This window comes from Vigna angularis, chromosome 4 (genome assembly GCF_016808095.1).
Source record: "Vigna angularis cultivar LongXiaoDou No.4 chromosome 4, ASM1680809v1, whole genome shotgun sequence".
NCBI lineage: Eukaryota > Viridiplantae > Streptophyta > Magnoliopsida > Fabales > Fabaceae > Vigna > Vigna angularis.
Genome location: NC_068973.1, coordinates 10,112,005 through 10,184,093, shown reverse-complemented (window position 1 = coordinate 10,184,093; position 72,089 = coordinate 10,112,005). Strand labels below are relative to the sequence as shown.

The 72,089-nt window shown below is 32.1% G+C and overlaps 3 protein-coding genes and 2 non-coding genes across 7 annotated transcripts; 4 read left to right on the top strand and 1 right to left on the bottom strand.

Moving 5' to 3' along the window:
* The first annotated feature begins 42,396 nt into the window (after window positions 1–42,396).
* On the top strand, window positions 42,397–47,749 carry LOC108330199 (WRKY transcription factor 72A). Of its 2 annotated transcripts, XM_052877030.1 has the most exons (5): window positions 42,399–42,631; window positions 43,796–43,873; window positions 43,956–44,471; window positions 44,562–44,675; window positions 46,560–47,749. In XM_052877030.1, exons 1-5 carry the CDS (start codon window positions 42,524–42,526, stop codon window positions 47,496–47,498), a joined length of 1,755 nt encoding a protein of 584 aa, XP_052732990.1. In that variant the 5' UTR covers window positions 42,399–42,523; the 3' UTR covers window positions 47,499–47,749. The 2 variants fall into 2 exon arrangements, with proteins under 2 accessions (XP_052732991.1, XP_052732990.1); XM_052877031.1 differs by lacking the exon at window positions 43,796–43,873 and having other exon boundaries at window positions 42,397–42,631.
* Window positions 47,750–48,901: 1,152 nt separating this feature from the next.
* On the top strand, window positions 48,902–48,974 carry TRNAA-UGC (transfer RNA alanine (anticodon UGC)). Its single transcript has one exon. It is a non-coding gene; the product is annotated as a tRNA-Ala (tRNA).
* Window positions 48,975–57,528: 8,554 nt separating this feature from the next.
* TRNAA-UGC (transfer RNA alanine (anticodon UGC)) lies at window positions 57,529–57,601 on the top strand. The gene has a single exon. It is a non-coding gene; the product is annotated as a tRNA-Ala (tRNA).
* Window positions 57,602–62,592: 4,991 nt separating this feature from the next.
* Window positions 62,593–65,102, bottom strand: LOC108330919 (uncharacterized). 2 transcript variants are annotated; one of them, XM_017565520.2, is made up of 6 exons: window positions 64,797–65,102; window positions 64,590–64,701; window positions 63,798–64,170; window positions 63,165–63,636; window positions 63,020–63,057; window positions 62,593–62,921 (listed from the first exon to the last, which is right to left on the bottom strand). In XM_017565520.2, the coding sequence occupies exons 1-6, from the start codon at window positions 64,849–64,851 to the stop codon at window positions 62,877–62,879; spliced, it is 1,095 nt and encodes a 364-aa protein (XP_017421009.1). In that variant the 5' UTR covers window positions 64,852–65,102; the 3' UTR covers window positions 62,593–62,876. The 2 variants fall into 2 exon arrangements, with proteins under 2 accessions (XP_017421009.1, XP_017421010.1); XM_017565521.2 differs by having other exon boundaries at window positions 63,798–64,158; window positions 64,797–65,098.
* A 4,939-nt stretch (window positions 65,103–70,041) lies between these two features.
* LOC108330202 (uncharacterized) lies at window positions 70,042–71,487 on the top strand. The gene is made up of 2 exons (XM_017564705.2): window positions 70,042–70,495; window positions 71,078–71,487. The coding sequence occupies exons 1-2, from the start codon at window positions 70,042–70,044 to the stop codon at window positions 71,485–71,487; spliced, it is 864 nt and encodes a 287-aa protein (XP_017420194.2).
* The last annotated feature ends 602 nt before the right edge of the window (window positions 71,488–72,089 follow it).

Below are 72,089 nucleotides of genomic sequence, written 5' to 3'. Positions count from 1 at the left end.
TTTTCATGCTTAAACAAATTCTAAATTTACTTTTAAGATAGTAAATTTTCATAATCAAAACGAAATAACTAGCTCCCCTTACCTCTTGTAGACTTCCTTTTGTAAAACTTTGAATCCAACACTTGCAGAACTAAGCTTCTTTCCTCTCCAGCAACTTCAAACTTCACGTTCTTCACCAAAATACAGCAGCAAACCTTCCCAGAGCAGAACCCCTTACCCCGTTTTATTCTCCTACGTGTTTGAATGGTGCCAAAAATCTTGGCTGCTTCCATCCCCAAAAATCCGGACGCTGCTCCGAGAAAATTTTGGACGCTGCTCCCCACTTCCAAATACCAACAAATTAATCCCCTGAAACCTGAATGCTACTTTTCCTAAATTCTCAATGCAACCAAAAACACTACAGCAGCTTGTCCTCCACTTTTATTAAAATAATAATAAAATAATAAAAAGTAAAGGACACGGTCCTTACACTAACCATATAATAAAATATTATACTCTACATTTATGTATAATAAACAAAATATATATTTCATCATCCATAATTACCTTTATACATTAATTATTTTCATAATATTTTTAATAAAATTACAAATCACAAATAAACTAAAAATAACTATACAAAGTCCATAATATTATTTAAATTGAACAAAACAGAACAAACATTAAAATAATTTTGTAACAACATACAAATGTATATATATTATTTATCTTTAACAAATAAATAGACACGTAAATAAAGAAAACAACAACCACATTTTTATCCGGCTAAAACATAGATATAAAATTTAATCCAAACAAAACTACTAAAAAAATGTGTCATAAGAAAAAAAAAGAACTAGTTAACTCACTTTACCCTTATTGACATTACTTTCTTTCCTCCTAATATGATTGATCTCATTATCAGCCCTACCATTTGAATTACCACATCTCTTTATCCTAGTTACATATGTTTGCAGGATTTAATACTATTTTTCCATGTTTCTAAATTTAACTAAAAAAATAAATATAAATCAAAACATTATAAGTAAAAGTTAAACCCAAAACTTCACCTTCCAACAAAAAAACTTCTAAACAAATAAGTTATCACAACATTTTAATATAATAATAATAATTTAAATACAACTCAGGTCAAAATTTTGTTGAATTCAGTTACTTTGGATCGAACTAGTTCGATCAAATTCAATCAAGTCGACCCTAGCCGAATTTTAGTTAGTTGATTCCAACCAAAATTTGGTCAAAGTCTGCCGAGTCTGTCCCGACTAAAATTTGGTCAAATTCGACCGAGTTGGTCGCAACAAAAATTTAGCCGAGTTGGTCTCACCTTAAGTTAAAGGTTGAGACGGGTCAACCTGAACTGAAGACCAAGATAGCTGGCCCGAGTAGAAGGTCAAAACTGATGCAACTCAAGCCAAAGTGGATCAGCTTCGTCGAATGTCGACATTGGCCAACCCAGACAGAAGGTCAATCTTGACTTATTTGACTAAAAATTGAGACAAGTCACCTTAAATCAAAAAGCTTAATAATATATTATAAAAATTAATATTTTTTCATGTTAAAAAAATTAATTGATTGATATTGACCAACGGGACTCTTTTTACCTTGTGAGTGATGTTAATAAAGGACGTTTTGGTTTTCTAAAAAAATTTTGGTCTTAGTCCGTGTGGGCCTGCATGATCCAGGCTTAGGCCAAATTGGCAGCACTAGTGATGTTGCAACTTTAGAAGATATTATGGTTTCCAACAGAGAAATTGCGATCGCGATTCTCACATGAAGGCATAAGTGAAGCTATCATTAATGACTGCAAGTCTATTATGCGGCTTGAGAAATATTTTGTTGAAATTGTTGGGTATATCGAGAAAAACATTTACTAGAAAGAGATAACATTAATGATGTTGGGTATCAGTCATACAGCACAAGCACACACAACTAAAATAAAGATGAGAAAAATTTATAACTAACACAAGACCAAGGGCAAGGTCAAGAAAAATATTTACTAGATAGAAGAGATTACAACACCCTCTCTTTAGAGTAAGGAGGATACAAGTAAGTTTGGTGCATTTTACACCTTCCCTTACACCTCTATTTATATGCAAATGAAGGAGGGAAGTCTTTGCCCACTTTAGATGTGGGACTTCTAACAACAACTTCTAACAATTCTCCCACTTGAAGATTTGATTGAATCAATCATGTCTTCACAATACTTTGTCTTCCTTGTCAGTTTCATGTTAAGTTGCTGATAGACCATAAGAGGATCTACTCCATACAAACTTGTCAGTGTTGACCGGATTTGTCATAACATCTGCTAGGTTATCTTTGGTACATATCTTTTCCAAATCTACATCTCCTTTCTCTACTACTTCTCGGACAAAATGATATTGAACCCCTATATGCTTTGTCCTGGAATGAAAGGCTGGATTTCTTGCAATGTGCAAAGCACTCTAGCTGTCACAATATACAATAATTTTCTTTTGCTTATGCCCGAGTTCTTCCAATAACCTTTGAATCCAGATTGCTTCCTTGCATGCTTGAGAAGCTGCCATGTATTCAGCTTCTGTGGTGGATAAAGCTACAACAGTTTGTAGTTTAGATAACCAGCTTACCACCCCTCCTGCAAGTTTAAACACATAGCCTGTAGTGGATTTTCTTTTATCAAGATCACATGCATAATCTGAGTCGACATAACCCCTGACAATAAACTCTGATCCTCCAAAACATAACGCAACATCTGAGGTTCCTTTGATGTATCTAAGGATCCTCTTAACAGCATTCCAATGCTCTTCACCAGGATTTGCCATAAATCTACTAACCGCTCCCACTGCATGTGCAATGTCTGGTCTTGTACAAATCATGGCATACATTAGGCTTCCCACTGCTGATGCATACGGAACTCGAGACATTTCCATCCTCTCTACTTCATTGCTAGGACACATACTTGAGGATAATTTATAATTAACAAGAAGTGGGGTAGAAGTTGGCTTGCAATCTTGCATGTTGAAGCGCCGCAAGACCTTTCGAAAATAATTCTTTTGTGAAAGCCAAATCTTCCTGTTTTTTCTATCTCGGTGAATTTGCATCCCTAAAATCTTGTTTGCAGGTCCCAAGTCCTTCATATCAAATTCCCTAGCCAATTGTGCCTTCAATTCTTGGACTCGAACTTTGTTGGAGCCTACCACCAACATATCATCCACGTACAACAGCAAAATGATGAAATCATTATCCTCAAACCTCTTGTAGTACGTACAATGGTCTGAACTTAATCTGTTGTATTTGAGGCTAATAATGAAAGAATCAAATCTCTTATACCAACACCTTGGCGCCTGCTTTAAACCGTACAGAGATTTGGTCAACCTACAAACCAAGTTTTCTTTGCCTTGTTCTTCAAAACCTTCTGGTTGGAGCATATATATTTCTTCTTCAAGTTCTCCATGAAGAAAAGCAGTCTTTACATCTAACTGTTCCAGATGTAAATCATCTACAGCACACATTGCCAGCACTATTCTGATAGTGGTAAGTCTAACAACTGGTGAGAATATCTCGTTAAAATCAAGACCTTCTTTCTGAGCATATCCTTTGACCACCAGTCTTGCACGATATCGCTCCACTTGTTCATTGCCATCTCGTTTGATTTTTTATACCCATTTATTTCCAATTGCTTTTCGACCTTTTGGAAGTTCAATAAGTTCCCATGTCTCGTTCCTATGTAAGGCTCTTATTTCTTCATGCATTGTTGTCATCCATTGAGAAACATCTGAACTCCTCAACGCTTCTTGAAAGGTTGAAGGTTCTCCTTCTTCAGTTAAGAGACAGTACGCATCATGGTTTGCCATAACATAGTCTGAGTGCCAAGATGGTTTCTTCATCAGACGTGTTGTTCGTCGAGCATCTTCATCATTGACCTCATTTGGTTCTTGTTCATCATGCTCTAGTTCTGCTTCAGAGGAATCATTATCTTTTGACTTTTCCTCTATCTGTACTGAAGTAATGTCTATTGGTGTGCTGTAATTTTTCTTCTCACTTTGCAATTTTTCTGCAAAGACTACATCTCTGCTAACAATAATCTTGTGGGCAGTGGGATCCCACAAGCGATACCCCTTAACATTGTCAGCATAACCCAAGAATATACATTTCTTGGATTTTGGGTCCAACTTTGTTCTTTCTTGGGAGTTGTACATCACGTACACAGGACAACCAAATACATGTAGAGAAGAGTAATCAGCTGTTTTTCCTTTCCACATTTCCATTGGTGTCTTTACACCAATTGCTATTGATGGTGAGCGATTTATCAAATAGCAAGCAGTTTTGACTGCTTCTGCCCAGAAGGACTTGGCTAATCCTGCAGTTTTCAACATGGCCCTTGTCCTTTCTAGAAGAGTTCTATTCATCCGCTCTGCTACACCATTTTGTTGAGGTGTATGAGCAACTGTAAATTGCCTCTTAATACCTTCTTGCTTGCAGAATGCCAGAAAATCACCATCAGTATATTCTCCTCCATTATCTGTCCTCAAGCATTTGATCATTTTTCCAGTTTCAAGTTCCACCTGTGCTTTGAATTCCTTGAATACTGGAAACACATCTGACTTCTTCTTGATTGGGTACACCCATAATCTCCGGGAATAATCATCAATGAATGATACAAAATACTTTGCTCCTCCCATGGATATTTCTGGTGATTCCCAAACATCAGAATGGATTAAGTCAAGTATGTGCTTGCTTCTAGCAGTCACTTTAGCAAACTTCAATCTATGTTGCTTACTAGTCACACAGTGCTCACAAAACGGTAAGTTAACTGTTTTAAGCCCAGGCAGGAGATTATGATCAGCAAGAATTTTCAAGCCTCGTTCTGACATGTGACCAAGTCTGTAATGCCACATCATTGTTGCTTCTTCTTCTTTTGATGTTACAACTGATGCATCTGCTTCTTGCAACGTATCTCCCAACAGCATGTATAGATTGACTGCGATCTTCTCTGCTTTCATCATAATAAGGTTACCTTTCACCATTTTTAGGATTCCGCCTTCAATGTGAATTTTGCACCCAAGGTCATCCAATTGTCCAACAGACAAAAGGTTCTTCTTCAATCCCTTCACATGTCGAACTCCTTGAAGAGTGCGTACTGTACCATCATACATTTTGATTTTGACAGTACCAATCCCTCCAATTTCTAAGGCATGATCATTCCCCATGAACACAGATCCTCCTGAGACAGGTTCATAAGTGTGAAACCAATCTCAGTGTGAAGTCATATGCCATGTCGCGCCTGAGTCTACTATCCAGGCATCAGAAAGTTGTCTTCTGCCTTTAGAACTAACTTCTGCCTTTAGAACTAACTTCTGCTTCACTATACAAGATTTCTCCATCTTCAGAAGTTTTTGCAACACAGCCTTGAGAGCTTGATGTTTCGAAGTTCTTTCCTCCACTCTTCTTGTGCCACCAATCCTTTTTCAGATGCCCCTTCATGCCACAATTGTAGCATTTAAAATTCTTTCTTCCTCGAGACTTTGATCTACCATGATTTTGACTCCCACTAGAGTCACGTTCCGTTGATCTTCCTCTCATCATCGTTAAAGCTTCTACTTGCTTCGAACTTTCTGTCCTGTCTTCCTTATTCTTTCGCCTGGATTCTTCTTCAAGAATAGCTCCAGCAACATCATCAAAGGATAGACGACCAACAATGTTGTTATTTGTAATGTTGATGATGAGTTGATCATACGAATCTGGTAAACTCTGAAGTAGTAGCTCTGCACGTTCATTTTCTACTATGTTGAAATCTGACGCGGTGAGCTGAGCAAATAATGTATTCAGATTGTTGATGTGTTCCGTCACTGGCGTGAACTCACTCATTCGAAGAGTATAGAGTTTTCTTTTTAAGAAAATTCTGGTGTGAAGTGACTTGACCTCGTACAGTTTAATGAGAGTATCCCAAATCTCCTTTGCAGTCTTCTTCTCTGCTATACTAGACAGAACTGAATCTGCCATTGCTAAGTGCAAATTGGCAACCGCGTTGTCATCCATCTCTTTCCATTTTTCATCAGAAATTTCTGCACGTCTGTCTTCAATTGCATCCAGACAGTTGTCTTTTCTCAAAATTGCCCTTATCTTCAGTTTCCACAAGGAAAAATTATTTCCGTTGCAATTTTCTATCTCAAATTTTGCTGTCATGGTTTCACTCTTGAACCGGTTTATGCACTTCTCACTATGAATAGTATTGTCTACTGGAACAGTACAGGTGGACTGTGAAGTAAAGCACCAAGAAGTTCCCAGGAAAGAGAGGTGGGTCACAAACGGACACTCTTAAGTACCAAGTCTTTCCTAGCCAGAACTTTCTCAGACCACACTTTCACACTACCAAATCTCAGACCGCACTTTCACACTACCAAACGTTTCCAATAATAATTCTTTTCTGATGTGGAAGATCGGATTAAACCGCAACCACAAAGCATACTCAGAATTTTACCAACACTATTCTAATGATAATAGCAGTGGAATACAAACCTATAGCTCTAATACCACTGGTGGGTATCAGTCATACAGCACAAGCACACACAACTAAAATAAAGATGAAAAAAATTTATAACTAACACAAGACCAAGGGCAAGGTCAAAAAAAATATTTACTAGATAGAAGAGATTACAACAACCTCTCTTTAGAGTAAGGAGGATACAAGTAAGTTTGGTGCATTTTACACCTTCCCTTACACCTCTATTTATATGCAAATGAAGGAGGGAAGTCTTTGCCCACTTTAGATGTGGGACTTCTAACAACAACTTCTAACAAATGAAACATGAGTTCAACTACATAAAGAATTGATATTATTTCATATTCAAAATATTAAGACAATAGATTAATCGAGAAACAGAAATATCTTCAACAGAAATATCTTCAACAGAGATATCTTCAACAGAAATATCTTCAGCAGAAACATGTAATGCTAGGGGACACCTTAAAACAACTGGAGGTATCAGTCTATGCTCTCTAGCTAATAAGCTGCAGTTTTATTATAGGTGGTTGTTTAATCGATGTTTTCCTCTTATATATTTTTGTAAGTGCCATATTAAATTATGAAATTCTTACTAGTTGAGTTTTATTTTTCTATAAAAATAATTCATGCAAACAGAGAAAATAGAGTTGGAAACTACTCTACCTGGTGAAACAAAGGAACGGGAATCATACTGTGGACAAGGAAATAGAAGGTTTAGTGGTAGTATTAATGTCCACTGTCAAATCTTTTGCCTTGAATCACCATTCAAATTTTGTACTTTCAAAGAAGTCCACATGAATTCCAATTTTAGCTGCAATCCTGCCAAAACATTAGGATTAATTGGTTTAGTTTAGGATTTTCTTGGGTAAATTATGGGTGCAATCCCTAGAGGGTGCATTGATTAAAACTGCTACTGAACTAAAAGAAGAAAAAAAGCAATTTCTGCAATTTGAATCTTTGTATAAGCAAAATGGTTTTATCAGAGGTCTACTTTCACCTTTGTTTTTCATCATATATAACCAAGTGCGTCAAGTGCAAATCATCAACCGTAAGAAAATATTTATGATCATTTATGAAAGGTACGCTAAAAGATAACCTACGTTGTTTTGTAAAGTGACACTAGTCACAAATTTTGTTGCTGGAAGTTTTACATATTTGTTGCAGAACCTTAGTTTGTAATGTCAAATGTCCATGTTGTATTTCACAAGTTGTTTTTGCATGTTTATGATGAATGGTATAGGGTTTCTTTAATTCAAATATACGAATAGTGCATATCAACTTGACCAATTATCCTCAATGTAGTTGTGGATCTGGCAACATTTGCGTGAGAAAATTTGACAATTTAAGGAAGATGAGTCGTTGAATAGACATGATTTTTAAAATGATTTTGATATATAATGTAGATGATAACTCGATTTGAGAAATAAATAAATAGTTCTCCCATACTTGGTTGTGACATAAGTGTTATTAGGAAGAGTTATGTGTAAGAGCTTGATTTTATGAAAGTTTATATAGAGAGATTTCATATAAATCATTTTAGATAAAAGATCAACGTACCTAGTTTTATCCTCACTAATTTTAACTAAGCATTTCACAATTCAATATTAAAATATGAAAATAATTTAAATGATCAGATCTTGTTTAACATAATGCTTCCTCAAATGACAACAAAAGAGGACTTACTTACGCAAAAGGGGAAGATATTGTCTTTAAAATTTTATAGTACTATTTTTTCTTAAGATATGCTTATAAAATATTATGCAAAGTTTAACCACAAAATTTGACAAGAAACACAATATTAAAAGATTTCTTTAAAGAGTATATATATCAAAATTGATTTATACGAGCAATCTTTGTCAAAGTTTTATTAATGATAAAAGTATATAATAAATATATAACTTTTTCATAAATTCAAAAGTCAATTATTAGTTTTTTAATGAGATTAAATTTGTTAAAAAAAATAAGTCATATTTGCTGAAGTAATTGATATTTTATATAATTACGAGAAATATTTGATCATAATTAGTGGAAAAAAACATATTAAATACTGTAAAAATATCATCAATTTTAATAATTAAAATAATTATTTATTATAATTATTAATTTATATTTTAATTTATAAACTAAAAATTATTAGTAATTAAAATAATTTTTATTATAAATAAAAAAATATTTATGAATTGGTCGTTAATATTACTTATTTTGATTACGAAAGCAATTAAGCTTTTAGATTGTTAAAAAATTTGTGGTAAATGATTTTTCTAAATTCTATCATTGACTATTTTATGATGAGATTTTTGCTATTTTTTTTTTATGACAATTCTTGTTGTTTGACGAATTTGGTTTCACACTAAATTTGATTTTTCTTTATCATTGATTAATTGTTGATCAAACAAGGTATACTTTGCTTAATAATTTATGTGATAAAGAGTATCCTCGCACAATACTATGAGGTTATTTTCAAAAGTTGTTTACAAAAGTTATTTAAAATTAATAATATTATTTAACAGATATTGTAGTAGAAAACAATGCATTATATAAAGGTTTTAAGAAAACTATTTTTTAATATAAGAAATTAATGAATAGAATATTTTTAACATTAATATTTAGTTAAGGGTAAGATTTACAAAGGTAAGTTAAACAATTACTTACCTACCTTAATAATATAGTATTTGTGTTATGCAGATGCTTAAACCTATATATAACTATAATTACTATAAAATTAAAGTAAATAACTCATTTAACTAACTATATATTAGATGCTATTAGTAAGTTTAAAATAGGTCGCATATACAGTTCAACCAAACTATGTTAAATTTTCTTATTTTCGATTCACAAGGTTATATGTTAAACTCCCTTCATTTTCAGCTGACATATAAGTATGCAAGTATTACTAATTAATTGCTGACCAAATGTTGTTTACTTTGATTAATAATTGACGTGATGGATGATGTCATCTTTTTTTTTACTTTGTAATAAAAAAAGAATAATATAGTAAATTAGTTAGTCCTATCCTATAATATGTTAAACGATTATCAATTTAATTATTTATAAAAGAATTTAAAAATAAAATGACCAAAGCTTCGTAATTTCACATGCTAAATGTAACGAAATAGAGTTGAACTTCTGAAAATATTACAACTTAAAAAAGGTTATTCGTGACTATATTTTTAAGAAATTAAAAAGAAATCATCTTTTGCTTTCCCAAAAAACATCATTTTCACTTATGGCAGCACCATTATCTCGAGCATGGACATTACCATTTTCATCAAACTCAAGCAAAAGCATGTAATTTTGTTTTCAAAATTATTAAAATAGTAAAATTTTAAAAATGAGAATGTCGTACTTGGTGTCAGCTTGACACGATTTTAACGTATTTCCGTAAAATCGTGTCAAACTAATATAACTTCAATTAAAATTTAAATAAAATTATAATAAAATTGTACAATGACACAATTTCAATTAATAGAATAAAAAATTATAACGTATAGAGATCATATCAAATTGACATAAATTTAATCTAAATCATAATACATTAAAATTATATTAAACAAATACGATTTTAATTAAAATTAAAAAAACAAAAATACAATACATTAAAGTGTTAATTAACACAACTTGTTATTTTTTTAATTTTTTAAAAACAGTGTACCATTATGATAAATTGGAAAAAATAATTACACCACCATATAAACTTAAAAATAATTACATCATTTTAGTGTTTTTGCCCATCAAACTCATACCAAGCATATGAAAATAAAATATATTATCGGTTTACATAAATATGAGATGATATGTTTTTTTTAAAGATAAAAATTGTATTTTATTTGATTCGTGTTTTAAAGTATATATCAGTTTTATTTTTATATTTTATAAAGGAAAATATTATGGTGGAAATAGAGCTAACCACCTCCCTCTTTTTTGTAAATCTTTCTCTCCTCAATGCAATTCTCTCAGCTCAATGTAGTTGGGGTTCTCAAGTTCTTTGTTCAAGGAGTTTTTAAGTGGATATTCAAACATTTTACATTAGTATAAAGATAAATTTGACATATACTTTAAAGCTTTAAATATTAACATTAAGATAATTTTTATCAATAATAATTTGAGAATAAAGAACATATTTATCTTTAAAATTATTAACCTTATAATTATAAAATAAACACTAAGGCTTTGTTCACATGTGAGGATTTGTGGGAGATGATTTGGAAGAGAGTGATTGAATGGATTTGAGGGTAAATTTTTTGTTGTTTGTTTGAGTGGATTTGGAGGTAATTGAGAGTGGATTTGAAAGTAAAGTTTGTGAGAATTAGTGTGTAAGATTTGATTGATGTGAAAGATAAAAAAATTGTTTAATTGATAGAAATTAAAGATTACCAAAATGTCCCTAATTATTAAAGTAATATAAAATGATAAATTTTAATGTTATATTTAATTGTAAAAGTGTTTATAAAAAATAAAAAATTAACATTAATTATTATTATTATTATTATTATTATTATTTTATATTTAATTATTATTTAATAATTTGTTAATGTTATATTTAATTGTAAAAAATAAATAATTAAAAATAATTATTAAACTCCCAATTTCTTCATATAAGTGGTAAATGACATGAGGATTCCTCCTAGTCCACAATTCAGAATCCAACACCACCACATCACCTCTGATTTATCCTCATGAACAACTCCCCAAGTCACACTCTTCCCATTCTGCATCTAACTCGGTGGTTGTGTAGCTGCACCCTCCCACCACACACCTCGAAACGCTTTCCTTTTTCTCTCTACTCAGAATTCTCTTCAACGACATTATCCGACTCACCGGAGAAACAAATGAAGACTCTGTCTCACTCCCCAAGCTCTCGTTACACAATGCAGAAGAAGAAGAACCAACCGGTGTAGACCGGTCCACCTCTTCCCCAACCGTTTCAGGTTCACACACAACAACAGCCACCTCAGATCGAGTTTCTTGCTCGAAAATGGCCTCCATATGCGCCCAGCTTTCACACACCAAAGCTGGAACCAAATACAATGAAGTAGAATCGAATACAACACCCAATTTTCTTCTCACTCTATAGCGTAACCGAATACGCATCCCATAACCAAATACATCTTTCTTTTTCTCAGCTGATATCATGATATTTACTAAGGGCAAAAATGAGATTTGCTTTCAATTATCTACAAATCATCTTATATATGCGAGTGATACAAAAAGCATGTATCTCGCAAATCCTCTCAATTCCGTCGTCGCAAATTGACAGAAGTGAACATCACATTTACTTCATTTCATCCCTCGCATTTATCTCTAAACAGTAAAATATGTTCAAACCAACACTGAATAAAAGACATAATTTAGGGTTTATCATAAAGTGACTATATTGAAAAGAACCAGACTCACGCTGTCTGATTAATTATGTTTACACTGTGTCATCAATAAACTAAGATACTTAAGATACTTTTCTGCTGGCTAGATAGATTTCATGGAGTTTATCATCTGCCTGTTTTTAATTGCATTTTAGAGTTGAATTAAAAATTAGTTTAATATAAAATGAAACGTCCAAAAAGTCAATACAAGGTTTCAATTGTCTCTATCAACTTTCAACTTTCAATAATATAATTTTTTATTTTTTTTATTGTTAAGGAATTGAAGGTAAATTGGTTCCTTTTTCTTTTTCTTAATACCTCCCCTTTCGTAGCTATATTTTAAATTACATTTACCATCAAGTTGGAAGTTATTCAATTTTAAAAGTCTGAAGTTTATTGAATTGTAATTACATCCAATTGGTAAAGAGAGAGGTGAATGAGACAGAGTAATTGGGTTTTTTATTAACTTTTCTCTTTCTTTTAATACTATTCAGGTAAATATAATAAGGTTTGTTGATATTAATATTAGATCCAACATTTATAAATTTCAAGCAAGTATAATAAATTAGTCGAAATTTTAATATAATATTTCGATACCTATTTTTAAATTTAGAAAAAAAAACATCTAATTTGAGTGTTTGTAAAATCATATAAGATTACATAAATAAAAAATTAAAATATCTTTTAGAAATATATAAAACAAAATAAGGAAAATTTTATAATAGGATTAAAATACTTGTTCAAATTATTATAAAAAATTGTGTTTTACTTTTAAACTAAATAATAAAATATTTAGTCTTTACAATTTATAAAAATCATATATAATATTATTTTCAACTAACAAAAGTATTTTTAATGTAAAAAATGCATCAAAAATTATAATATTAAACTATAAGAAAGTATCACATAATCAATATTATAGATCAGTTAACACGTGGAAATATAAAGTTCAGTTAGAATCATCTACCATAACCCTAAAAACAAACTTTATATACAACTAGCTAGAACAAAACTATATACATCTACTAGCTCAAAGCAAACTACATATCCTCTTATCCTCCCTCTGAAGCTTGTTCAACGAATATCTCATCACTCTCTGCTCACACCAACCAAATGATCATTGTTGATGCATGAATAAACCATACAATACAAGCACAAAGAAAGAAAGCAGAGTAAGCTAGTGTAAATAGAAATATTCTAGAAATATGAATATATCATTACTAATCATCAATTCCAATTCAAATACATCACACATGCTAAGCATTTAATAAAACTATGGTAGTTTATGCACTTGTATTGGTAATATTGTTGGCTCAATCCAAGCTACCGTACAAGGTTAGTCCTTACAAATGTATTTGGTCAAAGTAAATCACCTAGACTAGGACCTCATGCTACTCTCACCACATATCTCACCCCTCTTTACTTGAGAATAAATGACAATTAGAATGTCAGGATAAACTCAAATACTTAATTCCATACATTCATACACTTAACACTTGGTAACCACACTAAGAAATTCCTTCTTGGAATTTTTTTCCATACTTTCCATTCATAGATACATATATCATCATATAACATATCAAAACTCACATAAAACAATTTCACATTCATCAAGAAAACAGAAATAGTGCATCAAAGATCATAGGACAACACATAATTAGAAAACCAAACATGTACGAAGGGCGTTCAACGCTAGAAAAGGGACGCCTAAGCGCCAACTCACTAGAATGAGGTGCTTGGGGGGCACCCAATGGCGCTCAGCGTCACCTCAGAACCCAAAAACACCCTTATTTCAACTTTGGTTACCCTCTACACATGTTTGAATGGTTTCCTACAACTTAGGCACTAAAATACATCTGAAAACATACATCTAAGACTTCTCAAATTCGTCTCTACCACTTCCTATACCAATTTCAGCAAACTAATGGCCTAGACAAATCTTAAATGACTAAACTATAGACCTCAAATTCTCCCCTTTAGCACAAACCTTCTACTTCACAATCTTACTACTCTAAACCTCTAATTTTTCACTTTAAACAACCTAAAACACCACCAATGGACACCACACCTTAGTTCCAGATCAGACTTCCCCCATTAAAACTTCCAACTAGTCTCAAACAACATCAACCAACCTTAGAAAATCATATTACTCAAACCAACCCCAATCACACAAATTTATTCCTTGAAACCTCCATTTTCAACCACAATGTCTTTGACAACTTATTACCCCTTTAAAAATAACATTAAATTCCAATTATCAAATACCATTTAATTACCTACCATCATGACAACAACCATTTCATAATCACACACTACCAAACATCCAATTATCATATATTCAAAATCATCATCTAAACACAATGAATGTTAAAACAATTTTTCACAATTACAATTACATCATATAATTAAGCATGAAAATACTAATGATACACCACAAATATAACCTAAAGAAAATGCTAGATTCCCTTACCTTACATCGAACCACGAAGGTCTAAAAACACCGACCCCTTGCTTAGAGTTCAAGGAACTCTAGAAACGTTTGATCTATACCAAAAATTAATCGGATAAACGTTAAGATTACTTTGATGTAATATCCTAAGAGTTTCCTGATCGTCAAACAGATGGTCGAGGAATTAGAATTTTTAGAAAGAAACAAGAGGAAGTTAATTGAAAGAGTTGTAAAGAGATGATTAATGTTTTAAGTAATGAGATGAGTTTAAGAAATTATATTTATTTTATTGAAATATTTTAGCTTTAAAATATTTAATCTCATTATTTTAAAACACCTATCCATTCTAATAGCTTTAAGAAATAAAATTTTACACTAAAGTATAATATAACTGTTATAATTTACATTACTTTCACACGGTGAAAGAAACACAACTTTCTATAATAATTTGAAAATAGGTGTGACTCTTTATACTAATTTAAATAAATATCGAAAGCACTTTTTTCATTTATGTTAAAGATAATCTCTTATATTTTTTTATACTTCATATTACTTGAAATAATTATAGTAATTAAAGGAAATTAAAATATTAGTTTATATGTAAGATATTCATTTGAGTGCTGATTTTTTAATAAATTTATTAATTTGGAGATTTTTTTTAAGTTCTATTATTAAAGAGATTCTGTATTATTGAGGAGATCGTATCCCAAACTCAATTTCTTTAAAATAATGTTCCTTCGTAGAACATAAACGAATTTCAAAATATTACTGACAAATTTTTAAAGAAAAATTATTTGAAAATAATTAAGTAAAACAATGAGTGTTTTAGTCTTTTTAGAATATCATGAGAACAAAATTGAACAAATATTAGAAATAGTGTGAGATGTGATAATTATAAAATAAATAAAAAAACATGAAATAATATTAAAATATATTATAGAAAATGTAAAAATGTCCTAAAATATCGGGTTCTTAAGACAGAGTTTTAGTATAAAAGAAAGCAGAAGAGTACGGAACATTATTTTTTTCAGAAAAGGAAGAGAAAATTTTAACTAGGGAGATAATTTTTTAAGAAAAAGAGAAGAATTTGTAATTTCAAATAAATAAAAATATTTTTTTAATATTTGAAATATTTTAAAACATTTTTTTTATAAATCTTTAATATTTTGTTAAAAAGAACACGACACATACAAATAATTTGTCTTGTATATATTGTAGTTATTTTTATTAAATTTTGATAGTCTTTAAATAGATGTAAATTGTGACATCCCAATTATATAAATCGCATATATATAATAAAGACATCCACATGCATAATATAGGAAAGCATTTGAGAGTAAATAGGATTACAGTCATCTTTAAGTAACTTCAGGATATAAGCTTAAACTCCAAAGAGATCTAAAATGTAAGCTGAAAGGAAAATAGTATTTCAGAATACCCAATCAAACTAATAACATTCTAGGGGACTATGCAGTAGCATCGTCCTCAACTTCCAAAGCTGTCTCCAAAGGGACCTCCTTGCCATCTGCTCCCATCCAAATGGATGATCATCGCAAAAGAAAAACATACACAAGCAATACAAACAAGCAAGGGTGAGCTAGATATAAAAATCATGTTATTCAATCACATACGACATGCAAAAGTTACTCAAACATAGTACATTGACATCACAAGACTCATTGCTTTATAGACCGACTCGTCCGGACCAGAATGATTACCGAACTATGGTGGGTTATGCACTCGTGGTGGCCTCTAATGCTTTGCAAAGTCGTTGCCAATGGGTTTCACCCTACCACACTCACGAGGTTAGTCCGTTCCGCGCCCTAGAGCATATTGGAAGCCTCCAAGACTAGGACCTCCTGCTACTCCTCACCACATGGATCAATCCTCTCTACTTGAGAATGAAAGACCATTGGAGCGTCAGAAAAACCCCCAAGACTGAGCTACCATGCAATCATTCTACACACCACTAGGCACCACCTGTAAGACCCATGAAAAATATTTATAGTAAATTTTAGTATTTTATTAGTAATAATAATTTTAATGGATAGAAAAATATAAATTTTGGATATAAAATTATAGTAATTTTATAAGGAGAGGTTAAAATTTTTGATAACTTATTTAGTATTTTTTTTTTTAAGAAAATCGAATAGTAAAAAGTGAATAGTGAATAGTAAATAGTAAAAAGTAAATAGTAAATAGTAAAAAGTAAATAGTAAAAATAAATTTTCAGCATTTGGATTCCTTAGCATGGAAGAAAGTAGTAGGTAGAAATTAGGATCAGATTTGGTGAGAAAGTGATTGAAATATTATTTTTAAATAATATTAAAATAATAAATAATATTAAAATATTAAGGAATAGTAAATTTTTTTACTATAAATAGCCATGGGAGGGAAGGGTATTTGGCACCAAGAGAAGAGGAATCAAGTGAGAGCTTGAGAAATAGAGAAGAAAGAGTTAGGGAGAAATTTTTAGTTGCAAGAAGAGTAGAGGTTCTGAAGGGTTTCGGGGGAAACAAATTCGGAGCAGGAGATTAAGTCTGGAATAGAGGTAAGGGGAGCTAATCCTTCTTGTATATGATTTTTATCCATGTTATGATAATGAATATGAGTTGTGAGTATGTTAAAATTTTGATAATGGTAGTTATCTATTCACTTATATAAATTTAGTTTTTATGATTATAATTTTCTTATTTTCGAGTTAGTATGGTAAAACTTTTCTTTTAATTATTTTGACCGTTGGATTTAGCTACAATTTTAATATATGAATCCTAAGACCTATTTCTTCACTTTGACCGTTGGGATTTGTAATTAGAAGTCTATACTTAGAGAAATAAATCCTGCATGTTGGAGTAAATTAATTACACCTATAGATCTGTTACTGAGTCATCTCGGTAAAATATATATTACGACTTATTTGACCGTTAGATCAACTTGAAATTTTTATATGTGATTCCTAAGATATATTAATACACTTTGACCGATCGGATTATAAATTGAAAGTCTATGTTTGGAGAAAATAATTTTTAAGTTTTTGAAAAATCTGATGAACACTATATTTCTGTTCTTAAGTTATCATGGTAAACATTTCCTATATATTTTATTTACCGTTAGATTGAGCCCAAAATTTAGTATGTAATTCATAAGACATATTAAGTCATTTTGACCGTTCAGATTTGTAAGTAAATGTCTGTGCTTAGGAAAATTAGTTCCGCATTTTGAGTATAAACAAAAACCACTTAAAATTCTGCACCTGAGTTACCTCGGTAAAACCTCAATATCTATCTAGTTAACCGTTGGATCAACCTGAAATTTTAATATGTAGTTTATAACAAATAGTGAATTATTGTGACCATTCAGATTTGAAATCGGAATTACAGATTTATAGATATTAATTTCGTATCTTCTCAGGGATCTCAATATTGCTTAATTTCTATTTTTTTTATATATCTATATTAAATTTCGGTATTATATGTTGTTGTTTTAAATCTGTAAATAAGAAATTTGTTAAAAACTAGTTGAGGAACGCTTTGGCTAAGGAAAGATTTGGTACTTAAGTTGTCCATTGTGACGCACCTCTCTTTCCTGGAAGTTTACTCGACAAGTTTTTAACTTAAATCCTATTGAACAGATTATGTACTGTTAAATTATTGTGCAATATATCTGGTTGGAATGGAAATGTCTGATGAATTCATGTTATTGTGGTAGATATGGAATTATGAATTATAATTGTGATGATTGCATTTTATTATATTGGATTTGAATTTATGCATCTGAACATGTTATGAGTATTATGGGGAGATTTTGTAGGGGTATAATATGAGTTGAGGAATGTGAGTATGGTATGAGTCTCGCGGAGAGATTCTGTAATGTCATGGTATGTGTATGAGGATTGTGGTGAGATTTCGTAATGAGTTAAGGAATGTGAGCATGGTATGAGTTTCGTGGAGAGATTCAGTTATGGTATTTATGTATATGTTGATGTTGAGGGTCCCGTAGTTGGAGGTTATCCTGATACTCTAATAATGATTCAGTCTCAAGTAGAGAATGATGAATTATGTGGTGAGAGGGGCAGGAAGTCCTGGTCTATGTGCCGGTTTAGGACATAGTGAGGGGACTAACCTTGTGAATGGTATGGAGGGCAGAATGTCCTGGTCTATGTGCCGGTTTAGGACATAGTGAGGGGACTAACATTATGAATGGTATGGAGGGCAGAATGTCCTGGTCTATGTGCCGGTTTTGGACATAGTGAGGGGACTAAGAATGACATCACAAGTGAAAAACCTTCCGTGATCGCTCATCAACATATCGTTGGGATAAGTGCCTATTGAATATCGTTGGGATAAGTGCCTATTGAATATCGTGGGGATAAGTGCCTATTGGGTATTGTGGAATGAGTGTTTATTTGGGTATTGTGGGATGAGTGTTTATTGGGTATTGTGGAATGAGTGTTTATTGGGTATTGTGGGATGAGTGTTTATTGGGTATTATGGAATGAATGTCTATTGAGTATTATAGTATTTATTGGGTATTGTGGGACGAGTGTCTAATAGGAATTGGGGTACGATGGTATGAGGGTGTCTGACATAATTATTATATGATGTTTGTATCAAAGTAATTATACATGTCTTATAAATGATTTGTTGCATGTTAGCTCACCCTACTTGTTTGTGTTTGTTTTGTGTTTGGGTATGTGCGATGATCGTATAATTCGTTATACGGGAGCAGATGAAGGAATGTCGCCTCACATAGTACCAAGGAAAGAGGAGTCGAAGAACTATAATTAGAATCTTTTTACATGTATAGACTTATATCAACTAGGAAATTTTAAAGGGTGAGATTACGGAATGTTACCGTAAATGTAATGTTAATTATCAAGTGTGAAAATTTGGGATGTTACATTAATGTGAAAAGTTGGGATGTTACATTAATGTGAGAATTTGGGATGTTACATTAATGGTATCAGAGTAGTTCGTCCTTAGGATGACCTTTGTGTCGTGGGTCTGTTGTGTCTTCTCTATGAAGAATTGAGTCTAAATGGTATACTTACCATATTCTCCAAGTCTAGATAGTAGAGTATTGTGTCTAACTACTCATGACTTTTACGAGAGATGATTTTCCTTTCTTAATTCTCAAGGTTTATGAAAGATATTAGAATTAGTTAAAGTCTTCATAGGGAGATATAATACTAGAATCTGAGTTTCAACAGGAGTCCACATAAATCACGTCATATTATGCATTCCAAGCAATTGATCCAATCAAAGATATCAAAAGAAGAGACTTGACCCAACAGGAGTCGCACAACGTACACCTTAATTCGCATATCGAATTAAGTTGCAGCCTACATGAGACTCCAAACCTCTTGCATAGCGCACTCAGGTCGTTATGCGGGGATCCAGACAGAGACCCACCTTCCCAAAGTTCTCGCTGTGCGCCTCACTCGCCCTTCGAATTAAATGGGTAGTGATCCCAGACCACCACCAGTCGCACAGCGACAGGATTCGCCATGGCGAGTCCATAAACAGTGAGCATCACCCTCTGGTAATTCGCACAGCGCACCAGCTCGCATAGCGAATTTTCAAGACAGTGAGCACCCTCTACAGGGTCTCGCTATACGAGACAACTCGCATAGCGACACTGCATAATCTGCAGAACGCGAATTCTGCAGAATCACACACTCACACTAACCCTTTACCATTTCTAGGACTCTTGGCTAACTTCTAAGGCTCCTAATTCAAGTTGTGTACCTAATTGAACTTGTCTAGCTGATTACAATACTTTATTAACATGGTTCTAAGGTGAATAACACTCAGATTTAACTTAAAACTCCAATTTCATTAGCCCAAGAACCCAATTCTGATTCTACCATATTGAACATGATTTTACTCAGTTTTAGGCTCCTAACCAGTTCCATTAACTCATCTAAACTAACCCAACTGCCCAATTGGTCACTGGAGAAGAACCCAACGTCTGAACGCATCAAACTCACCTTCGACGCCAGCACATATAACTAGTCACAACTGACTGGACCAGGCCAGGGCTGCTCTATGATCAGGGATGTGCCAACTCAAGTTTTTAAGGTTCCTCTATCCTACCAACAAAGTGCTCTCAACAAATCACAAATGATCCCTCTAAATTGTTTCAACACTGTAAACACATCCTAGACCTTAGTTACTCAAAATCTCTATACCACTTCTCTTAAATTAACCCTTAGAGGCTACCTAATTGTTAAACTACTTATCTGATTAATACTACAATAGAACCTCACTCCCAACCACTTCAAAAACGTTAAATGTACAACAACTAATTCCACACCAGTCACATTCATAAATTCCACATTTCAATCTCACCAATTGCACATTTCAGTTCATGCCATCCAATCAACTTAAAATCAAACACACAGCAGTACAACATTTCAGAGTACAACATACCTACATTTATCAAACAGATTCAAGCATTTCATTCAAAGAGAAATAACTAGCTCCCCTTACCTTGAAGTTGAGCAGTACAGCCAACTAGAGTGCCCTAACCGTGCCTTCACAGCGAAAACTCAAACAATGCCCTACAACCACCTAAATGGTGATGAAAACAACTCTTAGAGCTAGAATAGACAGAGAATCAAAAGGAGCACCATGCAACCAGTAAAGTTGCATGCCCTAAGGTCAAGAAGAGTGGAGAAATTGACTTACCCGTCTAAGTGGAAATCTAATCGGATAGAAGGGAAGCTCTCAACTCCATGAGCGAAAGAACACCACCTAATTGGAAATGCAACGGTTCAAATGAGTGTAAGGGTAGAGAGAAGGCAGAGAAGAAAGAAGTTGGCTGAGTTTAGAGAGAGAAAAGAGAACTGGAAATAGGTTCAGAGTTGGGAAAATGAAGGAACCCCTTCTAAGTTCATGGTGCCTTTGGCCCTTGAGCCTGGTTGCCTCAGAAAATAGGGCCCCCTAGCCCATATAGTTTCCAGGACCTTACATAAATAACACATTGGACTAAATATAAAGAATAAAAACAAAATACCAACTCATTTAAAATAACAAAATTACTTAATTTATTTCTATCTTATATTAATAAAATAAAATAATACTACACATAAATAAATAATGGAAAATTAAAATTATCCATCTCTCTTATCTTTATCTTATCTATAAAAATCAAACTAATTTTATTAGATCCAAAATAATAAAATAAGACTCCTACCAAATTACTGTTAAATCCTTTAGATTTAAATTTATCTAATAAAACTTTTCATAAACTTAAATTTGTCCATCGTTCATCTCTACACCCCAACTTTTCATGTGCATCATCTCACATCAAACTTATTTCTTTCAACCAGACTTGGATTCTTCATTTTATTCATGGTTGACTTCTCTATTGTTTTAAACGACTTTTCAATAACCTTTGCTAACTTTATTTTCATCGTGGTCATCCTCTTTTTTACCTTGACTGACTTATCTATAACATTTGCTTATTTGTTTTTATGCTTTGGTTGTCTTCTTATAACCTTGTTGTCACTACAGTCTATTACAACATCAACATTATTGTTTTCGAAATTTGATTTGTTATTGACTACTTCACTATGGTGGTGGTTCTCCATGCCAAAATTCTTCACTTTTTCTTGAAGCATCCAATTTAGTTTTCCTAGACACTGTATCTCCTCATCTTTCTCTTTAAGTTTCTTCTCCACGACCTCCAATATCTTTGCTGAGATTTGTATCATAATGGTTGTGCTTTCCTTGCACTCTGTTGAGTCATATTGGGTAAAAACAAGAAAGTGGAACAACATATAAAAGTGAAGACTCATTAATACATTGTCTTAAGGTTTTAGGTTGAGAATGGTGTCAATTCTTTATCTCATTGATATTGTGTCTTCTCAATGACCTCCTTCTTTGATAAACCTAACAATTAGTATAAGGGTTTTATGCTATAAGTGTCGAGTGCGAGAAAAAAAAAGAGAAAGAGTGAAACAATGAGTGCTTGTTTGAAAAAAAAAGTGAGAGAGATGACAAAAATTGTTAATGGAATGATTATGTCAGAGTTGACGAAAAAGTCCAATTATGATAATTAATGCATATAGATGAAGGAAAACAAGAAAAAGTGAAGAATTTCAACATGGAGAACCATGCTTCTGGATTGTTCTCAAGTTTAGTCGGGCCACTTGGTCTCCTTCATCTGTAGGCACAAATTATCATAATTGGTCTTCTTCATCAATTGTAGTAGAGTCATTCCATTAACAACTTTTGTTATCCCTATTTTTTTTCAAACATTCCAACACTCACATTTTCATTCACACAGTTTCACACTCTCTCTTTTTTTCTCTTACTCGGTACTAAGAACATAAAGCTTTAATACCACTTTGTTAAAAAAAAAACGTGACACACACTTAAATAATTTGCAAGTGTAATTCATTATGGTTATTTTCATTAAATCATGACAATATTTAAATAGATGCAAATAAGATCTTGAATGAAGTACAAAGAATAAAAACTAAAAACAAAATATCAACTGATTCAAAATAAAAAAATTATTTAATATATCTCTATCTTATATCAACAAAATAAAATAATATTGCAAATAAATAATAAAAAATTAAAACCATCTCTATCTTATCTTTATAAAAATCAAACTAATATTTTAAACCCAAAATAAAAAAATAAACTCATACAAAATTACTATAAAATTTTTAAAGAAAAAATATTGAATAAAGAGAATTTCTCCTTATTTTCCTGTTTTCTAGAAATTTGAATAAAATAATACTTAAAAAAAAACTATCCTCCTTATCCTGCAAAAACTTAACCAAATAAAAAAAAAACGTTTTTCTTTCATTTTCTTTCTGGATGAGAAATTGATAAAAAAAAATAATTTTTAGTTAAAAATATCAATTAAAAATTATTAAAATACTTTACTGAATTAAAAGTGTTTTCAGAATATAGTCATTGAATTAATAAGTAAATTTACACGAACATAAAATAACATACTTTTATTTATTTTTTAGTTGTACAAAAAAGTATTTTTATGCAACGATAAATATGGTAACTATTTTACTGAAACCAAAAAATAGATAGTGTAAGTAGTATAACAATTAAAGTAAATAGAGTAATATACGAAAGGAAGAAATTTATGAAAAAAAAATACAACATCAAATGACGAGTTTTACTAAATAATTGATAAGTTAATATTATGATTATTAGGCAAATGCTATTTGAAACAATGTTTGAGAAAAGTTAAGCTATTAAAATTATTTATTTATTTATATATTTAATGTACTTACACAAACATGTTATATGTAAACATTTTATTTAATTTATCTTTTCTGTAGCATATCTATGACATTGTTGTCGTTATTTACTTAAATGATGTGAAGTGATATTTTTAACAAAGTTGACGAAGGAAATTTATTATACGTCAACGGAGTTGATCCTTACCTTATTATAATTTAATTTAACAAAGTGGTCTATTTCTATATACAGTGTTCATATGAAGTCCAAAGCTTACAAGTGGGTAACCTTGTATGTTAGATAAATTTAGACGAAAGTGTAATTCAAACCTATATAATCGTGCCTTTCTTTTTTTCTACGCCATTAATAATTCTACAACATTGCATATGACTTTTTTTTATCTTCAACAAATATCCCCACATAATATTATTTAATTTTGTGCGTAATATAATTAATACATTAATTATGTAAAGCTTCATACTGAGTTTATTTAATTTGTTTAATCGTTCATACCAAATTTTTGGGGTAACAATTTTATAAGCTAAATACGTTAGCCAAAACATAAACGGTACCTAACTCGTCTAATTGTAAAAAATACATTAATTAACTTTGAATTTTGGTTTATTTTTTGTTTGGTATGTAAAGTTGGCTATTGTTGACGCATAACTTTTGAAATTTCGCAATCAAAGTATATAGATGCATGCCCAAATAGATAAAATACTTAAATAACTATAAACTAATCTTGCTTGTCAATAACAAAACTAAATACTTTAAGAAATTTAGTTACAAATTTCTAATGTATAAGGTAAGAAGTAAATATCAATGGTAAAAGTTACACGTTATAAATGTGTAAAGATTTTGGAATTTTATTAATTATATATATATATATATATATATATATATATATATATATAATTTTATTAATAACTCGTTTAATTTAAATTTTAGAGTGTTTTTATAGACTTTTGTAATTTAAGTGTTAGAGTTGTTTTTTAGGTTCACTTGTTGGTATTAGTAAATATTAAGAATCTAAATTAAGTTATACATTAGATTAGATAAAAATATGAAAATTAAACACTTTATATAATAGAAGATTTATTATCTTAAAATTTTGGGTTTGAATAATTTTAATTATTTATATGGGTTGGATTCGAATCACTATTATTAAATCCCTCTATTGATTTCTTTTTTAAATATCAATTACAAAATGATGATATAGAAGCTTGAAATTTAAAGATTTAATGTTTCTTCTAACTATAATATATTATCTTGATAATTATGCAATTGTGGAAGATATGCATATATATTGTGTTTGGTCAATTTGAATTGTAATTTGTATGTTTAATCATTACAATAAATATTAAGTTATGGACATATTTTTTTTAATGAAAAAAAATCCGTTAGTAAAACATAATTTAGCAATATATTTTAAAATTTTAATTATTGACGAATTTAAGATTTTTAACATCAATCGATAAATATGTTGTAAAATGAATGTTAAGTCTAATTTAAAATCAACCAAATTATGAAGTGAAGTGTGCATTCTCTTTATTTATATATATATATATATATATATATATATATATAATAAATTGATCTTATTTTTAATTATTTCTAGTTAATTGTAATGACAAAAATATTTGTAGATATATATCCATAAATACAATTTATGACAAATACTAAACGAATATTCTTATTAGATATTTGTGGTATTGGGTACAAATATTTAATTACTCACTTGCTAATAATAAAATTTAGTTAGTAACTTTTAACAACTAAATAAAATTATTAATGAAATTTATTCATAGAATAATCCTTTAAAATTTGACATCATGTGTTTCTATTTTTTTATTTAGACAAATGAAATTGAAGCTATTTTATAAAAGATTAATTTTTTCAAGTTTATACAATTCATTAAAATTATTTTGTTAAAAGATTAAATTGTTTTGTATTAATATTTTATTGAGTAATTTGATTTAAATTAACTTAAAAATTAATATTTTTATTTGTATTTATATTTTAAAGATTGTTTTTAAATAATTTTATTTAAAAATTGTTAAAAAATATTTTAGCATATCCATGAATACCTACAGTTATAAAAAAGTTTGTGGACCGGAATGGGTAATAAACAAATTTTTTTAAAGGAAATAGGTGAACAAGACCATTTCTATCCTTGAGCCTAATTGATGATTCCCAATTGGGAGTTACTATTCACAATCCTAATTAATAAAATTTAATTATTTAGATTGTTGAAACTAGCGTAAACACATACCTATCTCAATTATGTATTTTTTAAATATCTATAATATTATATTTATATGTGATAATATTATAATTTGATTATGAACAAAATATAATATAAATTGGGCACAATTAAAATACATACTCCTAATTGTGCTATAATTAATTCTTCTCAAATAAAATTTATGTTTAGGATGAACTTTAGTTTAATTCATAAGAATATTAATAATTTTGTGTATTGAATCTAGGTATTAAACTATAACAATAAAGAAAAATATATTAGTTTTGGTAAAAAGTGCATAATTTACCTTTGAAGTTGTATCTTTAATTTTGTAAAGAAAACATTATCCATAATTTTTAAATTATCTTTTTTTTCTTTTAATATAATAATAGTTAAATTTTATGCTAATGTATTAAGATTTATTGGACTCATGGAAAATGTGTTTATAACTATATTTTTTTTTGTAGTAGACTTTTTCACATTTTTACTATCACCACTACACATTGCATTTTATTTTCTCAACTAAATCTTTTACCGTAGATGCAGTTTAATTATTTTTTTAAAAATATACATTTATATTTGAAAAAAAAAATTTAAAATTATAATTTTTTTAGAAAAAAAGTTTTATTTAGAAAAAAAATATAAAATAGAAAATTAAAAATATCAAAAATATAAATTGAAATTTATAACATTTTTAAAATAGAAAAGTATTAAATTTTATTAAACATTTAGAAAAAATAGATATTTAAAAATATAAATTTTATAATTGAAATTCATGAAATTTTGAAAATAGAAAAAAATATAGAAATTTATTTAAAAATTTTTATTTTAGAACAAATATAAATATATAAATTAAAACATATAACAATTTAATATATTTGAAATAAATGTAAATAAATATTTTTAAGAATTTAATATTTTTATATTTGTATAGAAATAACAAAATTGAAACTAACGGGTCAATCCGTGAACCAATTCAAAGAGGAACGAATCGAGTTGAGGATTTCAACTTGTCAACCTATTTTGGTTTGATACGTCTATTTTGTTAATTTGATGAGTCAAAAAGTAGGCCTCCTCAACCTAGTTAGTTAATTTATATTTTTTTTAAATTAAAATTTTGAATAAAAAGTAATTTATAAAATTAATTTTTTTTATATTGTATTTTTAAAAAATATAAGTATATAATAATATGGTAATTTAAATTATTAACACTTCCAAATTAATTTTTAATTATTAGTTACACAATGCAATAACTATTTAGAAAATATTTTATATAATTAAATATGTTTTTAATATTTATTTATATGTATATATAAACTAATTCTAAAAATAAAAAATTTAAATTGAAAACAAATTAAAAAAATTGAAAGAAATAATAAAAAGAAAAAAAAAGTGGCAAAATGCGTGGACCGGATCCGTTTTGTCACTTCTATATTTAATTTCCGGATCTGTTCTGTCACTTCTACATTTAATTATTTAAATGTGAAGATGTTTTTCCTTTGAATTTTTCTAGTTTTTTCAATTTTTTTTTTACATAAAATAGATGAGTTTTTTTTTTTAATATAACACATTGTGCACAGTATTATGACTTTGTTTCTAAGTAAAAATTCAGTCTTTTGAGAGTCGAACTCTTACCTTTCATGTGATCATACTAGTCGAAATATATGGTTTTGAAGAAAATATTTTTTATAATACTAAAACTTTTTAAAATTTAAGAAAAAATTGCATAGAAAAATTCCAACTTTTTTTATATTTTTTCCAAATAAAAAATTCAGTAAATTTTAATATTTTTCTATTTTGTAAATTTTATACATTTCAATTAAAATATTAATATATATATATATATATATATTGTATTTTTAAATTTCTACTTTTATACATTTTCTAATTAAAACTTTTTTCTAAACAAAATTTCTATATATTTCTATAGTTTTAAATATTCAATTTTTATTTTTTAGAATAAAACAACATATTTTTCTAAATAAAAAATAAAAAACTTGTGTCAACTGGTAGAAGTATCTAGTTGGAGAAATAAAAAATGCATGTCGATACAGTAATAGTAATAAAGATGTGAAAGAGTCAACTAAGGGAAACAATTAGTTTATAACATTGTGATATTCCACCAAAATATAGTATAACAGATTTAATATAAGTAAAAAAAAAGTATTCTATATAATAAAATATTTGAAATTCAAGCTAAATATCATTAATTTTAATTTGAATTTTAAATTTCAACAGCATTTTTTCTCCAATTAAGTTATTTTATCTGCCTTTTAGCTTTTGACTATGCATCCTATCGTAGTTCTTTCATAATGAATTTTTAACCTATCATTTGTATTGTTAAACCTTCGCTTGCAAGTCTTATTTTTGGAAGTTTGGTAAACATTGTTTGATTGTTTTGGGTTTTAAAATTTTAAATATTTATTTTGTGAGTGGGCTAGTGTTTGGTATGTAAGTCAGAAGAGAGCATCACATTGAAGATATTATTTGACATGTATTTCACTGTTATTTAATACGAAGATGTATAGTTTTCAAATTTTCTCTAAATTACGGTGTATCTTAACTGTAGATTTGACTTTATATCATTCTCTACCTATGGATATTCTTTCCATGTATTTTACTTATGTGAACAATAGAATTTAGAAAAAGAAAGAAAAAAAAAATCTACAAATGCAAAGTGAGAAGTAAGAATATATGTAAGTTATGATAAGACAAAGAAAATAAAATAAGTTGAATCAATAGGTAAAAAAGAAAGAGAAAATTGAAACTGAAGATAATTTTATAAAAAATCAATAAATATTATCTTTAAATTAATCAGGAGTAAAACGAGAAAAATAAATGTGTACACCAAAAGAGATATATCATTTATATATTTAAGTATAGATATAAATGAAATCTTAGTATTTTTTTTTGTTAAGTACAGTATAAGTAATATTAGGGTAATATGTTCTTGCAAATCCCTTCCCTTGCTTATGTTTTTGGTTTTATTTTTGTTTTAATGTTTGTTTAATCGCAGGTGTGGAGAACAGAATGTGTAAAAGTATTTGTCCTGTTCTAGGACATTGTATTTTAATATAATTTCCAAGTATATTCTGAATCTGCTTTTTGTTACATAGTTTGATTTTGATCACTAATTTTGCGTTAGTTTTATCACCTCAAACTCAAAAGTTAAATTAAAAAATTTATTTATAATTTTATGACCAGACCATTACTCAGCTTCCAATTCTTGAAGTTTTATGTCGTGTAGTTGTCTGTAACATCTCAATTATATAATAATCAATATTATATAATGAGGACGTTAACATTCAAATATAGAGAACAGTCGGAATTTTGACGTGTAATTAAATGTAATAAATTACAGTCATCCAAATAAAAGAAACTGGAAATTTAAACTTAAACAATTGAAAGGATTAAACACTACAAGTGTTCAATCAATAAATTCTAAGAAGACTATTCTGCAAAATCAGCAACTTCTAGCTCTTGATCCAAGGGAAACTCCGCGACAACATCTGCTCCCATCCAAGTGGATGATCATCGCCAAAGAAACATACCCAAACAGTACATAACAAAAACAATGCAAGGGTGAGCTAGATATAAAAACATGTTATACAGATAGAACAATTAAATTCAATGATATCATACTTAAATTCGTATAAAAGAACAATTAGAGCATATTCATTAAACCATAATTCCACCCACTCATACAACATGCAAAAGTCATCCAAACGTGGTAAACCAACATTACAATACTTGTTACTTTATACCCCGACTTGTTACTTCATAGACAGACTCGTCCGGACTAGAATGAATTTTGTGTAGCTTCGATGTTCGTGCACCCGGGTGATGTAGTAACTGGAACTCTCATCAGCTGCCACCCGAGGTTAGTCCTATCTGTCCAGATACCCTAGGACTAGGACCTCCTGCCGTTCCCACACATGACGTACCCCCTCTACGTGAGGACGAGTACTCACGGAACATCAGGATGAACAACCGGCTAAGCTTCCCACATTCATTCTTTACAAATCTCAATAATCAATTTCTGAGTCGGTCCTCCTTGGAACGCTCATTTAATCATTCATACTTTCATTTCGTCTCATATATAGTTCATCATTCACTTTTGATCCAATATTCATAAATTGTAACCGAAATATTTAAATAACATAACTTACTGTTACATTGCACCTTAACCCCAATTATGAATAATCAGATACTACCATATTATCCCAACAATTCCAACATATTTCATACATTCACATAATTCATGTCATACATAATATTCCAAACATTGGTACACATAATTCAATCTAAAAGCAAAGGAACTTAAAATTCAACATATTTGCAAAATACTATTTGGACGAGCACTATTCACTGGACACTATTGGACGAACGCTCACTCACTGTTTGGACGAACGCCAACTATTCGGACGAACGCTCATTCACTGTTTGGACGAACGCTTCACTATTTGGACGAACGCGGACGAACGCTCAAACCAATGTGTTAAGGACGAACGCTCACTATTTGGACGAACGCTTCACTATTTGGACGAACGCTCAACAATTTGAACGAACGCTCACTATTTGGACGAGCGCTCCACTATTTGTACGAACGCTTCACTGGGACGAACGCTCACTGCCGAACGCTCACTTGGAAGGACGAACGCTCACTGGCGAACGCTCACTGGCGAACGCTCACTGGGAAGGACGAACGTACAATAGAGCATAAACCCTGTTTGGCCGAACGCTCACTAAGACGAACACTATTAGATTACTGCCAATACTGTTTAGACGAACGCTACACTATGATTGAAGGACGAACGCCAATGCTGAACACAAAACCGAACGCTCTTAATAATGGGACGAACGTCCCATTTTCACTCCAACAATTTGGACGTACGCGTAAATCTGCAGAATCATGCAGATTTGCAGGTTTTTCCAGAAACCAGAAAAATCCCAATTTTCATCCCCTTCTACCCAGATTTTCTTCAACAACATAATTGTACTACCAGGCATACAGATTCATGCATAATAAAGTCATTCTAAGTACGAAATTTGTTCATCAACAACACTATATCATAAATCTCAGTACACACATACATGGTTCATACAATCCAAAGAAAAGGATCTAGCTCCCCTTACCTCTTGAAGACCTCCTAGCAAATCTTGAACCAATCTTTGCACTGTGTTCCTCCTCCCTTTGCTGTTCCAGTCCTCTGCTACAATGCCAGCTCTCCCTTTCCAGATTTTGCAGCAAGCCTATTGCTCCTCCAGATGCAGCACCGAACACCCCTCTCAGAGATATGGCAGCAAGAATTCTACTCTTCCCGAAGTTCAGAACCAACCCCCCATGAATCCATGGCTTCTTACTTTTAAGGGAAAACAAATAAATTGGACCCTCCACTGCTGGAAGAACCCTTCTACTCCTTGGTGCAGTGTCCATTAACGAAGGAGATGATGGTGTCTCCCTTAGTGGCTGAAGCACTCCAAAGTGGGAAGACCCACTACCCATTTTGATGCTGCCGAAAGAATGGAGCCCCCACCACTTACAGTTGCACCATCTGCTGTTAGGTAACCGCCCCTCCCTCTTCCAGAAACGTGTAACCACCCACATGAGGCCCACCTCCACCACAATTCTTTTCCAAAGAATATACGGTCCTTACATTCTCCCCAACAACAAAAATTTTCGTCCTCGAAAATTAAGCTTACCAACATAAATTGAGATACGTCTCTCTCATCTTGTCCCCTATCTCTTAGGTAGAGTTGCCATCCCACAACTCATATAACAAACTTATCCGGGCAGTTCCCACCGTTCAAAGAGCTCAATAGGACAACTCCCACCACATACAAAGAGACAATTCTATATCAACATACATAACACATCTCACACCAAAATCAGGTCAAAACTACACTTACTCACATAGCAAGAGATCCTCTCTAATTGAATGTTTCTTACTCCCAAAATGTGGCAAAAACCGCATACTAAATTTTTTTTTTTTTTATTATTATTAACCGATACTATTGAAGGTTCCGGTATGCGTGACCGGAACTGTGGACACAGTGAGGTTCCTTGGCTATAAAACGAGGTGCTAGTCGCGTTGGGCGACATTTCGAAACGTTGAGATCTAAGAGCATCTGAGAGAGCGATCTGAGCACTGAGAGTTCTGAGTGTGGGAGCTTGCGAGATCTGAACGCCTGAGTGTTGGAGATCGGAGATCTTGAACGCGAGATCGGGAGCCCTTTCTAGCCAAACTTCAATCTTCCCGTTCCAAGGTTTTGCTCCGCTTCGAGTAAGTACTTCTCTTCTCTTATTTCTTTCTTTCTTTACCCATCTCTCCTTTACCTTACTTCTTCCTTCTTCTTTACTTCTCGCTTCTTTTCTTTCCTTTCTTCTTTCTGCTTCCTTTCACACACTATTTCTTTTCTGAGCTTTTATTTCTCGCACTTACATTCTGCTTTCCTCTTTACTTTCCGTTTTGTTATTTTCACTTCTGCTCCTACATTTACTTTCTTCTTCTTCTTCTATCTTCCTTTTATTAACAAAAATCTAAGAACACACTGCCTTAACAAAGATAAGGGGTATATCGGCTGGAAACCAGACGTTAATCTCCCCTCGATTGAGGGTATGGCAGAGACAATCGGGTAGAACAACGCCACGTACCCCATAAAAACAGAAAACTTAAAAAGAGGAATTTTATTTGTATGAACCGAACATGGACAATAATGGACCAAGACAAATGGACATAGATCCGTTTAGTAACCTTTGCGAGGACCGTGAAACAGACCAGAGACTAGACACCGAAACAACAAAGACCGCCTGGACGAAGTAAACTTAAAAGGAACCAAAACAAATCAAGAAAACACTGACGATTTTTGTTTTGTTCTTTTTATTTTATTTCATTATTTTTATGCTTTAGAAACACTTTGAAAGAAAGGATGAGTGAGATGGAGATGGAGAGGTACACCGGTCAGCGGTGGAAACCTACTGATGATCAGGTCAGAATGATGACCAATATCTTCAACTACGGGGTCACACATCCCAGCAGAGCCCAAGTCGTCGAGATTGCATCTCGACTCAGGGCCTTTGGAGAAGTCAGTGAATATAATGTACACTGCTGGTTCAACAATCATGGTAACCGGGTCAGGCGCTGGCAAGCGGAATTAGACCCCACTGGCACCGTATTTTCTCAGCTGCCGCTGTACATGTATGGTAAGAACCCTAATTACCACTATTTTTATTTTTATTTAAATTATATTATTCTTCCCTTCTATTATTGACACAATTTTTTTTTTTTTTTTTGAAGAATACGGTTGGGTAATTATGAGGGCGCCGAGGCTGCTGAATTTGTTCCCCGTTCCGATCATCATCGAAGATGACAGGGACGAACGACAAATCCCTCCACCCATGCTTCTCACATTCCGAACCAGAGCTCCCTCGACGGAGCTCTCCCTTAGACCACCACAACCCGTCCGAGAATTTTTCCATTAAATTTTTATTTTTATTTTTGTCTGTAACTTAACGATCACGAGTGATCGAATCCCGAACACCCTTTATTTGCTTTTGTTTATTTGCCTTATTTGCGTATTTTATGGACTGTAATATTTAACGATCACTTATGATCGACTCTAGAACATCTTTATTTTAATTATTATAATATTTATCTGCCCTGCTAGTTATATATTTTTCTAACGATTTACTTACAGGTTAACGTCTTACCAAACTCAAGAATATCAGAAGAGAAAAACCCCACAGAAACACAACCACCTGTTTGTAATTTTTATTGTATTTATTTTAAATATATATATATATATATATATATATATATATATATATATATATATATATATATATATATATATATATATATATATATATATATATATATATATATGTACTTGTTCATAACTCATATTAATTTATTACACAATTTTGATATTTGACTCAGAGTTATTCTTAACTATTTTCATTTTTATCTGGCCCAAACGAAAAACATAATAAGTTATCAATGAGTTTGAAACGCATTAAAATTATGTCTAAAATTGATCAAGATTTTAACGATGCTACAATACTCGATGAGGTAAACAGAACACGAATTTGTCCCAATTTTAAAACGACCTTTGTGTTCGCAGACTCCAAATTAATCAATAGAATTTCACATTAAGGCAAAAGAAATAACAAAGTATTAATGAACTTTGAAAACACGAAACACATACGTTTAACACAACCTGAACTGGGTGAAACTGAAAAATTAGATTGGCTCACAATGACATTGAAAACAAAAGACATATGAACGGGAGCTGAAATCTGGTTTAGACACATAGAGGTTGATAACCCAAAAATGATACATGTTAATGAAATGAATAAATGATTAAGGTTGAGCGTGACTGGATTAAAACATTTACTTGATGACAAAAACGGTTTAAACAGTGTTTAGGCTTAAACACGAGCGATAGACCAAACACAACACATCATCTAGGTTAAGACAGGAAGAATTAAATTCATAGTGGATAAAAAATTTTATTTATTTATTTTATTTTATATAAAACCGAAGTCGTGGTGTACAATCAGAGTAAATGCTCGAACCTGTCGGCATACTCAGTCATGACATATTTCTCGGTATTAACTGAAGGAATTCAATCTCCAGGTCATACCTTACACTGTACGGAAGTACTCATCATATGATACCTCGTCCTCATCTGGACATCTCTTAACACTACGAATTCTCTCAATGTCCTTAAACCACTGATCAGCTTCATTCGAACTGCACTTCCCATCAAACCAGGCTGAATGGTGTTGCAGAAAGCTTACCAAGTTCCATTCTTGGACCGGAATAACAGAAGAGAAAACACCCTGAACGGTCCTGCCACTAGTCAAACACTTTAATGGATTGTCTTTAAGTGTTCTCAGATGTTACTCTCGCGTTCTCGGTAAATACCCTTGCGGCTTCTAGATTATGCAGGGTTATGGTATTTTACTCCACCAATGCAGCATTCTGTTGTTGCAACGCTTGGAACACCGCATTCAGCATCTGATTAGAGTCAGACGGATCAACTCCCTAAGACGAAGGAGGAGAAAAAGTAGGTACCATTTTCTGTTCATACAGAAAGAAATACCATTAGCCTGACACAAACCAACACAACTTCCAATCCGGGACCAAAGTACACAATCACAAACGAAGCGCACCCACAACCTACAGGTTTCTAAGGAAGAACTGCTCTGATACCATTAATGTAACATCCCAATTATATAATAATCAATATTATATAATGAGGACGTTAACATTCAAATATAGAGAACAGTCGGAATTTTGACGTGTAATTAAATGTAATAAATTACAGTCATCCAAATAAAAGAAACTGAAAATTTAAACTTAAACAATTGAAAGGATTAAACACTACAAGTGTTCAATCAATAAATTCTAAGAAGACTATTCTGCAAAATCAGCAACTTCTAGCTCTTGATCCAAGGGAAACTCCGCGACAACATCTGCTCCCATCCAAGTGGATGATCATCGCCAAAGAAACATACCCAAACAGTACATAACAAAAACAATGCAAGGGTGAGCTAGATATAAAAACATGTTATACAGATAGAACAATTAAATTCAATGATATCATACTTAAATTCGTATAAAAGAACAATTAGAGCATATTCATTAAACCATAATTCCACCCACTCATACAACATGCAAAAGTCATCCAAACGTGGTAAACCAACATTACAATACTTGTTACTTTATACCCCGACTTGTTACTTCATAGACAGACTCGTCCGGACTAGAATGAATTCTGTGTAGCTTCGATGTTCGTGCACCCGGGTGATGTAGTAACTGGAACTCTCATCAGCTGCCACCCGAGGTTAGTCCTATCTGTCCAGATACCCTAGGACTAGGACCTCCTGCCGTTCCCACACATGACGTACCCCCTCTACGTGAGGACGAGTACTCACGGAACATCAGGATGAACAACCGGCTAAGCTTCCCACATTCATTCTTTACAAATCTCAATAATCAAATTCTGAGTCGTTCCTCCTTGGAACGCTCATTTAATCATTCATACTTTCATTTCGTCTCATATATAGTTCATCATTCACTTTTGATCCAATATTCATAAATTGTAACCGAAATATTTAAATAACATAACTTACTGTTACATTGCACCTTAACCCCAATTATGAATAATCAGATACTACCATATTATCCCAACAATTCCAACATATTTCATACATTCACATAATTCATGTCATACATAATATTCCAAACATTGGTACACATAATTCAATCTAAAAGCAAAGGAACTTAAAATTCAACATATTTGCAAAATACTATTTGGACGAGCACTATTCACTGGACACTATTGGACGAACGCTCACTCACTGTTTGGACGAACGCCAACTATTCGGACGAACGCTCATTCACTGTTTGGACGAACGCTTCACTATTTGGACGAACGCGGACGAACGCTCAAACCAATGTGTTAAGGACGAACGCTCACTATTTGGACGAACGCTTCACTATTTGGACGAACGCTCAACAATTTGGACGAACGCTCACTATTTGGACGAGCGCTCCACTATTTGTACGAACGCTTCACTGGGACGAACGCTCACTGCCGAACGCTCACTTGGAAGGACGAACGCTCACTGGCGAACGCTCACTGGCGAACGCTCACTGGGAAGGACGAACGTACAATAGAGCATAAACCCTGTTTGGCCGAACGCTCACTAAGACGAACACTATTAGATTACTGCCAATACTGTTTAGACGAACGCTACACTATGATTGAAGGACGAACGCCAATGCTGAACACAAAACCGAACGCTCTTAATAATGGGACGAACGTCCCATTTTCACTCCAACAATTTGGACGTACGCGTAAATCTGCAGAATCATGCAGATTTGCAGGTTTTTCCAGAAACCAGAAAAATCCCAATTTTCATCCCCTTCTACCCAGATTTTCTTCAACAACATAATTGTACTACCAGGCATACAGATTCATGCATAATAAAGTCATTCTAAGTACGAAATTTGTTCATCAACAACACTATATCATAAATCTCAGTACACACATACATGGTTCATACAATCCAAAGAAAAGGATCTAGCTCCCCTTACCTCTTGAAGACCTCCTAGCAAATCTTGAACCAATCTTTGCACTGTGTTCCTCCTCCCTTTGTTGTTCCAGTCCTCTGCTATAATGCCAGCTCTCCCTTTCCAGATTTTGCAGCAAGCCTATTGCTCCTCCAGATGCAGCACCGAACACCCCTCTCAGAGATATGGCAGCAAGAATTCTACTCTTCCCGAAGTTCAGAACCAACCCCCCATGAATCCATGGCTTCTTACTTTTAAGGGAAAACAAATAAATTGGACCCTCCACTGCTGGAAGAACCCTTCTACTCCTTGGTGCAGTGTCCATTAACGAAGGAGATGATGGTGTCTCCCTTAGTGGCTGAAGCACTCCAAAGTGGGAAGACCCACTACCCATTTTGATGCTGCCGAAAGAATGGAGCCCCCACCACTTACAGTTGCACCATCTGCTGTTAGGTAACCGCCCCTCCCTCTTCCAGAAACGTGTAGCCACCCACATGAGGCCCACCTCCTAATTTTGCGTTAGTTTTATCACCTCAAACTCAAAAGTTAAATTAAAAAATTTATTTATAATTTTATGACCAGACCATTACTCAGCTTCCAATTCTTGAAGTTTTATGTCGTGTAGTTGTCAGTATTGTCAGTATCGAACGGCTAGGGTTAATTTTCTTGTGTAACTTTATTGATTTGCTTGATTTGGATGTTCTAGTGTTTTGAGCTAATGATATTAACTATTAATCAATTAAGCGATATATACAAGTAAGTTAATTATAAACATGTTGTATTTTTTAATATGGTAAATTAAAAAAGTAATATTTTGTAACACAAAATTGTAATAATTTTTTACATAATTAAAAAAAAATAACATAGGAGAATTTGGATCCATGACAACTTGGGAATTTTTTAAATGAAAATTGGGCTTTTGAGCAACATAATAAATATAATGTAGAAAATGGTGTAATATATATTAATAAGGGTGACTCAACACCTATTGGAGCTAAGTTTGAGAGGTTGGTTGGTTTACTTCATATTCATTCGTATTTAATTGGATTAAATTTAATATAGTTGATTGGTTTAATTGTATTTTTAACTTAAATTAAGTTTATATAAACTAAATAGTTTCATAGACCTTCTAGTGTTTGGGAATTGATGGAAAACACCAAGTCAAAGATAGAAGAATGGGATCAACGATAAAGTTTGAAAATTATGTAATAATAATACAAAACATTATTCAATTTTAATGGGATTTTATTTCTCAAATGTCACATTAATATAAATTATGGGTCTATTTTTTAGAAATATATTTGGTAGAGAGAAATCACATAAATATAATTTTTAGTTAAATACATATAAAGAATTTATATAATTTTTAAATTAAAATATTAAGATAATGAGTTGATGGATCATCTTCTTATAAAATGTTTAACTTAGTTATTATATGTAAAAATATTATGTTAATTAAAAATCATTAACATGCATAAAATTATATATTTTTCAAAATTAAACAATTAGTAACAATAGTTACCGAAATTATCTCTAACAGTATTCACATGATGAGTTGTGATTGATTAAGCCGTCCAATTAGCCACTTTAATTTACATTTTTTTTAAATATTGAAATTAAATAAATTTAAAAACACTAAACAAATAAGATGTAATTGAAATTTATATTAATTTTATAATGTCGTAGCAAACTTTGCGATTTATTTAAAAAGAAAAAAGCGACCAAAACTGGAATGACATTTTCCGATTGCTTAAGAAGGGATCAATATTCCAGTGGATAATAAATTAACCATAACGACTAAAAATTATAATAGCTAAATAGTGACATCTTCGAATTGCTAATCAAAATAAAGATTAGACTCTCAACAATAAACTAATGTTATCCTAATTTCAACAAGAGTAATAATTTTATAGAGGTTATACATTTGTAATTGTTGAAAATAAATTTAAAATTTAATTTAACTTTACAAAACTGATTTATAAGATAATGTTTGTACTCAAAGCAATTTTGTGAGATTGAGTTAAAATTAAAATTTACTTCTTAAACTTTAATGATAATTACGAACTAATATTATCTTTACCTAATATACTATTTTTTTCGTTAGGAATATATGCAGGTATGTTAAAAATCACTTTTAGAATAATGATAATTGTCTCCATTGATAGTGGATTTATAACATAATTTACATTTTATTTTATAAAAGCATGATAATTAACATAAAAATAAAAATAGATAGAAGAAAAACAATAATTAAATGAACTTTGTTTAATTTTTCATTTGACTTTATCCCGGTACTATAAAGGCAGTGGTTTGAAACCCTAGATATCTATCCTTAACATACACCAACGAGGAAGCGTTATTCTGGTACATCCTACTATTGACCCAATGCTCTCTGTATATGTGGACGTGTATTGCACTCTTTGCCAGAAAAGACAAAGAAAAACAAAAGGAACACAAATATATATATATAATATCCCAAAAACAGAAAAGTAAAAGGGGATAGCGTGGTCTTGGTAGTAGAAAACTTTGATAGTTGCTATTATTTAATTAGTTTTAAAGTCAGACTCTCATAGATGATTTCTTTCATGTATTCCAGATATTTACTAATCACAACGTCACTGCTACCATATCAACTTAAATTAGGGCATCAAAACGGATTATTTTAATTTTTAATTTAAAACAATGTGTTAACTAATTCATTTCATTTCATGGTCCGTCAGTTTAACACCTAAACAGACCCAAGCAAGTGAACACCCAACTCGTCAAAATTTTAACAAGTAAACTGATGTATAATCCGTAACCCATTTACTCACCTTTTATTTCCTTTTTAAATATTTTTAGTTTCAATCTTTAATTTAAAGTCTACTCTATTACCGTTTAATCAACCTCATACCGGATGGTCCAAACGGTCAATCTCTCCACAAACACGACCATGATGGTTATTTCAAGATTGAATGACGGTAACCTACAAACCAAAAGGATCCAATTTAGAATGATTAAAACCTAATACTCATTAATTTATGGTAAAACATGATTAGTACCAATTAGGCTATGATTAGTATGTGAGTTATGCAAAGTTTATTTTGAAATTTATAACAAATTTAAAGTAAAGAGGTAGGTGATACATTTCACTAGTAAAAAATATAGATTTTAACTAGGGTATTTGACATCAGTTTTGTTGCAATCGAAGCATAAAATGACGCGGTAACATTTTTGCAATTATCGCTAGCATATATGTCTCAGTTCACAAAGGATCGAAGCCTAAAAGAGTCTATGGCCTCGATTGTTTAGAGAATCGGGGCCATAGAATACTTATGTCTCAATATGCGGCGAATCAATGCATAAAATAACTTTAAATATTTGATTTTATTTTTTTGAGAAGCTTTAGGCAACGATTACTAATAGAATCGAGGTCATACATTGCTTCGGTTAATAAAATAACTAAGGTAATAACATGTGTTTCTAGGGTTAAATTTCGCGAATAGACAAAGCCTCTTCCACATTTCATTTTTGTTTTCTCTGGTTTTTGCGCCGCTCTCCTCTTTTCGTCGCCTCACTCTCCTCTTCAACTTCCATTTTCGCAATCATCCTCAACATTCCTTCCATTTTTTTACGTTGATTATATACTTAGTTGTGATTTTCTTTCATTTTGACCAATTGGTTTTGTGTATATGTAATCTTTGGATAGGTGGTTCGTTTCGTTTTAGCACCAAACTCACTTTCAATGTTAATTTCATTTTAGGTTTTTCATGTTTTCATTTGGTTGGTAAAACTGGGAGTATGCACAAATGAACTCCAAATGACTTGAAAATTTGTATGAATGACCAAAAATTCTAGAAAACCCCTCACAAAACATTTCAGCTCAAAATTCAAAGTCTAACTATTTTAAATATTTTTGCAAAGTTAGAAAAAAAACAATAAATTTCTGAAAAATAGAAAACAACGTTTTCTAGGAGATCTGGAAGGATTAGCTAACTATGCGAGCAACCACGGTATCAAAATTTTTTTTTCTACCCCAAATCCATATATAATAATAGAAGCACGATTAACTAGAGTGAAAGTTAGAATCATTTTAAGATCTGCAATCCAAAAAAAATTTAAAATTCAGATTCATCCAAATTAAGGGCTCATGGGATTTTTCTCCTTAGTTTAAAAGAGTGGTAAAAAAATTTCATTCAAAAATAGTAACCATAGCTATTAAAACAAAAAATCATATTAAATAGTAATATGGATAAATGTATTTCTGGACTGTGATACTTGTTCTTATGTGCAAGTTTGTTTCTGGGTATGGTTTATGTGATATGGAATGGTTATAGAAACGACCATATTTAAAAACAAAGCATACTTTAGATAGCGGTTTTGGTAAAAATAGAGGATAAAAAAGGTTTATTGTCTCGGTTCTTGATTGAAGCTAGGCCATAGACCCTTTAATTAATTAATTTTAAGGGTCTACGGTCTCGGTTGGAACTAGAACTGATGCAACAAACCCAATTTTTTTTTGGTTTACTGTTTCGGGATTTTTGAACAGGGCAAAATAATCACTTTTTTTGCTTCAGTTTTTGAACCGAGGCCAAAAGTCCTTATTTTTTACCTCGCCTACTTTTTACCTCGTCTGAATATATCTCGGTTCTATAATCGTTGTCATAAACCCAAAACAATCATTGTCATATCCTTTCAGTGCACTAATGTTTAATATGTATTAATTGTTAGAACTCCAAAATCTTTACTGATTTTTACAAATCTTCTACGGTTAACCCAGCATGACCAAATAAAATTATAAGACGAACAATGATAAAGACAAACATTTGAACCTTTAGGATATAAGTGACTTAGTAAACAATTACTAAATTTATGATAAAGACAAACATTTGATTATGGTGACTTTATCTAAATTTATGTTTAATTTCATTTAACTTAAAAAAAATGAGAGTCTAAATAAATTTTTTTTATACGAGTGGTAATATAAATGTCTTAAGTCAGTTTTACAAAATCTCTAAAATAAAATTTATATTAGAATTTAACCTAATTTCTAATTAATGAGATTTTGAAAGCAAATTTGAAGTTATTTAGATGTGAAATAGAAAAAATAATTAAGAATGCAAAGTTGTCCCCACAAATTAAGATAAATTGTAATTAAAAAAATAATAGGATCCTGGTTAGAAAGATTGGGAGGGGGGAAAATGTTTGTGTAAAGAAAAGGTTAATTTGGTGATGAGGAGTGGCAAAAGTTTGACCATGTGAAAGGGAATTCGGCCCCATGTGACCCATGCAATGTTCGAAAGTTCAACGATGCCACTTGTATAGTAGGCGGTGTCCGACCATTGCGGCTTCAACCCCTCTTTCACTTTCTCGGACATCTTTTCTCAAACGTTGAAGTTGAATTCTTCCACTTATTATATATACATATTCTCCACATTGAAACAAACAATACTTTACTCTTCCAACGTCTTCCTTTTCTTCTTTTCTTTTAGTGCAACTGGATTGCCCTATGTTTGACATTTTAGTTCTACGTCTGTATCCGTGTTGGCTACCCAGCTCCCATTTCTATTTCTTTTTTCTTTTTCTTTTTCTTTCCTATAATTTTCATTAGTCAAATACTTCATGCACCTTCTCTCTCTCTATATATTAACACCCCAAAGGGACCATCTTTGCTGACCCAACGCAGAAACACACAAACAAAACTTCTTTCCTCAATATGGAGTTTCCTTCTCAAACATCCGGTCACCAGGTCAAGGAAGAGAACAGAACTGAATCAAGTCCTCGAGATGAACAACACCGTCGTCAACAAGAGATTGTTATGCAGGTGAAAATAATTCTATGCTGTTACTGTTCTGATATTTATGTTGTAACCTTCACAAAATATGTTTCTGTGTGTGGTTTTCGATTTGTTAATTCAGTCAAAAGGTTTAAAAGAACAACCAAACTGTTCTGATCTCGAAATTCTTTTTCTTTCTCAACGTCTACAATTAATATTTCATCTTGTTAGCACTTCGATAATCGATTTTCTGATTAAACTTACGGTTCAAACCTTTTTATTTATGCAATATTTAGTTAAAATTAATCCAGTTTTAACTGTGTGTTCATGTTCAATTATGAGGTCTACAAATAAAACCTTGTTAATTGTTGAAATTATTGAATTGGGTATGTGTGAAGTAGAACGAAAAAGAAAAAAGAAATTTTGATGGAAGATTATGAATCCTTGTTGTTATTTAATGACTTAATATACTAAATAAAGACCGCATCTTATATTCCTCTATATATGCTTAGATATTTCGTTGGTATTTCTCATTATTTCTCTTTGATGGGTCTATCTTATGGGGTATCCAAATTATATATTGACCATAACATTTTAATACACTAAAACACGGTTTATCAAATTATTAGAAACATAAAATAAGCGTTTTAGGTTGCATTAAAGCAGCTTAATTAGCTTATAAGAGGTTCCAATAATTTGATAGACTTGCATGAGATCTATAGTGATTTTAATTTACTAAAGATATGCATAGAATGAGTTTCTACATATATTTATCATAATACTCGATCGATCTGGTGCAGCACAGTGCTCATTCTTAACACTAATATGTGATAATTGTTTGGTTTGATGAAAATTGAACTCGGTTGAAAGTAAAAACATGTCCATATGCACGTATATAATTCAGCACACACCTTTTTCATAGCTTTTGAAAAGAATTTGAATAGTTTATCTGCGTTTTTAAAGTTGACTCATGCATGTGCCGGAAAGCTAGCAATCATGTTATCGATGTCTAAAATGTGACAATTCATTGCACATGCAAACCCGAAAGATTCTCAGTTCTTCTTATATCAAAAGAAGGGGAAAAATTGTCGAGCATCATTACATGTACACTTTCAACGTATAAGGCTTGGTAACCCTAGTTAGATAAAGAACGAAGGAAAAAATTAAATTGCATTTGTGTATGCATATATTGACTTTTTAATGCGTTTACAGGAGCCACCACTGGCTACTCCTGAAAGATCCACCGTCGAGGTTGGGCCAAATGTTTCTTGCCTATCCAAAATGGAAGAGGTTAATTAGATTGTTCAATAATTATAATATTGATGATTAAATTATAGTATGATTGGTCTGATCTATATATACATGGTTGCAGGCTGATGAACTTGAAAATGCGAAAGCCGAAATGGGTGAAGTGATAGAAGAAAATCAAAGATTAAAGATGCGTTTGAACAGAATACTAAATGATTACCGAACACTGCAAATGCAATTCCACAGTATAGTTGAACAAGAGACAAAAGATTGTTCTGAGAAACCGAACAACGATGGCGAAGATGAAGGAGCGATGGAGGAATCAGAACTAGTTTCCCTGAGTCTTGGAAGAATTCCAATTATAAGAAGCAACGAGAAAGGGAAAGTCCCTAAAACATTGAAAGAAGAAGATAAAGAAGGGTTGTCCCTTGGATTGGAGTGCAAGTTCGAAACATCAAAATCTGGAAGTGCAAGTGAACATGTGGGGAATCCAAGCCCTAGCAATAGTGTTGAAGAAGTGGTAAAAGAAGAAGGTGGTGGAGAAAGCAAGGGACAGAAGACAAATAGAGATGAGATTGCTGAGCAAAACCCTGCGAAGAAAGCAAGAGTTTGTGTGAGAGCAAGATGTGACACCCCAACTGTAAATACCTCTAATGCAACCTTTTGTTTTTACTTTTGTTGTAAACGTTGGATAATGGAAAAATGTTATTGTTTGGTTTGGTTGAAACAGTTGAACGATGGATGTCAATGGAGGAAATATGGCCAGAAGATTTCAAAGGGAAATCCTTGTCCTCGAGCTTATTATCGTTGCACAGTTGCACCATCATGCCCAGTGAGAAAGCAGGTATTTACCACTCTTCAGACTCTCTTTATTTTCTATCACTTATCAATTACATTTAATACTTTATAATACTGTCACACACACACACAAATTTTTTATATTAATTTCAAACTACATTTCTTTAATTGTTATTCTTTTTTTCTTTCTAAAAAGATAATGATACGTTAACATGAAAATTTTGACAATATTTTGATACAAACACATGATATTTTCTCATTAAATTTAGAATATATTAACACAATAACAAATAAATAATAAATTAGTAAAAAATTAACATATGTTCTATGTCAAAATATAAAAATCTATATCAAAATATTTTTTTTTTATAAAATACAAATATTTACTCTATTATAATTATTTTATTTTTATAATATTTGTCAAATAAATATAAATATGTATCCAACTACAATTATTCTATCAATTATAACTTTGCAATGAATGATAATATGTTCACATTCCAATTCATTTGACTTTTTTTCACCTCTTTTCTTTTACTTTTAAGAAATACTATTCGTGGAGACCCAATAGTTATGTTTTTGTTTGGTTTGAGAAAGGAGAGTGATTCTTTCACATCTCATATATCTACAACTCACTCTATTGATTTTAACTTCAATAATTTAATTTATATTTTAATTAAGTAACTTAATATATTATTATTTACTGTTATTATATGGATGTGAAAGAAGAAGTGATGTCAAAACATTCTATCTTCCTCTAAGAAAACAAAAAGATAATAAAAATTAGGAAAGAAATAGTTTCTTTTTATTGTACGTAGCATAATTTTACAGAAAATAGTTTTATTTTAAATATAATTTTTGAGTGATGATACATACACGTACTTTAATTGTATACTATACACGTACTTTAATTATATACCATACACGTACTTTAATTGTATACCAAACCCTAACATCTAATACTTTATAGAAGTATGCTGTATATATTATATTCTATTATATGTCAATAGATTAATGTTAAAATAATTAATGGTGTATATATAGTGAGTTATGATCACATGTCAAATTCTTTTCTCTCTCTTGTAATTGTCTCGTTTAGTAATTTTATTTATTTATTTTTAATATTCCTTACAAATTAAATATTAAAAAAATTTCAATAATTATTTAAAAGAGTTAAATATATAATAATTAAGATGATAAAATCAATATTAACAATATTAGTATTCTTATAATTTATAATTAGTATTATTTATTTTTCTATGATAACAATAGTTTACAACTAATTATAATTATAAAAATTATTATAATATGTAATATTATTGTATTTTTTATATTAATATTATATAAAAAATATTTTTACAAAATATGTTAATTACAATAATTGTAACTAATCATAATAGTATTTTTAATTTTAATTTTACTATAAATATTATTATTAATTTATTGCAGTGATTATATTTAATTTTTTAATGTATGTGAATATTTTTGTATTTTAACTTGTACATAATATTAAAAATTTGAAAATGGAAAGATAGAGGATAAAAAGAGAAAAAAAAATAGAAGATAGAATTTTTATTTTCACAGGTATCATGATATCTTACCAAGGTCGACACGTACGTCAATGATATTTCAACATATATTATATTATCTTATTAACACTATTTTAATGCATATAACAATATTTCATTTTTTTTGGTTAAATATATTTATAAGGTATAAACTTGTTTAATTGGAATTTATTTTTTATTTCTATTCTATCATTTGATATTCTCTATATTTTAAAAGTAAATATATAGTTTTCTTAATTTAATTTTTAAATTGTTTTACCTATCAAACAATGTTTGAATGTAAGTTGTTTTCAATCATTTGTATTAGCATAGAACAAAATTATATATTAGCCTAACTGTTACTATATATGCAACACTTTAAGGTACAAAGATGTGCTCAAGACATGTCGATATTAATCACCACCTACGAAGGAATCCACAACCACCCTCTTCCTCTTTCAGCAACAGCCATGGCTTCCACCACTTCCGCAGCTGCTTCCATGCTATTGTCTGGATCATCAACCTCACTCTCTGGATCAAGAATTTCCCCAAACATCACCACCACTGCCGCAGATCTTCATGGAATAAACTTTTCCCTCCCAGATTCTTCCCAACCAAATCAATACTACCTTTCCCATCCTTCACTCTCATCTTCACCTTCACACCCCACCATCACTCTCGACCTCACTTCCAATCCATCCTCCTCTTCTCCTCCTTTTGTCAAATTCACTTCAAATTCAAACTACAACAACCCTCACAGGTACCCTCCTTCCACAAGCCTCAGCTTCACTTCCTCCCAATCTAACACAACTTCTTGGACCAACGGCTTTTTCAGCTATAACACTCAACCATATAATAACAACAGGAATACCAATGCCAATGTCAATGTCCTTGGCAACATAAACCTTGGTAAACAACAACCCATGGAGAACATCTACAGTTCCTTCATGCAAAGGAACAACAATCCAATCTCTCCTCTGCCGGACACCATAGCTGCAGCAACGAAAGTAATCACAGCAGACCCTAATTTTCAGTCAGCTTTGGCAGCGGCACTTTCTTCAGTTATTGGTTCAGGAAGCATTCAGGGAAACCAAGGTACATTAGAAAATCTGATTCAGAAAATAAAATGGGGTGAAATGCTTCCAACATCTTTTGCCTCACCTTCATCTCCAAAAGTCAATGGGTGTGCTTCAAGCTTCTTGAACAAATCACCGGCTAATTCACAACCAGGAAGTTTGATGTTTCTTCAACCACCTTTGCCACTTTCTAGCCCCAAAAGCGCTTCTGGGTCCCCCGGAGATCACAGAGACAAGAAAAATTAGTGATTGAGACGTTTGAAGAATGAAGCCTCTAGCCTACGTGGGAAGGCCATGTTGAAAGCAAGATTCAAAAGCTTGTGTTTAAACCGTGTGTTAGTTTATTTAAACTTTTAGGATGTCATAGACACGTCATTTCGTTAAAACTTTACTAGCTAGCTTGCAGGTTGCCTTGCAATTGTATAATTAATATGAAAAATAATTTAGAAAATGTACAAAAATAAATATTTCAAGTTAAGAAAAATATTTTTCGAAGGTACATTATATAAGATATTTCAGTTCATCTTTCATGAATATAACAAAAAATCATTGTAAAAGATAAGATTTAATAATCTACTCATTAATATATATATATATATATATATATATATATATATATATATATATATATATATATATATATATATATATATATATAAGTGTACTAAAATATTTGAATAATTTCTATTTTTTTATTTTTTTATTTTAAATTAAAAATAAAAATTATTAAAATATTTATGTAATTAAAATTTGCCTTTTTTATATGAATAATTTTTTTTTATTAATTAAAATTTGATATATTTTAAGAGATTACGTAATTTACACATTTAATTATATAAAAAATTTAAATAATTAATTATTGCTTTTAATTAGGTTTATATGGTAAATTATTTTGTTACTATTAATAATTAAATTTAATTTTTAAGTATTATGAACCTAAGTTATAATATTATATTATACGTGTATCTCAAATAATATAATACAGGAAAATTAATTTTTTAAATTATTTTTCAATTTAAAATTTTAATTTAGAAAAAATTGACAAGTCAATCAAACTCACTTTATCTCTCATTTGACAGATTAAGACAAATATTAGACGGATTAAGACAAAGTGAGCTGCAGGTTTGAGAATCTACCCAACACATAAAATTTTGATAGACTGTCAGATTGATTAACGAGACTCAATTTGTCAAATAAGGGTGTGCAAAGTGAAATAATTATAATAAAGTTTAATTAAGATAAAAATTTGACTATTTTTCATTGAGCCCAAATAATTTTTCTGTTTAATTGAATACTCAAACGGTTTCCTATTTTTTTATTTAAATAGTTAATATACAATTAACAACAAATATCAATTAATAATATAAAAATTTTAATTATTTAATCAAACAAAATAATTTTATATAAATTAAAATACCTAAGTTTACTGAAATGATAGACTAATTTTTGAAAAACAGAAATTTTAATGTTATACTTTACGTTAATATTAACTTGATTTTAGAATAAAAACATTCAAATATATCACGTCACTATTTTCAGGAAAATATGTTCGACAGAAAAGGTTTCTATGTCTTACTCGCACAGTTAATGCTTTGTATGTTTCGTATGAAGGTTTAATATATTAAAACTTTCATAATTCTTCAAAAGTTGGGGATGTAGCTCAAATGGTAGAGTGCCCGCTTTGCATGCGGGAGGTACAGGGTTCGATCCCCTGCATCTCCAACTTCTTTTTTCATTGCTCTCATTTAATAAGTTTGTATGCTATATGTATCTTTTTTTCAAAATTTATCTTAGTAACATTGTTCATGAATTTTTAAAATTTTATACATAATATAAATGAATAAATTATTATGTCTCCATATATTTTTTAGACTTACTTTATATTTACTTAAATATATAATAAAAATTTAATATAACATTATCTTTGACTTTTATAATAAATAAATATAATAATACTTTTTCTCTTTAAGAATGTTAGGAAAAAATAGATAAAATTGATCACAAAAAATAATTTTTCTAACAAACAATAGTAAGGTATATATTATAAGAAATTTGTGAAAGAACAACCAAAGATTAAAAAATAATTAAGTATTATATTGAGTAAGCTAGACCGATCATTATAAATTAAAAAATATTGATATCTAAAAGAATTTATATTATTAATAAAAAAGTATAATTTACTTTTGTATTAGAATGTAAATTGATGTTTAACATTATTACTAATTTCAAATTAGTCTCAATTTAAAATAGAGATTAATTTAGAATCAATAAAAGTAAATAACTGACATTAATTTATAAATTAATTATATATTTTTGTTTAATAATATAATTATTTTATATATTAATTTTACTAGAGAGACTATAAGTTGGCTTATAAGAGGAGTCAATAGTGTTTTTAAAGTTCTTTTGCAAAACAACGTCTAATGAATTTGAAATTATATATACTCTAAACAAGATGTTCAGTCGCTAGTTTTTATAAATAATGTATATGAAAAAGGTTTTAAAGAGAATGATAGTTAAACACATATTTTGTACAAGTTCACTCAACTTGAATTACGTCCAGTTTTCTTTTAAAAACTCTTATGGAATTTCACTATTCTTTTTGAAGATTACACTAAGCCTTGCACCAATATCTTTGTTTCTTAATAGGTGAATTTGAGAATAAATGCATAATTTGGGAAGAAGTACATGTAATTCTTTCCCAAACATTGTAATAACACCATGCATCCTCCGATATTGTCTTGGCTCACATCAATATTGTGATCTAGTACATGAAACAGAGTTGCTAATACCGCAAACACAACTAAAATTGGACACAGTTTAAGTTAGATAATAGTAATAGGTACATCAAATGTACCTTTGTGACTAACGTAGCAGACATAAATACACTTCCAATGAGTGTTAAAATATGATTTGTGCATGTCGTGCAATAACAACATCATTTGCTTCATCCAACAATTCTTAAAATGTGTTGTTTAACTAGGAATTAATATAATATAAAAAAATTATTTATTTTTCAAATTTAATTTTTAATTTAAAAAAGATAGATTGAAAGTCGACTCACCAAATGATACGATTCTATCCAGAAAAAAAATAATATGATATTTCTGAATTTGAATTCTTAATAGGCAAAAACAAAAATATAAAAATAAGACATGGATAGAGACGTCACAATCTGACATATTGATAAGTCAATGAAGATTCGTCACAAAGATTTCCATCTTTGATAAGAATAGAGTTGGAAATGCTAAAATCTAATAGTTTGATGGGTCAAAGAAGATACGCCACAAAGAATTCAATCTTGGATAAGACTTAGAGTTCTAATCCAAGAACCAAGAGAATAATCTCTCGATGAAAAATCATTTTTCATATAATGACCATCCAAGGTGCTACAAATGTATTTGGTGTCTATATAGGCACAAATATTTAAACAACCTAAGAAACCTTAAAAGAAAACCCTAAAAGAAAACCCAAAAACATCGAGCTTAAAATAACTTGAAAATTGAAAAAAGATTCAAACTCATTTTGCAAATTTACTCGGTTAGCAATAGTTACAAATTGTTAAAATTAGTACAAAATTAAAAATACTTTTAATTGCATAAATCTATTTTATAATTCCTTTGAATTTCAAACTTCATAAATTATATTGCATTAGGAGATAGTCTTCTATTAGACATATTAATAGGATAACCATAACTCACTTGGTCACCCCTATTATTAGATAAGAGTATTCAAAGTCAAATGATTATATAAGGCTTAATTTAGATTCAATATACTTATAATTATAATTAAAGTATTTTTAATTAAGTCCCTATTATTATGTTTTTTTAGTATAAAGTGATTTCCTAATTTTTTCGTTAAATAGTTTATATACTAATTAAACAACAAAGATCAATTGAAAGTATAAAAAATTTAAATATTTAATAAAAAGTATATTTCAATAAAAATTTAATTAAAATTCTTAAATTTATGAGGAATTTGAAACATGATTAAACTAATACACAAATTAAATAAACAATTCTAATCTTCACCAATAATTTTGAAAGAATCAAAATAATACACTCAAAATTTATATATTTAGTTATTGTCACTTATAAAACAAAAATAAATAATTAGATCACCAGTATCATGCTTTAAAATAAGTGGAGAAGTTGAATTTATATTGTTTTGATCTTCACCTTTAGTTTCCCTTCAAAATTAAAAAATAAAATACGAAAATATAATTAAATATTGAGGTATAATTATTAAGCAAAAATTTTTAATCATGAAACTAAAATTAAAATTAAGTTAATAAAAAATACATAATAAATAACTATTTTTTATGTTAATGAAAAACTACTATATAAAAGACTAATGAGATAAAAAAACATATAAAACTAATGTTTTAATATCAAATTGGACAAAGTAGAGTTACACTTTTTTCTTCGTAATGAAACAAAACATATGAAAAATAATAATAGAAATAATAAATTGGTGATTATTTTTTTTCATAAATAAAAAGAACATATAAAAAATGAAATATGAGCATATAAGTAAATCAAGAGACAAAAAAAAATAACAAAAATATAAATATCATAGTTTTTTATCACATTTTTCTATTTATTAACATTGGGAAATGGTTTTTTCAGACTCGAAAAGATAAATACTTAAATGTCTCTTCCATTTAGAGAAACTAATTTTGAAAAAGAGGAATTTTAACGCTATACTTTACATATTAACTTAATTTTAGAGTAAAAACATTGAAATATATCACGTCACTATAAAGTTGATTTTAGAAAAGTATATTGAAGGGAAAGCTTTATAAAATCTATTGGGAATAAATATTCACTACTGTCAACAAGAGACAGTAGTCTTGTAATTTACAGTTAGTTAGTTTGTTACGGTTGTTTTGCAGTTTTGTTTGTTTACAGTTTTGGGTTTACAGAAGCTCTATAAATAGAGCTTCTCTGTTGCAGTTTCAATATACAATTTGACAGAGCATGTAATATTTTCAGATACACCAAAATAATACAAGGAAGAGTTTTTCTTACCTCTGTCTTTATCCTCTCCATTTTTGTCTTCATCATCACCTCGAACAGTGGCCTCCTTCGTCGCCAGATCGCTCCTAAAGCAGCTCCCAAGGCGAAGCTTCTCGACGCCCTAATCTCGCTTCTCCCTCAGGTTTCTCGTGGTCTGTTTCTGCCACGCTGGAAGTCACAATGCTTGGCAAATACCAAGCCGCATTGGACTGGGCCACACACACTGGATTAAGTGCACAGTGTTGGGCCGTTTGTAAAATGGTATCAGAGCAGGTCTAGTACCTGCTCTGCTTCCGTTGGCTCTGATCTTGGCATCCTTACTCTTCTTGGTATCTTCTTGGTATCTTCTTGGACTGGTTCTTCCACCATGGATCAGATGGATCAATTTTCCAATCCATCCAGCCCCTATTATCTACATCCAGGTGAGAATCCAGGCCTCACACTGGTTACTCAGACGTTGAATGACAGCAACTACTCCTCTTGGAGCAGAAGTATGAGGAGAGCCTTGCTCTCTAAAAACAAGATAAAGTTCATTGATGGGTCTATAAAGAAACCCCAGAAGAATGACCCATTGTTTGACGTATGGGAGAGATGCAATGTGATGATTTTGTCTTGGATAACAAAGACTCTATCACCACAGATTGCAGAAAGTGTCATATACATTGAAGAAGCCAAAGAATTGTGGGATGAACTGAAAGAAAGATTTTCCAAAGGTGACTACTTCAAGATTTCTGATTTACTTCAAGAAATACATTCCATTAGGCAAGGAGAGAGAGGAGTTAGCCAGTTCTTTACTGATCTAAAGATTCTATGGGAAGAGTTGGAGTCTTTAAGACCCATACCCACTTGTACATGCAAAATTCCATGCAGCTGTGATCTGTCACGAGTCTCCTTGAAATATAGAGAAATGGAGCATGTGATGTGCTTTTTAAAAGGGTTAAATGATTCTTACAGTACTGTTAAAACACAGATTCTTCTCATGGAACCCCTCCCAAATATCAACCGGGTTTTCTCACTCATTATGCAACAAGAGAGACAGGAAAAACACAACTCTGCAGATACAAAAATCCTGGCAAATGTGACTGACAAAAACAGTCAGTGGAAAGGCCAAGGAAGGGGTTCTGGATTTCGTGGCCAAGGAAGGGGAAGAGGTAGAAATCCTAACTATGGTAAACAGTGCTCATACTGTAACAAAATGAACCACACTATAGATGAGTGCTACTCTAAGCACGGATACCCTCCTTGGTACAAAAAGGGTGACAACAATCAAGATAAAAAGGCTGACTGGAATTCTGTAAATGCTTGCCAAAACAACACTGAAACAGAGGGGACTCCAAGCACACAACAGACTGCTAATGGTACTGCTAATAGCAATATTTTCAACTCCTTTACAGCAGAACAGATGCAGAAACTTCTCCGAATCATGGATAAAATTGATGAGCCTACCCACAAAGTCAATCAAGTTCAAAGGAATGACACTGAAAATAGAGAAGGTAATCTTTCCTGGATAATAGACACTGGGGCCACAGACCATGTGACCCATGATAGGACAAACTTTATCACTTTCTTTAAAATTAAACCTATCTCTGTTAAATTACCAAACAACACTGCTCTCACTGCTGAGCATGCAGGAACAGTACAGTTCTCAAAAGATTTTATCATTTTTAATGTTCTTTACATACCTGAATTCTGTTTCAACTTGATTTCTGTCCAAAGTCTTATTAAAGATTTGGACTGCAGCCTAACTTTTACCTCTAAGACTTGTCAGATAAAGGAGAACCATACTTTGAAGATGATTGGATGTGCTAACTCTTGGAAGGGACTCTATTACCTACAAGCTTCGCCTGAACCTGACCAGAGATACATTGCTAATACTGCTTTCTCTTTTAAGAACACTGATGTAAATTTGTGGCATTGTAGGCTAGGTCACCCTGGAGAAAGGGTTACAAAACAGATTTGTGAGAATTTTCCTTATGTTAAAATTGACACTAACATTGTTTGTGATACCTGCCACTTTGCTAAGCAACGAAAATTACCCTTTTCTAAGAGTGTTACTGTCACTGTTGAATCTTTTGAAATTGTGCACTGTGATATATGGGGCCCTCTTAGTACCATTTCGGTTCATGGTCATAGGTATTTTCTTACCATAGTAGATGACTATAGTAGGCACACATGGGTTTTCCTAATGAACAATAAAGGGCAAACTAGAGATTTATTACAAAATTTTGTTGTTAAAATTAAAAATCAGTTTAACAAGACAATCAAAACCATCAGATCTGATAATGGTCCTGAATTTAGTTGTGTAGATTTTTATAACTTGCATGGAATCAATCATCAGAAGAGTTGTGTTGAAACACCTGAACAAAATTCTGTTGTTGAAAGAAAACACCAACACATACTAAATGTCACCCGTGGTCTCATTTTCCAAGCTAATATCCCTAATGCCTACTGGTCTTATGCTATTGGTCATGCTGTTTATCTCATAAATAGGCTGCCTACCACCACTCTTAACAACAAAACTCCACATGACCTTCTCTACAATCTGCCCCCCACATATTTAAACCTCAAAACGTTTGGCTGTTTATGTTTTGCATCTACTCTTACCAACAACAGAAGCAAACTTGACCCTAGAGCTAGAAAAGGTGTATTTCTAGGGTACAAAAATGGTGTCAAAGGCTATATTGTGCTTGACATCAATACAAAGGAACTCATCATAAGCAGAAATGTCATCTTCCATGAAGATGTTTTTCCCTACAGAAATCTGCAGGTGAGCAGGGAAGACTGTCATACTGAAAAGGACAGGGCTAATACTCTCATTGATCTTCTAAAGGATCCCTATACCACTGATGCTGACAGACATACAGGGTCAGATGTCACTGATCCAGAAGAGGTCCAACTGCCCTCTGATGATGAAGACATCAGCAACAATACAGAAAACAACCAAGAAAGTCAGAGATGTAGAAGATCTGACAGACCCAGAAAGACCCCTGAGTATTTGAAGGATTATGTTCACCAGGTTAACCATTCCTTGACTGAAAAGAATTCCTTTAAAACTCCATATCCAATCTCTGATCTCTTGTGCTGTGACAATTTTTCAGACAAACATTTAAGATACACTATGGCTGTAACTGGAAATAAGGAACCCAAATCCTACAGTGAGGCCAAAGGCATGAATGAATGGGTAGAGGCAATGCAGAGAGAAATCAAAGCCCTGCAAGACAATGACACTTGGGTTTTGACTTCACTACCTCCAGGAAAAACCGCTATAGGATGTAAATGGGTGTACAAAACAAAATACAAAAGTGATGGAAGCATTGAAAGGTATAAAGCCCGTTTGGTGGCAAAAGGATACACACAGCAGGAGGGCATAGACTACCTTGACACTTTCTCCCCTGTGGCTAAACTTACCACAGTACGGCTACTTATTGCTCTAGCTGCCTCAAACAATTGGTTCCTACACCAACTAGACGTTGACAATGCTTTTCTACATGGAGATCTTAATGAGGAAGTCTATATGGAGACACCCCCAGGTTTGAATGTCTCAAATAAGGGACAAGTTTGCAAACTAATTAAGTCATTATATGGTTTAAAGCAGGCCAGCAGACAATGGTTTGAGAAACTTTCTACTTTCCTTATAAATGCTAATTACACCCAATCCAAATCTGATCATTCATTGTTCATTAGAAAAACACCTACAAGTTTCACTGCTCTGCTTGTATATGTTGATGATATTGTGCTAGCAGGAAACTCCATGGTGGAAATCAATCGCATAAAGAGGCTTCTACACAACAAGTTTCGAATAAAGAATCTTGGAGAGCTCAAATACTTCCTAGGAATGGAAGTGGCCAGATCTAAAAAGGGCATCCACCTATGTCAAAGAAAATATGCTTTGGACATACTGGAGGAAACAGGAATGTTGGGATGCAAACCTTCATCTACTCCCTTCCTAAGTGATACAAGTTCACTATACAAGCCCAACAACTACCTAGATGACCCAGGACCTTACAGAAGGCTAATAGGGAAGTTGTTGTATCTCACAAATACCAGACCCGACTTGTGTTTTTCAATTAATCTGCTTAGTCAATTTGTACATTCACCTACTGATCACCACTATCGTGCTATACAGCACATTCTCAGGTATATAAAGTCCAAACCATCTGAGGGATTGTTCTTTGCAGTTGATTCTCCTATGCAGCTAAAAGCCTTTAGCGATTCAGACTGGGCAACATGCCCTGACACGAGAAGATCCACAACTGGTTTCTGTATCTTCTTTGGATCTTCCCTTATCTCCTGGAAATCTAAGAAGCAGAGGACCGTTTCTAGATCCTCCACTGAAGCTGAATATAGAGCCCTTGCAGCCACTGTATGTGAGATACAGTGGCTGAGTTATCTCCTAAAGGACCTTCAGATTGAAGAGACAGGAATCCCAGCCTTGTACTGCGACAACAAGTCTGCAAGGCACATAGCTCATAACCAGAGCTTTCACGAACGGACTAAACATATTGAACTTGACTGCCATGTCGTCCGTGAGAAAATCCAGGAGGGCCTTCTAAATCTTCTTCCCGTGCGATCTGACGAGCAACTGGCCGATATCTTCACCAAGTTTCCTCACCGCGTCAGATTCAAGACTATTGTTCCCAAGCTTGGACTGATGACAATACATCGTCCAGCTTGAGGGGAGGCTATTGGGAATAAATATTCACTACTGTCAACAAGAGACAGTAGTCTTGTAATTTACAGTTAGTTAGTTTGTTACGGTTGTTTTGCAGTTTTGTTTGTTTACAGTTTTGGGTTTACAGAAGCTCTATAAATAGAGCTTCTCTGTTGCAGTTTCAATATACAATTTGACAGAGCATGTAATATTTTCAGATACACCAAAATAATACAAGGAAGAGTTTTTCTTACCTCTGTCTTTATCCTCTCCATTTTTGTCTTCATCATCACCTCGAACAGTGGCCTCCTTCGTCGCCGGATCGCTCCTAAAGCAGCTCCCAAGGCGAAGCTTCTCGACGCCCTAATCTCGCTTCTCCCTCAGGTTTCTCGTGGTCTGTTTCTGCCACGCTGGAAGTCACAATGCTTGGCAAATACCAAGCCGCATTGGACTGGGCCACACACTGGATTAAGTGCACAGTGTTGGGCCGTTTGTAAAAAAATCTATTTTATCAAAGACGTTTCTATATGTTTCATTCATGCATATGATATTATCTTTATTTGTTGTAGCTTGATTAGATACATTATTACATAGTATTAGAACAACTGGGGATGTAGCTCAAATGGTAGAGCGCCCACTTTGCATGCGGGAGGTACAGGGTTCGATCCCTTGCATCTCCATTTCTTTTTCATCTCTTCTTTCATTTAATAAGTTTTCTTAAAAAACAAAAACGAAATTTGCAAAATTTGTCTTCATAACATTATTCATGGATTTTTAAAATTTAACTTTTATGACTTTTCTTTCAAGAACATGATTTTTTTTAATAAGAGTGATAAAATGGAACAATTCGTTATATTTTGACCTAACATCTTAAAAAAATCAAGGAAAATGGCATTGTAGCATGAGAAGGTAAGTTGCATAGTATCATTTTAACTTATTCTCTATCTAATTAAATAAATTGAGAGGTAGCTACTTATAATATTAAACATTACCCCTATTAAAATTGAATTTATCGGTGACAAAAATTAAAATTATAATACAATATTTCATATTTGTAATATTTCAAATAATACAAAACAACAAATATTTTAAAATTATAATAACTTTTATATTCATTTTAAGGTTTTTGTCACTCTCTTTCGTTCTCTTGTTTTATGTTTTGTTGTTTTAAAAAAAAATCTTTATCCATCGTACATTTGTTTAGATTTATTTGATATTTATTTACTTTAATATATAATAGAAATATGATATCATATTATCTTTCATGTTTATAATAAATAAATATATTTTTACTTGACACAATAAACATGATAAAAAGTGAAATCTAATAAAATAGTTTAAGTCTTTTTTCATGGAGTAGTTCAAAGTTACATCTATTTGAATAATATTCACATATTATAATTACATATTGACAATTTAGTATGTTGATTATTATTTATCATTATGTTATTATTTATTATATTATTATTATACTCCTTAGGTAAGTACTATTACAATAGGAACATAGGCTCACAATTCATGTCAATCCTAGAAATACAACTAGCATCCCCCAAGAAATACTCACTTCATAACCACTCATTCTCACCTTATTTTAAAATATCTTAATTATCTTATTGACTTGAACGAGGGAGAGTCTTTTGTAGGTGAAATTCCCCTCTCTCAACAATGATCCTTCCCATACAAAAAGTGCAATCAACCCACCATTAGGATCTTGCCACCTGCCCATAAGCCTATGCTCAAGGTTCGGGTAAGAACATTCCGGTAAAATGTTTCCCTAGCCTCACCTTCTTATGGTCACCACACACAACTTTCCCACAAGATGAAGTCCAACGTAATGGTAACCACGCAAATCCAATAGAACAACGACATGACAAGCAACACATGAAATATGATATCTACCTACAAAAGTCAGTAGAAGCTGATCGGTCTGGAGAATGGAGAACCACCTCCTCAGTCTCAACTACATCCCCGCTAAACTTACCAGATGTTGATTCGTGAAGACAATTGAGCCTCACAACGTAAGACTTGTGGAAAATAAGGGGTTTAGGAATAAAGTTTTATATTGACTTGAGTATGTTTTCTTTTAAGAGTTGATATGTCTAATAAGGTGTTGTGTGTGTATATCTTTGTCAAAACATAATTATGTTATTTCTTTGTAGTTATTTTAATAAAGTTTAAAACATGTTTTGGTATGTTTGTTGGATTGTGATATGTGTGTGTTTGATAGTACCAATGTGATGGGTTGACTTGTTGATAGAAGGGTGGTATAGGATTAAATGGTTGTGGGTTCAATTCTAAGTAGAAAGAGAGTTAAAGGAAACCTTTAGGTTAATTGTGGGTTCAATTATTAATGGTCTTTCACCTTTAATAATTGGTGTAGAAATTAAATAAGGGGATGTAGGAAGTAAAAGCATGCAAAATAAATTAAACAAAATAAAGAGATAGAGGAATGAATGTGGAATACAGAAAAAGATAGAGATTTAGATAGATTTAGATTTAAAAATATATTATTATGTTGGGAATATTAGAGATAGGGTGGAGGTAATTTATAAAAACTAAGATACAGGGAGGTGGGTACATTTTTTTAGAAACCTTAGAAACCCTGCATCAAAGAGAGAAATAAAGAGAAAATGAAAGAAATATGTTTTCTGGGAAGGGAGGCAAAGAAGTTGTAGAAAACATTAGTGCAAGGGAAGATTTGTGGTGTTTTTGGAGTGTAGATAAAGCCCTGGTATTGGCGAATGTATAAGGAAGTTTATCTTTGTTTGCTTATTGTTGTATGTTATATGTTCTTGATTATTTTGATTGACAATCCTTGTTTTGATGCATGTGTACATGATTTTGATTATGATTATCTATGGTTATTGTTGGGTAAGGGTTTGTGTATGCATGAGGATAGGGTTTATGTAATATTTGTGTTGTGTTTTCCCTATGAAAGTATGCATGGCTTTGTTAGGTTATCCCATAAAAATAAGTATTGATGTTAAGGGAAAATAAAGTTATGATGTTTGGGGGTTTTACCATGCAAATATATGTTATAAAGATGGTATGATAATCATATGTAGTATATTGTGTTTGTTGGGGTATAATATGCATAATGATGGGTTTTGGATGATTCAAATGATGTAATGTATGTATTTGGATTTGTTTACAAGGGTATGTGAGACTTGAATGCATGTATGATTCGTTAGGTATTATTCCTCATGTATTGGGGATGATGTTTGTGTGCTTTAAATGATTTGCAAAAGACCATGTGTAGTTATTAGAGATAAGGAACTGAGAAAGCTTAGCGTACCATTTTCGCCCAACCTGTTTTAGACCATATAGTGAACGTTGTAATTTGCACAATTTATTTGGTTCTGTACAATGAAATATGGTTGGGAGCTTCATGTAAACTTTCTCATGGAAATCACCATGGAGGAATGCATTATTGACATTGAGTTGTTTGATAATCCAATTATGAGATATGGCAATAACAAGCAATAACCAGAAGGTTGTGAGCTTGGCAATATGAGCAAATATGTCTAAGAAGTCAAGACCCTCAAGTTGAATGTAGTCCTTTGCAACTAGTCTTGTCTTGAAGCGATCAACAAATTCATCAAATTTGTGTTTAATCTTGTATACCCAACGACAACCGATGACGATTTTTCCAGGATGTAAGTTAGTGACGACCCTAGTTTGATTAGCTTCTAAGGATGTTAATTCATCCTGAATGGCTTAAACCCATTGGGGATATTTTGAAGCATGTGTGCAACTTTTGGGTTCATTAGAATAAAAAATGGTCATGATAATATGTTTAAAATAGGAAGAAAGACGATTGTAATCTAAATAATTCTCAATAGGATATCTCACAACATTATTGGTTTAAAATCAAGAAGATAAGAAGCATGTTGTATGTTAGTGACATGATCAAAGATATTAGACTTAGAATCGGGAAAAACTAAATCATGTGAAACATAGTCAGAGGTAACATTAGTGATAGAATTATTAGGTATGTTAGCATCAGTTTGTTCATCAATATTGAGCATAAGAGTAGAAATATCAAGAAAAATATAGTCATGAGCATAGTTATTAGGTATAAGGAGAGAAAAATAGTTATTTTTAAAAGCACCAGGATTAGTGCTTATGCATTGATATGGAAAGTGATTTTCATAAAAAATAACATCACAAGAAATTTTAATTCTGTGATTGGTAGGATTAAGAATGAAGTAGCCTTTGGTATGAGGTTTGAAGACTAAAATGACGCCTAAGACAACTTTTGAGTAAAAAAAGATCACAAAGCGAACCATGCAAAAGCTCATAAGGTGAATCATTATTTAGCAAAGGTGTACATTGCAATTGATAAGAAAGACAACATGTCATATTGAGCGATACGATTCTATCTAAGAAAGATTATGGTTACTTCTAACTTTGAATCTCTTTCGAAATATGAACAAGAAAATCAAATAAAGAATACAAAGTTAGATAGGAATGAAATGACATCATAATCTAACATATTAATAAGTCAAACAAGATTCGCTACAAAAATGTTTGTTTTAGGTGTGGGGTCGGAGATCACAATCAAAACACTCCTTCACACTTTTTCTCCAACTCTCTCAACGTCGTCTTTGATCTCCTTTGTCTTTATTCTGACGCTCAAGTCAATTATATTGTTGATCAGTTATCATAGTAAAATCTTAAATTCACAATAATTATAATCACCTACCTTCTTACCTAAAATTATATTTATAGTTTTTGAAATGAACTTGTAATTAGCATAAATATAATTATGACTCAATATCTAGTAAGCACATTTTACTTATAAACTTGATTATGAGTAATACTTAATGTTTTTAAGAATTTGTAACCGTTCGAACATTCTCGAAATCTAGCCAAACAATTATCATAACACATTGATCGTAGACCATTCGTCCATAATTGGCCAAAAATATGATACTTGTCATTTTTCTTCTTTTTCTAAGTGTATATTAAATGATTATACACTAATTTGGTGTTAAAGAATATTTTTCTATCTTTTATTATATTAATTTTTCTTAATTTCCATTTTTATTTATAATTTTAGAAAAACAATAATAGTTTCATTTTGGAATTAAACAACGTCACTTCTAACCCATCAAAGAAATGAGTTGTCTCACTTTCAATATGTATGACGCCGTGTTATATAATACATAGGATATATATATATATATATATATATATATATATATATATATATATATATATATATATATATATATATATTAAGTACTTACTTTTCTTATCTGTTTTATTTCATCACATTATATATTCTATAAATATATAACTTTTATTCTATATATATACATAAGGAAATGATCAATATTTTAGGTGTTCATAAATCATTTTCATTTTCACAGTAGATATTGACGGTGCCGCATAAGGAGGAAGAAGGGTCCAATTAACGCATCCCAATTTCGTAAGGTGCAATAATTCAAATTCAAACTGAAAAAGGGTTAAGTATTCTAAATTTCGAAATTATGTTTTAGGAATCTTTATTCACGTTACAAATATTTAGCATAAATTACAATGATTTTCCCGGCGCTGGCTGTTATTATAGCATGTAAATGTCACCTAACCTGGTTCAAGACCAAACCTGGGTAATGAGCATATATCATTTAACATTTGACATTAATTCACAAAAAGGATCAGAAAATATACTCACTTCAACAATGATTTGCAAGATTAAAATAATTAATACAGAAGAAAAATACTGTTTCTGTGGAATAAATCTCCACTCTTCACATACAGTATAGAAACATTTATATACACAAACAACAACATTCGATGCAGTATGGTTTGATTAACAAGTGTATGATAATAGTAACATGACACAAACACAAAAATATGTCAAGTGACCAAGCGAAGAGAAATGCAGCCTATACAAAAGCACGCTCCACTCAGAATCACAAAAATTCAGAAATGCAAACTGCAGATTGTTTACACGACTTCTGCCACGCTGATCTCTTCAGTGCTTAGAGTTTGCTACAAGATTGGAGAAAAAAAAAACCATAAGCTATATATTTTACTACATCAACAATTTAAAAGAAAACTAGAATTGTTACTTAGCAAGACATATATACCATATTTTCTTTGTTGCTCTTTGGTGCGCTAGCTGCAGCTGTGAGCAGAAAAAGAATTATGGTAAGTGATAGACTAAAAGAATTGCTACATTGTATCATAGATATAGCATAACACAAATATTGCTTTGCACATTTGGGAACTTGCCTTCTTTGACATCAGATTTCTTTTCCTGCTTCTTTACCATGCCCTTTTCTTTGTTTGATTCTTGCTTGCTTGGCTTCTCAGATTTTTTAACCAACCTATTATTCCTTTTGTCTAGAGAAGTCCTTGGAGTTGTGTTGTTGGTGCTGGTGCTGAAATTCCCTCTCAAACTGGATCCAAGATTACTCTTTTGATTCTTTGTTGACTCCGTTGAAGGTGTGAGTTTGGTAGAATTTAAGCTCCTGGGCTTCAGTTTTCTACTCTCAGTGGTAGAAGACGAGCTATGGACATCATCATCAGAAGACCGAGTTCCCTCTTCGGGCACATTTGAAATAGTTTCAGACAACTGCAACTGCTCCATGCTTTCTGAGATGCCATACCTCTCAAACAATGATTTCACAGTTTCACCAATGCCATCGTCAAGTTGATGTCTTCTCACATAAGATTTTAGCTCTTCTTGCATTGGCCCGAGAGGCTGTGATTCATATTCAAAGAAAAATAAATCATTAGAAAAATTGGCTCAGATATTGCAAACATACAAGGTGCTGTATTTGCACACAAGTTAGCCAATATGCCATATCAGATCCATAAACAATTGTGTATTTGTGTGTATTGATTATTTGATTTAGGCAGTACCTCACATCCTGCCTCCAAAGCTAGTTTGAAGAAGGCAAGTGAAATTGAGTGCTTGGAAGCAGTTTCAGAGAGCTTAATCTGGTTCAACCAATATGAAGCCGAAGTTAGAAGATTTAACTTTGTTGTCTTGGAAATGTCAGAAACGGGTGTTTTGCTTCTGCCTTGACCTAAAGCACTCCTCAAAGTTCTAGTCTCGGAGATTGGGGTAATGTTGCCACCCAGCTTCGGTCTCGAAGTGGCTGGTGCTTTGGCAGGAATTGAGAGTCTTCTGGGTGGCTTGGCACTACCAGACTTCTCCTTGCCAGAAAAATCTAGAACACTCACACTTTTACTAACACTTGAAGCACCCAAACTTCTGCCCCTGAAGAGAAAACTGTAACTCTTTTAAAGACATACATATATATAAAAATTGACTCCTCCAATCATAATTTCTTATATTCCTCACATTTCTAAGCGACAAAGAACATAAATTTTAGTTTAAAATGTGAAAATTATTTGCCTTGACCTCAATTTTTAACAGAACCGAAACCCATAATTAAGTATTAGTGATTAGACAAAGTTCTTTAAAAACTGCTTGTTAGTTGCAGTAGTTATAGAAACATTTAAACTGTCCATGTAACTTGTAAGTAAATCATCATACTTTTTCTCAAAAAATTAAGGTAGCTATCATTAATGTCATAAATAAGAATTCATGCCCAAGATGATATTGTACAACTCCTCTAAACTGCAGATGAATAAATTACTTTCTCTTTTCAGTGAGTCTGAAAATTAAACTAAAAGCAAAGCAATTACCTCTTTGATTCACAAGGATTGGAGAAATTGGGTGTATTATCTGACTTGTCTTCCTTGGATTTATTGCCAGAGCGAAGCGCATACTTTTGAAGCCTGGGTCTGGCAGTGTTCCCTGAACCATAAACCAAAACAGAACTCTACCCATTTCAATTGTTATTGTAGGGTGAAAAAGTAGAAAGAAAGGTGTAAGATTGAGAGAGAGTGTACCAGAGGAAGCAGTAGCAGCAGCAGAGGAGGACTGTTCGATGACGGGTTCTTCCATATCTGAATCTGAATTGCGAGAATGGGAAGCAAAGAAGTTGTGATTAGATTAGATGCGTTGAGTGATTACGAGTTGATGATGTTACGGCGTTTGGAATTATTTATAGTAGAAGGTTGTGGCGTCCGGTTTGGGCTTGGGGCGGGAAAAACTCAAAATTTGGGAGGTTGATGTTGACCATGCTGACATGGAAAACAGAGGCTCTGTTGATGAACGGTTATGAAGGTGGAAACAGAGAGATGAAAAATGACATTGGTGGACCCATTTGCTAGCAATGCAGGGTTTGTTTTCTTCAACATGAGAGGCTCCCTCCGTTATTCGAAATTCAAATTTCAAAATTAAGCTTTCGTTACGTTTTAGAAAAGCAAGAGAGAACCGTTTGGGTCGGAGTTTGGAAACTGAGTTATACCAATAATTATTTCGCAGAAATTTGACTATTGCGTCCTTTGGCTAAAAGTTGGCAAGATAGGTTGAATATTTGTTGTTTCGAAGAGACCTCTTCCCTTTTATTTAAGTAAAAAGGGAATTCTTATACCATGGTTATTTATATCTAATTTTCAGCTTCAGATTCACTATCTTTAATCATTTCTAACATTTAACGTCTAAAGTAGTATATATTTCTGAATTAACTCAAAAAATAATTCTTTTAATATTAATAATCATCACACGCAAATGTCGTTCATACTATTATTTTTAAATTAAAGAATTTCTTTTTTATTATTACTAAACACTCAAAGTAATTTTTTTTTAAATAATATATAGATATATGTATATGTATACTCGTTTAATGAAAAGAAAGAAATTTTGAAACATTCAAATTAAAAGGAGAAAGTTAAAGAGATCCATATAACATATAAGTAATCTTGTTCATCGAACCTGATTTAAAGATAATTTGTCCTAAATGTATATTCTTATGTTCTCGTATACCCAAGTTATTATTGTATGATACTTTTACTATTTATTTTATTTTATTAAGAAATGTCTCAAAAATTAGTTTTTAGTCATTTGATATTTTTAATTTTTTTGAATTGTATTTATTTTGATATAAGAAAAAAAATACTAGCAAATCTACTTTATTATCTATTTTATTTTGTTGACAAGTATTTCAAAAAGCTAACTTTTTAATGTTTGACATTTCTAATTTTTTTTATTTATATTTATTTTGTTTTCTGGACTAACATTTTAAGTAAAAAAATTGATGTAATTTGAATATCAATTCAACCACTTAACGCGTAAAAAAATTGATGTAATTTCATTAGAATGAGTATATCCACTCATTTTAAAAATTTGAGAATCAAATTTTATCAAAGTTTAAAAAAGAATTAATTCTAATTTTACGTTAAAGTTTAAAGATAAAAAAACATATTTAACGCTTTAAATAATTATGTTTGTCACAAAATAAATTAAAATATTTAGTAATAAAAAGAACTCACTCTTCGTAATATTATAAATTGTGTTTTATATTCACTTTTTATTCTAACTTGAAATGGTTAAAGTTTGTAAGTTTATGACTTTAATAAGTCTAAAACAAAAATATAACAAATTAATTGTCTTTAAATAAATTATTAATGTATTTATATTGTCATTAAATATATATATATATATATATATATATAAATATAAAATAATAATATGTATATTGATTTGACAAGTCTAATAAATAGAGACAAATATAATAAAAATATATATAAATAACTTATATTTAAAATATTAAACATATTTTATACTTTTCTTTTACATTTTTAATTTTATCATTTTATGATTTATAATTATTTGGTCATTTAATAAAATAAAAATTAGAAAAATATATTTTACTTTTATTTCTTAAATTGATAATTCAAAATTGTTTACACTATAATATAAAATAAATTTTAATGTAATAAATTTTTTCTTAAACAGATTGTATTTATTTTTTTTATTTTAATTCATAGTATAAATATTCTTATTTTTGAAAAAATTTCATATTTTTATTATGTACATAGAAACGTTATAAATAATTATATTTATAACAAAATAAATTAAAATAGTGTACTGTTCATTTTAAATTTTAAATTAAATACGTTTAATAACAAAATCATACTTCATAATATCATAAATTTTGCTTTATATTCTTTAAATTCACTTTTTACTACTTTTAACTTGAAGATGTAAAGTTTAAGACTTTAATAAGATCATAACAAAAAGTAAAAACTAACAAATTAATTGTTTTTAAATATACCACTAATGTATTTATTATTAAAAATCCAAATGTAAGTCTAAGTCCCGTATTAGATAGAAATCAGAAAGTAGAGCACCATATGTAATTGGAGTCGACAACACAAACTAGAAAAATATAGCAAAAATCATTATGTGAGTATACTCATACTCTAATTTATATTTTTAGCAACACTAGTGTAATCAAGGAAAATGACACCGATTATTTTTGCTTATAGGCACCGGTTCTGCAACCGAGACATATACAGGCGAGGTAAAAAGGGATAAGCTTAATGTCTCGGTTCTAAACCGAGTCAAAAAGGGATCGGTTTTCGCCTCAGTTCCTTCTGAACCGAGGCAGTATCTCAAATTAAAATGCCTCTGTTGGGATATTAACCGAGGCAGTAGAGTATTTTTTATTTTATTTTTTTAACCGATCGGTTTCGCCAGCTTTTTCGCCTCTCGTGAGACCGATCGGTTGTGACCTGCGTCCTCCTTTTCCGCCTCTCGCGAGACCTTTGCCGTGCCACCTTTACCAGACCACCACCCAACAACCGTGCCAACTTTACCGGACCACCACAGGCCACCACAGGAGGTCTTCTTCTCCAACTGACGCAACCATCAACAACCCTCACGGACCAAAACAGCTGGAACGGATCCCCAAAAAGAAATTCCCCAAACTCAAAACCCTAGAGAGTGACAGTGGTGCACCTAACAGTGGTGACGACGGCATTGGTGCAACCTAGAGAGCAATGCAGGCAACCTAAAAAGAAATGGAGGTGGATGCTTTGTTCACGAAATGCAGGCAGTGAGATGGAAGCATCGACGAAGGCAACAACAACGACACCAATGACGCGATAACAACGAAGGTGGTAGCAATGAACGCTAGTGGCGACGACCCATGGTAACGAGATATGAGCGAGTCCTCGCGAGGGAGGAGCGAAGGAGGCGGTCCGACAACGGCCACGGAGGTGGGGCGAGAACGACGAAGCAGGTGCGACGAACGCGCAGGGGGAGGCGCAAGCAGTGGGCAGTGCTGGAGAATAGTGTTTGCTTAGTGGAAGAAGAAAGATCGCGTGAAGAAAATTGTTCGCGAAAGTGGAGGTGTAGTGCCATAAATGCTCTACTACCTCGGCCGTTCGGTCAACCGATGCGTAATAGTTTCAGTGAATGGCATTTTTCAAAATAATTTAAACCTATACGCCTCGGTTAGGCGTTCAACCGAAGCTGTTCGGTCAACTACTGTCTCGATTATGCAAAAAAGCGAGGTTTTTTGGTCTCTTTAGTCTGTACATGACAGTGGTAGCAGAGGGATTTACTGGGATAACAGGACTAAATGCCTCGGTTAGGCGCCCAACTGAGGCTGTTCGGTCAACTACTGTATCGGTTCTGCAAACAAGCGAGGTCGTTCGGTCTGTTCAGTCTGTACGTTAGTGGCAGAGAGGCCGTTCGGTCTCTTTAGTTAGAGTGGCAGCAAAGGGATTTATAGGGATGACAGAACTAAATGCCTCGGCTAGGCGCCCAACCGAGGTCGTTCGGTCAACTATCGTCTTGGTTCTGCAAACAAGCGAGGCCGTTCGATTTGTTCAGTCCGTACGTTAGTGGCAGAGAGGTCGTTCGGTCTCTTCAGTCACAGTGGCAGTAGAGGGATTTGCAGGGATGACAAGACTAAATGTCTCGGTTAGGCGCCCAACCGAGGCCGTTCGGTCAACTACTGCCTCGGTTCTGCAAACAAACGAGGTCGTTCGGTCTGTTCAGTCTGTACGTTAGTGGCAGAGAGGTCGTTCAGTCCTTTCAGTATGTATGTTAGTGGCAGAGATGACAGGACTAAAGACCTCGGTTCTACAAACAAGCGAGGTCGTTCGGTCTGTACAGGACTAAATGTTTCGGTTAGGCACTCAATCGAAGCCGTTCGGTCAACTATTGCTTCGGTTCTACAAAAAAGCCGAAGTCGTTCGATCTCTTAGACAGGACTAAATGCCTCGGTTAGGCGTTCACCGAGACCCTTCGGTAAACTACTGCTTCGGTCACTCAAAAAAACGAGGTCGTTCGGTCTTTAGGTATCATTTCGTTAATAACCGAAGTCGTTCGGTCTATAGGCTTCGGTTTTTCTGAAACCGAAGCGTCATGTGCAAGTTAAAATACGCTTTTTTTACAAGTGCAAGTCAACTCAACATATTTCTTGATATCCTTTATACTTTTAGATAGTCTATTCTATTTTTGCACATGATTTATCCATATGTTTACAAAGTCTATTATTTATATTTTTATAGACATATTAAGTTTTAAACTATTAAATTATTTTTAGGGTTTGTTATTGTAAACTAAAAGCAACCGCCCCAACTGACGAGTGTTAGTTATTGTGCGCTCGTTGGACCGCTTATATACTCTTTTACTATTTCTTCTTTTAGTTAGTTTTTGAATAATACAATTTACCTTTCATTCTAATATCTGCTTTCCGCTCGCTCTTTCTCTCTCTCTCTCACATCCTTTGCACCATTTTCATCTCGCATACCCTACGTCTGCCAACGTCAACAGTGGTATCAGAGCCAGGTTCGAAAACCTGGTGGATTAGTAACCGATCAAGAAGAAATGGCTGGCGTGATATACAGTAATCTTTCGGTGTTCGACAGAAAAGGATTCGACGACTGATGTGTAAAGATGGATGTCATTCTTGGATTTCAAGAAGTAGATGAAGTGGTCAAGAAGGGTTTTAAAGAGCCATTGAAGGGGGATTCTGAAGAAACAAAGCGACAGCGTAAAGAGAACAAGAAATTAGATTGTAAAGCCCGAATGCTGCTACACCAATGCGTGTCGGCCACCATATTCCAGAAGGTATCAAAGGCAGGCACGGCGAAAGAAATCTGGGACATTCTTCAAGAAGGCTACGACAACACAGGCAAGGTCAAGAAGATCAAACTACAATCGCTCTAACGACAATACAAATTCTTAGGCATGAGAGAACAAGAATCGATTGTTGAGTATATAAGCAGGATACAAATGGTGGTGAACGCCATGAGAGCATGCGACAAGGTGGTAAAGGACAAGAAAATCGTGGAGAAGATTCTTAGAACGCTAACTCTGCAATACGATCATATTGCTGTAGCAATTGAAGAAAGCAAAAACATGGAAGACATGAAAGTGGAAGAGTTGCAGAACTCGCTGGAAGCTCATGAACAACGCCTGCTTGAAAGAAAGAAAACCGAAAATGAAACGAGTTTGAATCAAGCTTTACAAGCAAGAAGCAGCTTTAAACCTAGAGGACAAAGCGCTGGAAGAAGCAGAGGTCGAGCACGGGGAGGTCGAACCAGAGGTAGAAATCTGAATGTCTCTGATCAGAATGCTGAAGAGGAACACAGTGAACACAAAGATGGAAGCAAAAGAGGCGGAAAGCAAATGAGAGGAAGAGGAAGAAAGAATGTTGATAAGAGGAATATCCAATTTTATACATGTAGTAAGTTCGGTCATTATTCGTCTTAATGCTGGCACAATGAGGCCATAAAGAAGAACAAGAGTGATGAGGCAAATCTTTTTCAAGATACAGGTGACTCTGATTCAGATCATATATTGTTGATGTCCATTACCGAACGGGTGCAGACGTGTGATGAGACAGAATGGTTGTCTTCCGAACAGTCTCTACTATTGAATGAATCAAGCCTAAAACCGAGCGGGTGTTGAAGAGACCGGAAGGATATTTTCGTTTCACCGAACGGGAGATGATGGAGAAATCAACAAAGAAGCTGGACGAACGTCAATGGATATTGATGGAGAAACCGAACGGTCATCAACAATGAAAATGAACAAACATTAATCAACAAAGAAGCTGGACGAACGTCAATGGATATTGATGAAGAAATCGAACGGTCGTATAACCAAACGGTCGTCAACAACGAAACTGAACGAGCGTCACACGAGTGTGAATGAGCGTTACACAAGGGTCAAGAATTTGAACATGTGTTGATGTCTATCAATACGAAGCATGCAGAAAATGACAACTACTGGTACTTAGATACAGGTTATTCTAATCACATGACAGGCAAGAAGGAGTGGCTAATAGATCTGGATTCTAGTGTTAAAAGCAGAGTGAGGTTTGCTGATAACAATGTAATAATGGCCGAAGGTGCCGGAAGGATTATGATCAGAAGCAAGAACGGACAACCCGCGTACATGAACAACGTGCTATACGTACCAAAGATGAAGAGCAATCTGCTCAGTCTTGGGCATTTACTTGAAAAAGGATACACTATGAACATGCATCAAAAGCATATAGAGATATTTGATGATAGAAAACGTCTTGTGCTCAAAGCTCCATTAGCAAAGAACAAAACTTTCAAGGTGAAGCTTAGTGCTACCACTATTCAGTGTTTATCATCTATCAATATCGAGGAAGAAGAGTGGTTGTGGCATTACCGTTATGGACATCTAAATTTTAGAAGTCTGAGATAGTTGAAGGATAAAGACATGGTGATAGGAGTTCCTGAGATTCATCCACCAGAGAAGGTGTGTGAAGGCTGTGTGATTGGAAAGAAGACCAGGAAACAGTTATAGAAGACATCACACAAGAGGGCAAAGCAATCTCTTGAAGTTGTTTACTCAGACGTGTGTGGACCCTTCGAGCAAGAATCCATTGGAGGTAATAAGTATTTTCTTATTTTTGTTGATGAATGGACCAGAAAAATCTGAACTTATCTGATCAAGGAAAAGAAAAACGTTTACTCATGCTTTGTCAAATTTTGTGTCATGGTGGAGAGACAATCCAGACTTCATCTTAAACTACTCAGAACTGACGGTGGAGGAGAGTTCAATTCTCATGAAATGAACAAGTACTGCAGTGACAGAGGCATAATACATGAAGTAGTATCTCCCTACACTCCACAACACAACGGGCTGGCTGAATGGAGAAATAGAGTGCTGCTCGACATGACTTGGTGTATGTTAAAATACAAGAAATTACCAGACTGCTTATGGGGAGAAGCTGTCTCCACAGCAACGTATCTTTTGAACAGAAGTCCAACAAAAGCTTTGGAGAATTGCACACCAGAGGAGGC

Bases quoted from the DNA above. Each gene is read 5' to 3' on its own strand.
- LOC108330199 (XM_052877030.1), top strand. From the start codon at position 42,524: ATGGAGTTTCCTTCTCAAACATCCGGTCACCAGGTCAAGGAAGAGAAC. The intron at 44,472-44,561 runs GTAAATACCTCT...TGGTTGAAACAG, and splicing joins CAAGATGTGACACCCCAACT to TTGAACGATGGATGTCAATG. The intron at 44,676-46,559 runs GTATTTACCACT...CAACACTTTAAG, and splicing joins CATGCCCAGTGAGAAAGCAG to GTACAAAGATGTGCTCAAGA.
- LOC108330202 (XM_017564705.2), top strand. From the start codon at position 70,042: ATGGTGGTGAACGCCATGAGAGCATGCGACAAGGTGGTAAAGGACAAG. The intron at 70,496-71,077 runs GTAAGTTCGGTC...ATCACATGACAG, and splicing joins TATCCAATTTTATACATGTA to GCAAGAAGGAGTGGCTAATA.
- LOC108330919 (XM_017565520.2), bottom strand. From the start codon at position 64,851: ATGGAAGAACCCGTCATCGAACAGTCCTCCTCTGCTGCTGCTACTGCT. The intron at 64,702-64,796 runs GTACACTCTCTC...TTTATGGTTCAG, and splicing joins TGCTGCTACTGCTTCCTCTG to GGAACACTGCCAGACCCAGG. The intron at 64,171-64,589 runs GTAATTGCTTTG...AAAGAGTTACAG, and splicing joins AATCCTTGTGAATCAAAGAG to TTTTCTCTTCAGGGGCAGAA.